The sequence below is a fragment of the Lissotriton vulgaris genome, chromosome 1_1 (assembly GCF_964263255.1).
Source record: "Lissotriton vulgaris chromosome 1_1, aLisVul1.2, whole genome shotgun sequence".
NCBI classification, from domain to species: Eukaryota; Metazoa; Chordata; class Amphibia; order Caudata; family Salamandridae; genus Lissotriton; species Lissotriton vulgaris.
In genome coordinates this window covers 1,039,947,768-1,040,019,856 of record NC_141685.1, presented here as the reverse complement: position 1 = coordinate 1,040,019,856, position 72,089 = coordinate 1,039,947,768, and positions in this window count along the sequence as shown.

Sequence of the window (72,089 nt, the reverse complement as noted above, 5' to 3'; positions counted from 1 at the left end):
ATACTTCATGTCGGCGTGGTGGGCGTCTCATCTGCGGGGTGCGTCCGGGGCTGCAACCTGGTCTGGGCGTGTCGCACCTTCAAGGCCCACTCTGGCGGCCATCTTAAAGTGTGCAAACCAAGTAGAACATTACGGAGTGGGAGAATCTTTGCTTGAAATCACGGATTGTCGGCCACTCAAGATTGTGTATGCAAGAAATTATTATAAAGTAGGGCTTGTCTGCTACCTACAACATGGAAACTTGTAGCGCATGCTGGGAAGAAGAGTTGGCCACTCGGGGAAGGGTATGTATAAACTGAGCATCGTTAGGCGCATCAGTTTTCTACAATCAAGATGGGTTGTAGCGTGTAGTTGAATAGGGGAGTATAGGCTCACCGATGTGTATCATGGGGTTTATCCACTAGGTAATGTGTGCATTATTAAAACACACCAGGACAGTAAACGCCCTGCATTAGTGGGGTGCATCTGTTTTCTTAAGCAACAGGGATAGTATATCCCAGTAGGCAGTCTAGAGAGTCTAATGTTCAGACGGCTCAGTGGAACTGGAGGTTCTACATATACGATACATATTGGCAACAGGTAGGGCGTCGATATTGGCAAAACAAAGTCAACCACTGCTCTATTGGGAATATTGGTAACCACAGTGCCCATAGGTGCAGATAACTATGAAAAGGAGCTGGCATATACATATGTTCTGCCATGGTTCATGTGTTGCTAAGGGATGCCCACGGTATGTCGTCATTTAACCCATTAGTTGATGTTGCCAGACGATGTATCCAACGTTGCTCAGTTCTGAAGAGTGTCTGTTGTGTGCTTCTAGGGAGGCATTCTAATACCAACCATTGTACTGAGTCTGGGTTATGTCCTTTCTCATGGTAGTGTGTACATTTTGGTCATCACCCTATGGCACCTGATATTACTTTTGTGCTCCGTGATGCGAATCTTAACTGTTCTCATCGTCATCCCCACATACATTTTGCCACTCGCCCTCTTCTAACTGTTACTTGTCCCCAAAGATGGCCCATTGCCGCACCCCTCTAAGACCAAAACCCTCTTGTGGCGGGGTAGAAGTGATAGGTCAGAGGCCAGGTCCGGTTAAGTATGGCTATATTTTGCCGAACACGCGCTTATGACGACTGGTCAGTCTCTCTGCGGCGAACTTGGCTGGATCCGTGGTGCCGGGTGGTTCTTGGATCCTTCTTCGTGCCTTGTATCTGCTTCCGAGGGTCCGGTCACATCTCTCAGTAATTCGGCCGTTGCAAAGGGCATGTAGGAGCAAAGAAACAAAGTGTCAAGATGGCGTCCACTGGGACGTATACAGCCAAGGTACCAGGGAGTGTAGGGATCACCACACTCTTGTTCAAGTTTTTTCCAAACAAACAACAAAACAAAAAGATGATTCGGGGGAGAGAAGGTGAAAGTGTTCAGTGCACGGGTGTAATCTTAAATCAGGTCGGGTGTCTGTACGGGGGTCTATGGGTTCCCGTTTACAAAGTCTGGCGGCCCCGCCTCCCAACCCACCCCGAGACTTTGTCTCATACCTGTACAAGCCACGCTCCTCCAGGAACATGGCTCGGCCATGCGTGGGGACGTTGGCCTCCTCGCTCAGCTTGGGCTCCTGCTGGTAGGGTTCCTCCGTCTGTCTCGCCTCCCTCGTCTTCTCTTGGTCTTGCCGCAACCGCAACCGCTAAAACGTTCTCTTCTCCCGTCTCCACACCGGTGTCGATGCACACCGGCTTCCTGGTTTCTTCCGCTCTTAACGCCGGATGCGCGCTGACGTCTGTTGGGGGCTGGGCCTCATCGTACTGAAAGGCCCAGTAAAAGGCGCCAGCCTCGTTTTCTTCTCTTTGTGATGTAAACAATGTGGCACCTTCCCAGTTCCACTCTTCCTGCTGAGAAGGAAAAAGAGGGGAAGTTGGAGGTATAGCGGTCCACCAATCCATATCGGGCTCACGTTGTGGGGCCGGCGAGTCCACCCTGTCACACCTCCCTACCCCACTCCCTAATTAGCCAACCGTTCCTAAGGCCCACCTCTGTTTCTCACTAGCCCTCACTGGTGGCAGGTGCCTCTGCGCCCCCCTTCAACCTCCGGACAAATGGTGGCATGTGCAGCCTCCGGTCCCCTGTGAGTGCCCCTTCCCAGTTTGCCTTTCTCAATGGGCTCCCCCTGGTATCCTGAAACTCTGCATTTATCCAGTGACAGGCCTAGGGGCAGTAAATCCTGGGGGACAAAGGCAGGATTGTCAAGGCTGACGTCATTCCTCGCGCCCAAGGGCGGGGACATCCCTGAGGCAAAGCGCCTGAAGCACGTGTCCTGTTGCTGGACTAGCATCCGTAGTTGTGCGTGTATTGGCTGGCTGCAGGCCTGCAGTGTCAGCGGAGAGGACAATGATTGCAGGGGCAGAGCGCCTGCAAAACACCCTTTGAGTGTCTGGCTCTCCCACCAACTAAATCTCATGCTTGGTCCAGCTCGATGATTCCCTCTGTCAGACACACACTGGAATTCAATCACATTGTTACTCAGTCGCTCCCCCTTACTATCCTACTCACATAATATTTTCTGCTTAGAGCCACTCACCCCCTCCACTACTGTCGCTCTCTCTTAGTCACTGGACACGCCTCCCCCTTTCCCTCCACCCTCATAACTCCAATCACCAGGAATCGTCCCAAAACATGTCCCGTGTCGCATTTGGATAGCAGAAGTACAGTGGTGAGAGGTAGTTCAGGAGGGAATCGAGAGAGGCGAATGTGAGGTAGATGGGTCTGGTGAGTGAAAAGCAGGGATATGAAGAGACATCAAGACCGGAGTGGCGATGGACGGTGATGAGGGAGCAGTGACCCTTAAAGGAGGGGTGGGGGTTAAGGGCAGTGCCTTTGGGACAAGTAATGACATTTTCAGAACCTGTACGGACAGCCTTCCTGCGCCGAGGGAGCCAGTGTGCAGGACAGTGAGTACTGGCACCAGGACTTCATCTCCCTGGGACAGCACAGCTGATGGAGCAGGGATTTGCATGTAAAGCGCCCTGCTCACATACAAAACCCTTGCCTAACTGTATAATCATATTAACACAATTGTTCGTCATTTATTAAGCGTTTTCTCAAACACGCGGGTGTCCCCGGGATGCTTGCTTGTATGTCTTTCTCATACTAACGAAGCTTGCACTAAAGACGGCTGCTTCGCTGAAATTCAGTCTGCGCATGCGTCGGTCATACCCATGTGATGTGACGCACTCGCATTCTGGAGGGAATCTGTGCTCATGCGCACTGTTGCAAACATGGCCGCTTGTCTCTCACCACGCTTTCTGCCTGCCACTGCTGCTTTAGCCTATCTGTCTTTTCGCACTAAACAGTAATGCTATAGTCATTATAAAGTAAGGGTTGGTTAGAATTTTATCATGGTATACAGTGTGATCATTTTATATGTGATTTTAATTTGTTCTCGCTTACTTTTCATGTACCGCGTCTCTGGGGCTGGGAAATCGGGAGCGGAGCCATACTTGAGGCTCTGCTGGGCACCGTCACATGACCGGAGAAAAACTCCATTGCGCAGAAGCTGAAACAAGCCAGCTGGCTCCTGAAGCCCAATGCGCCTGAGAACCCAGCACAAGATGATGAAACTCACCTTGAAACCAAGAGACTTTGTTGCAATGCATTGTGCACTCATATTTTCTATTGTATTCCTATGGATGGGAACGTGAACCTAAGGGGCGGACAAGAAAATTTAAAATTCATGATGGGAACGTTGAATTCTAGGAGGTGGTAATGACCGCACCACCTCTCCTGACCAATCATAATGTGAGAAACTGTCACTTGCAACATTGGTGGGTGGTCTAAGGGTCCCCAAATAGTATAATTGCCCTAGTTTGGCTTAGGAAAATTGTCCGACTTGTCCGAGTAGCAGACCTGTCACTGACCCTACGAACTCTATAGGTGCTCAATCTAGAGTGCTGCGGAGCACTCTGTCCATTCTTTCCACAAACTCCTAAGGGGTGGAAATAATCCTAAGTGCTGGCGAAGCACTTTGCTGGGAAATTCGAAAAACCCAATCGGGGGTTACTGGCGGATTACTTGCAGAGAAGGGTAACGCTGGCGTTGCTTCCGAAGCTGTGGGTGTTGGTCGTACCTTGGTGAGCCCAGTCCTGATCCCAAAACCTGAGGGGTATCCTGTCCTTACTGTCCGTGAGCTGTACCTGCTCGCATTCTGGCATTCCTTCCTGAGGGTCCTTGTCCCCGTCCTTCCAACTGACCCGTGGCCAGGGTTAGTCTTCTTTCTGAACTAGGTAAATATCAGCCTGTGGGTTTGCGTCTCTCTCTCTCTCTCTCTCCCCCTCGTTTCTCTCTCCATTTTCTTAATAAAGCACTCTTGCCTGTGATATTGCTCTGTCACCTTTAAAGCAAAATATATGCGATTGTTTATTAGAATTGTTCCACTTCTCTCCCCACCTTTAGAGAAATGCCAACTGTTATATTTTATTAGTATGTTCCGATTTTTCCCTCTCCCTTAGTATGATTGCGGTGAACTTAGCAAGAATAGTTTAAAGCACTTAGGTTAAGTACATGTTCTAGGTCCCATCCACGTCCTATGTCCTAGTATAAAGTTGCAGTGACTAGCTCTGTTCTAAAAATTCCTACCTTTTAGTCTTCCCATATACTCAATGGTCCTAGTGTTAATTTATAGTTATCTAATGATTTTGATTTTGATGTTTGACGCATTACTCTGCCTATCACTTATTGCCTTGTCATACTCTCTTTGAACTTTTATATAAAGCTTTGAACATCCTCAGGTGTCTGTGGTCATTTTACAGAAATTGTGGATAAGTATGTACTGACTATAAAGAGTATTTGTTCCTAGGCCCTGTCTACTATTTCCCTGATAGCTCCAGATCTGTCATAAGAATTGTGCCTGTGGTAAGTCAGGTGCATGGTAAGCAGAGGTGAAACCAAACCTTAATTACTCATAGCAGCGTGCAGGAGGAGAAACAAAAAGGTAATCATCACCCGGTTCACCCAAATTGTTAGTGTGGTATTGAAATTTGCACGCCAGGGCCCAGTGCGTGTAAAGAATTGGTAACCTCGGTGACCCGGGTGGACTGCGCGCTCTATCAGTAATTTTCTGGTAACCAGAGGATGGTTAGGACTAGTTAGATTAGGTAGACAGGATAGTTGACAAACAAACCGTGAAAATAAAATGTGCTGCTGATTTTCTACTGTATTGGTTCAAATATTTTGAAATGTTTTAAGGATTTATATGTAAATGTATATGATTTTTGCATTGCTGCTATAAATGTTATATTAACCGAAAAACTGTTTGTGGATGTTCAGTGTAGTCCGAATCCCCGGGGAAGTATTTAGCTAACGGTGAGCAGAATCCGGTTAGCTGTTGAAGTCACTAGGTTAGAGTCATTAGTGCAGGGTTAAGAATAACTGGAAGCACTAATTAGGACCTTTATTTTTGGAGTAAATGATAGCTACGAGTCCTTTATAAAACTTTCATTGCGATATCACCTAGTAAGGGTCGCATACGGAAGGAGTAGTAGGGTCTCCGAGGCTTGTCTGGTAAGTAAGATAGTTCGCTGGTGAAATCCTGGCTCAGTACATATCCCCGACTAAGGTGGATGAGTCAGAAGAATAACGGGTTCTATGTTACTAATGTGAAGGGACAGGCAAAGAAGTCTATCCAGAGTGAATGAAAAGTAGACAGAAGTGGTTTACTTGTAGTGAAAGAAAATTCTTTTATCTCTTTAGAACACTCAGACATAGTGGCAAACGTTGCGTGTTGTTGACTAAGACTTGCATTTGCACTTTAGAGAGAGTAAAAAGTTTCCGTTACCTTGTGAAGGAGGGAGTCAGTCGGAAAGCTGCTCTGACGTCACTCCGTGCCGCGCTGGTATTGGTCAAAACAGCGGGTGTGTAGTGAAGCTGAATTTGTAAAGGAGGGGTGAGTGCCGAAGCGTGAGACTCTATCTTGCGAAAAGGCCGCGCACCCATTGGTTAAAGGGTTTTTGTATTCTCTGACCTGATTGGGTATTGTGAAATAAAAGTCGCGCTAGCATTGGAAGCACAAAGGTAAACAAAATTAATCAAGCCGAGTTAGAAGCGAGTCTGGAGAGTTGCATGTGGTATCCAGATTTCATACCGAATCCAAAGTACCTAGGATTTCATAAGGATCAGCTTATACGAGGTAGACCGCACATGATGTATGGAGTAAAGAGGAAAATGTCACTTTCTGATAAAATAAATAATTTTTTCAAGACTGACAAGCCCATTAGAACGAGGGAAGGCGTGCTCATTCCCCCGCCAAATACCCCTGCCTCTTTCATGCTGTTTGATAAAGGGTACCACACTTGTGTCTGGTTAGAAAATTGGGCAAAGTATACTGCAGATGACGGAGTCCTAGCATTCCCTGTGGAAGGTACATTTAATGGTCGGATTCTGTTTAACTTAAGGACCCGCATGAATGAATTACACCCTAGACCTAGGTTGACCCAGTACGAAGCCCTGGAGGAATGGGAGATTGAGGCTGTAGAGCGAGATAGACCCCGGATGGATAAGGGAGTGAGTAAATGGTATCCGAGGGTTCAAGCGCAGACCAAAGAGCAGAAAATGAAACAGTGGAGGCAATCTATGTTGACTGAAGGACTATTTCCTATGATGGGGGTATTAGAGGAGAAGAAAGGAAAATGTAAAGAAAAGACCCATCACCTAATGCCTGTGGGGGACTCAGAAGATGAGCACCTGGAAGATTTGTTAATGAAAAATCCACCTCCCTATGTTGCAGAGTCAGAACCTGTGCATTCTCCAAATCCCTTTTCAAAATATCCCAGATGTAGGAGGGATAGTGATACAGATGGAACGGGTACAGACAGTAAAACCAGTGACGGGGATGGGTTTTGCAGACCTAAATCCACGGTCCCAAATTATCAGCCGTTCGGAGAAGGTCCACCCCGATTGGTCACTCCGACTGCTCCAAGTATTTATCCTCCCTTGGTACCTCAGGTATTGCATGACAATTCTGCAGAAAAGGCGTTGCGGGAAAAAGAGAAAGAAGCCCTGGCCAGACAGCGAGAGGATTTAGTTCGAACCATTGCCCAGATACATCCCCATCCTGATTCCCTGACTATTCCAGTAACTATTGGTCCAGCTATTCCACTGTATAGAAATGACCTGGCTAGTCCTCGTCCTCCTGTTATCACCCCAATGCTGCCTACTCCTAGCGTCCCTTCCCCGAGGAAGGAAGTATTCATAGATGAAGATCAAGAGAGTGAGTGTGAATCTGTGGTTCTGATGGATTTAACCATTAGAGAGCCGAGGACTAGTACGTCAGGGGCAAGAAGTCAGACTAGACCAAAAGAGGTGTTGATTGTAGGTGCATCTGGGGTTAGGAGTGCCACCGTAGTATCCCCAGAAGAATTAGACAGATGGACAAAGGAGCTGGAGAAGGAGACCACTCCCCAACCCAAAGCATTAGAGATATATAAATTAAGGATAGAAATAGAAGAAATGATGGCTGGAAATGTAGGAGTTGAGCGCCTAAGCTCGTACAGTGAAGAAGAGTTACTGTTTATCAGCAAAAATCTTACCCGGAGTGCTAGGTTGCTCCATGAAAGGATAATGGATACAGCCACAGAAATGGGAATTGATGTTAGTCGTTCCAAAATCCTTCAGAAACCTTATAGAGTAGACTTTTCAGACAAGGATTTGGAAAGCTTGAATATGGTGGGAAAACAGATCCAAATAAAGGAATTGTTGAAGCTCCTGCAAAAGTGGGGAGAGGTGGGAAAATGGAGAACCCGGTGGGCAAAGAAAAAGGAAGACAGCAGGGCTAAGTCTCAGGCTTCAGAATTCGTGTTAAAGGAAGTAACACCAACAGAAAAATTGTGCCCCATGAGAGAGGTCCCGGGAGGGAAATATGTCCATGTCCCTTGGTCCCGACAGGATATTGTGTCATTTACAAATGACTTCCCGAAATTACGGGAGAAGCCTGTTGACTGGTACAGGCAGGTAGAGCGCTTCATAAAAGTTCAGAAGTGTCTGCTGAAAGACCTGGATGGGTTTTTCGACATTGTGGTCCCTGTAGATTTGTGGACCGACTGCAAAATTGAAATTGATTGGCCTAGTGAGGAATATGCGAGAGACGAGAAAACAGGAGCTCCCGCACCTGAAGTAATGAGGAAATATGAGCAAGTCATACAGTACCTTAAGAAAAAGGTGCCCGCAAAGGAGACAGATTGGACCAGAATAGATAGAACCACCCAAGAACGCGATGAAACTGTCCATTCCTTTTATGAAAGGTTACTGCAAGTATTCAAGACTTACAGTGGAATCGATAATGTGGACATGAAAGACATGACCCATTTCAGTTACAGATTTGTGCTAGGATTAAGACCTGAAATATCACAATGGATTCGAGATAATAAAATCAGTTGGCAGGGAAAACCCATAGATGATGTCCTGAAGTATGCAAAATACTGCGAAGATGAAATCGAAAATAAAAAGAAAGCCCTCAAGGAGAAAGTAATGTGGGCACAGGTGAAATTAGCTGAACAGCAAGAAAAACAGTTAAATAAATTGACTTCTAGTAATAATGCTCAGAATGCCACTGCTGGGGGGGGAGGAAAGCCCCGAGCTAAAATGAGTCGGGAAGAGGCCATGAAGAAATTTCCGTGCCATGGGTGCGGCCAGATAGGGCATTGGCGAGACGAGTGTCCACACCTGCAGGCCGGTAATGCCCCTGTAAATGGTTTAAATCCACAGGTGCCGAAAGAGGGGACAAGAAAGAACCAGCAACAGGTAAAATTACCTCCAGTACCTCGCGCACCTAGACAGAATTTTAAGAATCAGGGTCAGCAGAATGAAAGGGCGGAAGTATGGGAAGTCGAGAGTGAAAGAAATGCAGTCATTCCACAGTATTTGTTAAACGATACCTTTCTCTGTGAAGATCAAGATTGACGGGGCCTGAGAGGGGAGGATGAGGAGTGCGTACTTGGCGCCTCCTTACCGGTAGACCAGACTGGACCATACATTGAAGGAAAGGTTGAAGGGAAAGACGTCACCTTTCTGTTGGACACTGGTGCTACCAGATCTACTGTGAGAACAGTGGATGTTCCTAACCTACCCCTCTCGGGAGAAGCGATCCAAGTAGTGGGTGTCTCCAATCAAATAATTAGTACTCCAGTAACAGAACCAATGGAAGTTTCTATAGGAAATTTCAAAGAAATGCACAGATTTGTGGTCTGTGATTCCAGTCCTGTGAACCTGCTAGGACGTGATTTGTTGTGCAAGATGCATTGTACCATCTATTGCACACCGAAAGGCGTCGAAATTCAGACCCCCGATGAAGATGGTTTGTACAAGCTGATGTTGGTCAGACAAGATTCTGATATCAAACCTTTAACAGTTGAGGATTTACCTGAAGAGCTCCAGTTAAGAGTAGTTCCAGAAGTGTGGGATTTCACAGGAAAGGATGTAGGTTTAATGGCAAATGTGGACCCAGTTAAAATAGCAATAAAAACAAATGCTGTATATCCCAAAACCAGACAGTACAAAATGAGTGCAGAAGTAAGAGCAGGAGTAGCGACTGAGATTACCAGGCTGCTCGAAGCAGAAATAATAGAGGAAGTGATGAGCAGTCCCTGTAATTCGCCGATCATTGGGATCAAAAAGCCTAGTGGAAAGTACCGGGTGGTGCAAGATTTGCGCAAGGTAAATCAAATTGTTGTGCCTTGCTGTCCTGTTGTGCCCAACCCTGCAGTGATACTATATCAGATTCCCTGGGATGCAGAATGGTTCACTGTCATCGACCTATGCCATGCATTCTTTTCCATCCCATTGCATCCAGAAAGCAAGTTCCTTTTCAGTTTTGAATTTGACAGTCATATCTATGTCTGGAATCGTGTCCCCCAGGGGTACACCGAAAGTCAATCAATTTTCAACCAGATACTGAAAAAGTGCCTCGAAACCCTAGTGCTGCCAAGAGAGTCTGTTTTGGTGCAGTACATAGATGACCTGTTAGTGGCATCTAAAACCCAGACTGACTGTGTCACTGACACAATTGCCTTGCTGAATCACCTAGGAAAGGGAGGACATAAAGTGTCACCTGACAAGTTACAATTTTGTAAAAACTCAGTGAAGTATCTGGGGCACCAGATAGAAAAAGGAATTAGGAAAGTTACTACAGAAAGAATCAAATTAATTAAAGCAATGGAACTGCCCAGAACTCAGAAAGAGGTGAGAATGTTCTTGGGAGTTGTGGGTTACTGCAGACAATGGATTGTAGGATTTGCAGCTCTAGCCAGACCCCTGATAAAAATGACAAAGAAAGGAGTAGAAGACCCCGTCAGTTGGGACAGTGAAAGCATGAACGCTTGGGTAACTTTGAGAAACTGTCTATGTACCGCTCCTGCATTGGGTATGCCTGATTACACCAAGTCCTTTGAGCTATTCTGTGACACGAGAGAGAATTGTGCTCTTTCAGTCCTGACCCAGGAGCACGGGCTAGTTAGAAGACCAGTGGCCTATTTTTCGGCCACCCTAGATCCGGTGGCTGCTGGATTACCTGGATGCTTGAAAGCAGTTGCTGCTACTTGCGTCAGTCTGGAACAGAGTGAGAACATTGTCATGGGACATCATGTCACTGTATATGTTCCTCATTCTGTTGTAATCCTACTGACCAGGACTAAGACCCAGTACCTCACACCTAGTCGGCTGACTAAGTATGAGAGAATTCTAATTGGTGCTGAAAATGTAACCATTTCCCGGTGCAATGTCCTAAACCCTGCGACACTGTTACCTATCCCTCTGGATGTAGAAATTGAAGAGGGAGGGGAACATAATTGCATCGATTTAACTGAGTTCAGTACAAAGCCCCGTCCGGACATCCGTGAAATAGCGTTACTTGATGGGGATAAGACAATGTTCGTGGATGGCTCGTGTTTGAGACATGAGAGTGGGAGTCTGAGTGCTGCCTATGCTGTGGTTACGTTGACAGAAACCATAGAAGCATCTTACCTGAGCGAGGTGAAATCTGCACAAGTGGCAGAGCTCATAGCGTTAACCAGAGCATGTAAGAGGGGAAAGAACAAGAGAATAACTGTTTATACAGACAGCCAGTACTGTTTCGGGGTTGTTCATGACTTCGGCCAATTGTGGCTGCAAAGAGAATTCATGACGTCCTCAGGCACCCCTATCAGAAATGGAAAGGTGGTGCATAACTTACTGGAAGCTATCCAATTGCCCAAAGAATTGGCTGTGGTCAAGTGTGCGGCTCACAAATCTGGAAATGATGACGTGACTGCCAGTAATAGGTACGCTGACCAAATTGCACAGTTTTGTGCCCGATACCATATGTCACTCCAAATTGCGTTGTGGGATGGAACCAGCTGCCAACTTATGTTGTTTGAGAATGTGTCAACGTGGGAGGAATTAAAGGATTTGCAACAGGCAACAGACAGGCAGGAGAAAGGAAGGTGGGCAGCAGAGGGATGTAAATTGAGAGATGATGGTGTGGTGGTAAACTCGACTGGGGTGCCTGTACTGCCTGATAGCTTGGTCGACCCCATGATCAGAATGATACATGAACCAACACATATGGGAAGAGACGCAATGTGTCGGGTGTTTGACAAGGTGTTCTGTAATTCAAAGTTCAGGAACCAGGCGGAAAAGCTTTGCCAGAGGTGCCTAGTGTGTCAGCAATTCAATGCAGGAAAGAGGACTGTAGTGGAACAGAGTAATATCGGAAAGGCAGTAGGTCCCTTTGTCAGAATGCAGGCAGACTTCATAACAATGCCTAGGTGTCAAGGGTATAGATATATCTTAGTCATAGTTTGCCTATTCTCCAGGTGGGTGGAAGCATATCCCGCAAAGAAAAATGATGCTCTCACTACTGCCAAGTTATTGCTCAGGGAGTTGATACCTAGGTACGGCATTCCCGAGACAATCGAAACGGACCAAGGTGGGCATTTTGCCAACGATGTCCTAGAAGAACTCTGTAAAGCATTCAAAATGAAGCAAAGACTGCACTGTGCCTACCATCCAGAGGCTTCTGGGGTAGTGGAACAAATAAATGGCACCTTGAAATCCAGATTGGCCAAAATGTGTGATTCCACAAAGATGAACTGGATAGAGGCTTTACCCCTTGTGCTGATGAGTTTGAGAAGTATCCCGAACAGAAAAACTGGCCTAAGTCCCCATGAAGTGTTGATGGGAAGAGTGATGCGACAGGCATGGGTACCCGGACACTAACTGCTAAGCATTTCTGATGATATGGTATTAGAATACTGCAAGCAGCTGGGTGACCAAGTGCGTTCTCTCTCTCAGCAGATTGGAGAGACAGAAGACGAGTGGCCAAAGACTCCAGCACATAAACTGCAACCAGGAGATTGGGTGGCGTTAAAGAAACACACCCGGAGCAGTTGCCTGAAACCAAGGTGGGGAAAGCCACGACAAGTGATCCTCGTCACTACAACTGCTGTAAAGTGTGCTGGTGTACCGAAGTGGATCCACGCCAGCCACACGAAGCGGGTAACTGGAGAAAACGCGACTGGAGCTGAAGGCAGCGCAGCTGAAGACGCTTCCGAGGAAGAGAGTCCGGAGCTAGCTGACATCGAACTGCCGAGCACAAGTCGAGACGTTGAATGGTTCCCCGCCGACGACCAGGTTCATGACCCAATACGAACCAGGAAATATTCCTACTTAGACAGTGAGTGGGATAGTCCAGGTGAGCTAGAAATAGAGGAAGAAGGTCAGGTCAACGAAAATCACAACACACCTGATCAGGAAGTAGGCCAAGTAGGGTCAGATCAAGACATCGAAACTCCTCCTGAAACTCCAGAAATTGGAGAGGGACAGTTAGAAATTAGAGCTGACGTTCATGCAGAAGAAAACGAAGAGATCGAAGAGCATGAACAGGAACAGATAGAATTAGATCAAAGTGCTCAGACAACGGAAATAACAGTAACCAGAAATAAAAAGCAAGTACGATTTGAATCTGAGCAGGGACAGATTAGGGACCAGGCAGAAGAAATAGATGAAAGACCTGGAACTAGTCAGACAGGCAGGGAAACAGAGGTGCCACATCAAAAAGTAAAAAGAGTGCACGAAGAAGGCCAAGTTTCCTCAACGACTGGGAGGCACGGAGGCAGAAGTGCACCCCGATATGTCAAGAGACTGAGGCTCAGACTAAAGACAGTCGAAGAAAAACTGAAAGACCGAAAAAGGGCTGAAAGTGAAAGAAAGGCAGCCCAAGGCAAATCGCTAAGAAAGAGCGACAGAATAAAGAAACAGAACCGACTGTATCGGAGCCCTGAGTGGACGTACTTTGTGTTGGAGGAAATTGACGAGCCACCCTACAGTGGCAACAGTGACGAAGAGTCCATCGCGGATCGGAGTTCTGACGAAAACCCTCCTTGAGAGAGCCCCGAAGTGAGCCTTTGGTGCAAAGAAACGAAGAGGGGTAGCAAAAGCCACCTGTAAGCTAAAAATGTCTGATCCGAATGTCTCTGGAAGATCCAGATGTGGGTGTCTTAAAACCTGTTGTAAAATATGCTTGTGTAGTATAGCAATGCTAATAGTAATGTGGATAGGATTGACAGTTTTTCTACCTTTTATGATAAGTAAAAATCCTAATTTGTCCCCTACTGAACCAGAAGTAGTAGACGTAGGGGTTGTACAGACTGCAGAGACACCACGAAGCCTAGAAAGACGCGACCAACAAGTCAGACTTACACACACACGACCTAATTTAGAAGCATCAGATGAGGATGGACTACACTTTCACAAAATGAGAAACAAGACGCATTTAAATGTTTTTGCTAACTTGTTAGTGCATTACGTAGAAGCTATGGAAATAGAGGACTGTTATGTCTGCATGAAGCTGCCAACCTCAGTGGCTGAAGGCGTGACATACCACCATCTACCTTTAACCTATGGAATCTCCTGTAGTATATTAGCTAGCTTGTTTTATAGAAGCACTTTACAGTACTATTATTCAAATGCTGACGTAGTATTTTCTGAACTACCCATTAGAGGACACTTGAACCTTGTACATACTAAAAGTGACGTGACCCGTTATATGGGAGAATATTTTCTGACTATAGGCAACATAGATTTAGATGAAGCAAGACAAGCTAATCTGACCTGTTCTCTGCAAGAGCAGGAAAAGATGTTTATAAAGATGGCAGACAGAAGGAGAGAAAAGTTTCAGAAGAAGGCAAATGACGAAAAGGATAGAGTCCCTAGGTGGGCTGAGCACATGGATAACACCTCGCAAGGCGAAGCTAGTCCTGCCTTGTTGTTGGATTTTGAACGAAAGGGGAAACTATGTATCCATAGGGAAAAGACAGAGTACTATAACAATGTATTCATCGGTTCCAGCGAGTGTGAACATAATTACAAGGTAATTGGAGGTTGGGGTTTCAAAAAGGGGTCAGAACCTGTGTTTCCCGGAATATATTATATATGTGGGAACAAGGCTTATTTCAAATTGCCGGATCACTGGTATGGAAGCTGCTACTTTGGCATTGTCTTCCCGAAAATATACCATGTGAACAATGCAGCTAGAAGCGATGAAGAAACTAATGGCTTAGTGCGTAGTAAACGTGAAAGTGTAGGTGAAATTATAGGTGATATTTTTAGTGCACTGATACCTGGAATGGGGGTAGTTCTGAACACTCATAGAATCTGCAAATTGTCTACAGTAGTGGACCGGCTATCAACGGACACTGCTGCTGGATTCCTGATGGTCAATACTGAAATGGTTGCGATCAGATCAATGGTTTTGCAAAACCGTCTTGCCCTTGACACCCTATTAGCAAAAGAGGGCGGAGTCTGTAGAATGCTGAAAGCGCAACATTGTTGCACTTACATTCCTGATAAAAGTATCGAACTAAAACAATATGTGAAGAACATAACTAATTTGGAAAAAGAACTCAAACCATTGGAGGTTGACAGTGCCTGGACGAGACTGACTGGAGGTCTCTCCTCTATAGGTAGTTGGTTTACTAACCTAGGTAGAAATCTTTTGTGGAAAATACTGATGCCAATAGTTGTAATAGGTGTAGTTGTATTGATCATTTTTATTTGCTGCAAATGCCAGAAGTGCAAAAAGAAATATACTGTGAATAAGAGGGGGGTGAAAAGAAATATTGATGAACTAGAATTAGAAGAGTTAAAGAATGAAATTTACAAAAAGGTGAAAAATCACCACTCTCATAGAGAAGCTGAAAGAAAACTCAACAATAAGTTTGTTGAAATCCAAATGAGTGATGTGGATGAATGAGAAAAGTTGGCATCTGTTTCCTTTTATGTGGTGATGATAGTAAATATCATCAAAGAGGGGATTGATGGAGCAGGGATTCGCATGTAAAGCGCCCTGCTCGCATACAAAACCCTTGCCTAACTGTATAATCATATTAACACAATTGTTCGTCATTTATTAAGCGTTTTCTCAAACACGCGGGTGTCCCCGGGATGCTTGCTTGTATGTCTTTCTCATACTAACGAAGCTTGCACTAAAGACGGCTGCTTCGCTGAAATTCAGTCTGCGCATGCGTCGGTCATACCCATGTGATGTGACGCACTCGCATTCTGGAGGGAATCTGTGCTCATGCGCACTGTTGCAAACATGGCCGCTTGTCTCTCACCACGCTTTCTGCCTGCCACTGCTGCTTTAGCCTATCTGTCTTTTCGCACTAAACAGTAATGCTATAGTCATTATAAAGTAAGAGTTGGTTAGAATTTTATCATGGTATACAGTGTGATCATTTTATATGTGATTTTAATTTGTTCTCGCTTACTTTTCATGTACCGCGTCTCTGGGGCTGGGAAATCGGGAGCGGAGCCATACTTGAGGCTCTGCTGGGCACCGTCACATGACCGGAGAAAAACTCCATTGCGCAGAAGCTGAAACAAGCCAGCTGGCTCCTGAAGCCCAATGCGCCTGAGAACCCAGCACAAGATGATGAAACTCACCTTGAAACCAAGAGACTTTGTTGCAATGCATTGTGCACTCATATTTTCTATTGTATTCCTATGGATGGGAACGTGAACCTAAGGGGCGGACAAGAAAATTTAAAATTCATGATGGGAACGTTGAATTCTAGGAGGTGGTAATGACCGCACCACCTCTCCTGACCAATCATAATGTGAGAAACTGTCACTTGCAACATTGGTGGGTGGTCTAAGGGTCCCCAAATAGTATAATTGCCCTAGTTTGGCTTAGGAAAATTGTCCGACTTGTCCGAGTAGCAGACCTGTCACTGACCCTACGAACTCTATAGGTGCTCAATCTAGAGTGCTGCTGCGGAGCACTCTGTCCATTCTTTCCACAAACTCCTAAGGGGTGGAAATAATCCTAAGTGCTGGCGAAGCACTTTGCTGGGAAATTCGAAAAACCCAATCGGGGTTACTGGCGGATTACTTGCAGAGAAGGGTAACGCTGGCGTTGCTTCCGAAGCTGTGGGTGTTGGTCGTACCTTGGTGAGCCCAGTCCTGATCCCAAAACCTGAGGGGTATCCTGTCCTTACTGTCCGTGAGCTGTACCTGCTCGCATTCTGGCATTCCTTCCTGAGGGTCCTTGTCCCCGTCCTTCCAACTGACCCGTGGCCAGGGTTAGTCTTCTTTCTGAACTAGGTAAATATCAGCCTGTGGGTTTGCGTCTCTCTCTCTCTCTCTCTCCCCCTCGTTTCTCTCTCCATTTTCTTAATAAAGCACTCTTGCCTGTGATATTGCTCTGTCACCTTTACAGCAAAATATATGCGATTGTTTATTAGAATTGTTCCACTTCTCTCCCCACCTTTAGAGAAATGCCAACTGTTATATTTTATTAGTATATTCCGATTTTTCCCTCTCCCTTAGTATGATTGCGGTGAACTTAGCAAGAATAGTTTAAAGCACTTAGGTTAAGTACATGTTCTAGGTCCCATCCACGTCCTATGTCCTAGTATAAAGTTGCAGTGACTAGCTCTGTTCTAAAAATTCCTACCTTTTAGTCTTCCCATATACTCAATGGTCCTAGTGTTAATTCATAGTTATCTAATGATTTTGATTTTGATGTTTGACGCATTACTCTGCCTATCACTTATTGCCTTGTCATACTCTCTTTGAACTTTTATATAAAGCTTTGAACATCCTCAGGTGTCTGTGGTCATTTTACAGAAATTGTGGATAAGTATGTACTGACTATAAAGAGTATTTGTTCCTAGGCCCTGTCTACTATTTCCCTGATAGCTCCAGATCTGTCATAAGAATTGTGCCTGTGGTAAGTCAGGTGCATGGTAAGCAGAGGTGAAACCAAACCTTAATTACTCATAGCAGCGTGCAGGAGGAGAAACAAAAAGGTAATCATCACCCGGTTCACCCAAATTGTTAGTGTGGTATTGAAATTTGCACGCCAGGGCCCAGTGCGTGTAAAGAATTGGTAACCTCGGTGACCCGGGTGGACTGCGCGCTCTATCAGTAATTTTCTGGTAACCAGAGGATGGTTAGGACTAGTTAGATTAGGTAGACAGGATAGTTGACAAACAAACCGTGAAAATAAAATGTGCTGCTGATTTTCTACTGTATTGGTTCAAATATTTTGAAATGTTTTAAGGATTTATATGTAAATGTATATGATTTTTGCATTGCTGCTATAAATGTTATATTAACCGAAAAACTGTTTGTGGATGTTCAGTGTAGTCCGAATCCCCGGGGAAGTATTTAGCTAACGGTGAGCAGAATCCGGTTAGCTGTTGAAGTCACTAGGTTAGAGTCATTAGTGCAGGGTTAAGAATAACTGGAAGCACTAATTAGGACCTTTATTTTTGGAGTAAATGATAGCTACGAGTCCTTTATAAAACTTTCATTGCGATATCACCTAGTAAGAGTCGCATACGGAAGGAGTAGTAGGGTCTCCGAGGCTTGTCTGGTAAGTAAGATAGTTCGCTGGTGAAATCCTGGCTCAGTACATATCCCCGACTAAGGTGGATGAGTCAGAAGAATAACGGGTTCTATGTTACTAATGTGAAGGGACAGGCAAAGAAGTCTATCCAGAGTGAATGAAAAGTAGACAGAAGTGGTTTACTTGTAGTGAAAGAAAATTCTTTTATCTCTTTAGAACACTCAGACATAGTGGCAAACGTTGCGTGTTGTTGACTAAGACTTGCATTTGCACTTTAGAGAGAGTAAAAAGTTTCCGTTACCTTGTGAAGGAGGGAGTCAGTCGGAAAGCTGCTCTGACGTCACTCCGTGCCGCGCTGGTATTGGTCAAAACAGCGGGTGTGTAGTGAAGCTGAATTTGTAAAGGAGGGGTGAGTGCCGAAGCGTGAGACTCTATCTTGCGAAAAGGCCGCGCACCCATTGGTTAAAGGGTTTTTGTATTCTCTGACCTGATTGGGTATTGTGAAATAAAAGTCGCGCTAGCATTGGAAGCACAAAGGTAAACAAAATTAATCAAGCCGAGTTAGAAGCGAGTCTGGAGAGTTGCATGTGGTATCCAGATTTCATACCGAATCCAAAGTACCTAGGATTTCATAAGGATCAGCTTATACGAGGTAGACCGCACATGATGTATGGAGTAAAGAGGAAAATGTCACTTTCTGATAAAATAAATAATTTTTTCAAGACTGACAAGCCCATTAGAACGAGGGAAGGCGTGCTCATTCCCCCGCCAAATACCCCTGCCTCTTTCATGCTGTTTGATAAAGGGTACCACACTTGTGTCTGGTTAGAAAATTGGGCAAAGTATACTGCAGATGACGGAGTCCTAGCATTCCCTGTGGAAGGTACATTTAATGGTCGGATTCTGTTTAACTTAAGGACCCGCATGAATGAATTACACCCTAGACCTAGGTTGACCCAGTACGAAGCCCTGGAGGAATGGGAGATTGAGGCTGTAGAGCGAGATAGACCCCGGATGGATAAGGGAGTAAGTAAATGGTATCCGAGGGTTCAAGCGCAGACCAAAGAGCAGAAAATGAAACAGTGGAGGCAATCTATGTTGACTGAAGGACTATTTCCTATGATGGGGGTATTAGAGGAGAAGAAAGGAAAATGTAAAGAAAAGACCCATCACCTAATGCCTGTGGGGGACTCAGAAGATGAGCACCTGGAAGATTTGTTAATGAAAAATCCACCTCCCTATGTTGCAGAGTCAGAACCTGTGCATTCTCCAAATCCCTTTTCAAAATATCCCAGATGTAGGAGGGATAGTGATACAGATGGAACGGGTACAGACAGTAAAACCAGTGACGGGGATGGGTTTTGCAGACCTAAATCCACGGTCCCAAATTATCAGCCGTTCGGAGAAGGTCCACCCCGATTGGTCACTCCGACTGCTCCAAGTATTTATCCTCCCTTGGTACCTCAGGTATTGCATGACAATTCTGCAGAAAAGGCGTTGCGGGAAAAAGAGAAAGAAGCCCTGGCCAGACAGCGAGAGGATTTAGTTCGAACCATTGCCCAGATACATCCCCATCCTGATTCCCTGACTATTCCAGTAACTATTGGTCCAGCTATTCCACTGTATAGAAATGACCTGGCTAGTCCTCGTCCTCCTGTTATCACCCCAATGCTGCCTACTCCTAGCGTCCCTTCCCCGAGGAAGGAAGTATTCATAGATGAAGATCAAGAGAGTGAGTGTGAATCTGTGGTTCTGATGGATTTAACCATTAGAGAGCCGAGGACTAGTACGTCAGGGGCAAGAAGTCAGACTAGACCAAAAGAGGTGTTGATTGTAGGTGCATCTGGGGTTAGGAGTGCCACCGTAGTATCCCCAGAAGAATTAGACAGATGGACAAAGGAGCTGGAGAAGGAGACCACTCCCCAACCCAAAGCATTAGAGATATATAAATTAAGGATAGAAATAGAAGAAATGATGGCTGGAAATGTAGGAGTTGAGCGCCTAAGCTCGTACAGTGAAGAAGAGTTACTGTTTATCAGCAAAAATCTTACCCGGAGTGCTAGGTTGCTCCATGAAAGGATAATGGATACAGCCACAGAAATGGGAATTGATGTTAGTCGTTCCAAAATCCTTCAGAAACCTTATAGAGTAGACTTTTCAGACAAGGATTTGGAAAGCTTGAATATGGTGGGAAAACAGATCCAAATAAAGGAATTGTTGAAGCTCCTGCAAAAGTGGGGAGAGGTGGGAAAATGGAGAACCCGGTGGGCAAAGAAAAAGGAAGACAGCAGGGCTAAGTCTCAGGCTTCAGAATTCGTGTTAAAGGAAGTAACACCAACAGAAAAATTGTGCCCCATGAGAGAGGTCCCGGGAGGGAAATATGTCCATGTCCCTTGGTCCCGACAGGATATTGTGTCATTTACAAATGACTTCCCGAAATTACGGGAGAAGCCTGTTGACTGGTACAGGCAGGTAGAGCGCTTCATAAAAGTTCAGAAGTGTCTGCTGAAAGACCTGGATGGGTTTTTCGACATTGTGGTCCCTGTAGATTTGTGGACCGACTGCAAAATTGAAATTGATTGGCCTAGTGAGGAATATGCGAGAGACGAGAAAACAGGAGCTCCCGCACCTGAAGTAATGAGGAAATATGAGCAAGTCATACAGTACCTTAAGAAAAAGGTGCCCGCAAAGGAGACAGATTGGACCAGAATAGATAGAACCACCCAAGAACGCGATGAAACTGTCCATTCCTTTTATGAAAGGTTACTGCAAGTATTCAAGACTTACAGTGGAATCGATAATGTGGACATGAAAGACATGACCCATTTCAGTTACAGATTTGTGCTAGGATTAAGACCTGAAATATCACAATGGATTCGAGATAATAAAATCAGTTGGCAGGGAAAACCCATAGATGATGTCCTGAAGTATGCAAAATACTGCGAAGATGAAATCGAAAATAAAAAGAAAGCCCTCAAGGAGAAAGTAATGTGGGCACAGGTGAAATTAGCTGAACAGCAAGAAAAACAGTTAAATAAATTGACTTCTAGTAATAATGCTCAGAATGCCACTGCTGGGGGGGGAGGAAAGCCCCGAGCTAAAATGAGTCGGGAAGAGGCCATGAAGAAATTTCCGTGCCATGGGTGCGGCCAGATAGGGCATTGGCGAGACGAGTGTCCACACCTGCAGGCCGGTAATGCCCCTGCAAATGGTTTAAATCCACAGGTGCCGAAAGAGGGGACAAGAAAGAACCAGCAACAGGTAAAATTACCTCCAGTACCTCGCGCACCTAGACAGAATTTTAAGAATCAGGGTCAGCAGAATGAAAGGGCGGAAGTATGGGAAGTCGAGAGTGAAAGAAATGCAGTCATTCCACAGTATTTGTTAAACGATACCTTTCTCTGTGAAGATCAAGATTGACGGGGCCTGAGAGGGGAGGATGAGGAGTGCGTACTTGGCGCCTCCTTACCGGTAGACCAGACTGGACCATACATTGAAGGAAAGGTTGAAGGGAAAGACGTCACCTTTCTGTTGGACACTGGTGCTACCAGATCTACTGTGAGAACAGTGGATGTTCCTAACCTACCCCTCTCGGGAGAAGCGATCCAAGTAGTGGGTGTCTCCAATCAAATAATTAGTACTCCAGTAACAGAACCAATGGAAGTTTCTATAGGAAATTTCAAAGAAATGCACAGATTTGTGGTCTGTGATTCCAGTCCTGTGAACCTGCTAGGACGTGATTTGTTGTGCAAGATGCATTGTACCATCTATTGCACACCGAAAGGCGTCGAAATTCAGACCCCCGATGAAGATGGTTTGTACAAGCTGATGTTGGTCAGACAAGATTCTGATATCAAACCTTTAACAGTTGAGGATTTACCTGAAGAACTCCAGTTAAGAGTAGTTCCAGAAGTGTGGGATTTCACAGGAAAGGATGTAGGTTTAATGGCAAATGTGGACCCAGTTAAAATAGCAATAAAAACAAATGCTGTATATCCCAAAACCAGACAGTACAAAATGAGTGCAGAAGTAAGAGCAGGAGTAGCGACTGAGATTACCAGGCTGCTCGAAGCAGAAATAATAGAGGAAGTGATGAGCAGTCCCTGTAATTCGCCGATCATTGGGATCAAAAAGCCTAGTGGAAAGTACCGGGTGGTGCAAGATTTGCGCAAGGTAAATCAAATTGTTGTGCCTTGCTGTCCTGTTGTGCCCAACCCTGCAGTGATACTATATCAGATTCCCTGGGATGCAGAATGGTTCACTGTCATCGACCTATGCCATGCATTCTTTTCCATCCCATTGCATCCAGAAAGCAAGTTCCTTTTCAGTTTTGAATTTGACAGTCATATCTATGTCTGGAATCGTGTCCCCCAGGGGTACACCGAAAGTCAATCAATTTTCAACCAGATACTGAAAAAGTGCCTCGAAACCCTAGTGCTGCCAAGAGAGTCTGTTTTGGTGCAGTACATAGATGACCTGTTAGTGGCATCTAAAACCCAGACTGACTGTGTCACTGACACAATTGCCTTGCTGAATCACCTAGGAAAGGGAGGACATAAAGTGTCACCTGACAAGTTACAATTTTGTAAAAACTCAGTGAAGTATCTGGGGCACCAGATAGAAAAAGGAATTAGGAAAGTTACTACAGAAAGAATCAAATTAATTAAAGCAATGGAACTGCCCAGAACTCAGAAAGAGGTGAGAATGTTCTTGGGAGTTGTGGGTTACTGCAGACAATGGATTGTAGGATTTGCAGCTCTAGCCAGACCCCTGATAAAAATGACAAAGAAAGGAGTAGAAGACCCCGTCAGTTGGGACAGTGAAAGCATGAACGCTTGGGTAACTTTGAGAAACTGTCTATGTACCGCTCCTGCATTGGGTATGCCTGATTACACCAAGTCCTTTGAGCTATTCTGTGACACGAGAGAGAATTGTGCTCTTTCAGTCCTGACCCAGGAGCACGGGCTAGTTAGAAGACCAGTGGCCTATTTTTCGGCCACCCTAGATCCGGTGGCTGCTGGATTACCTGGATGCTTGAAAGCAGTTGCTGCTACTTGCGTCAGTCTGGAACAGAGTGAGAACATTGTCATGGGACATCATGTCACTGTATATGTTCCTCATTCTGTTGTAATCCTACTGACCAGGACTAAGACCCAGTACCTCACACCTAGTCGGCTGACTAAGTATGAGAGAATTCTAATTGGTGCTGAAAATGTAACCATTTCCCGGTGCAATGTCCTAAACCCTGCGACACTGTTACCTATCCCTCTGGATGTAGAAATTGAAGAGGGAGGGGAACATAATTGCATCGATTTAACTGAGTTCAGTACAAAGCCCCGTCCGGACATCCGTGAAATAGCGTTACTTGATGGGGATAAGACAATGTTCGTGGATGGCTCGTGTTTGAGACATGAGAGTGGGAGTCTGAGTGCTGCCTATGCTGTGGTTACGTTGACAGAAACCATAGAAGCATCTTACCTGAGCGAGGTGAAATCTGCACAAGTGGCAGAGCTCATAGCGTTAACCAGAGCATGTAAGAGGGGAAAGAACAAGAGAATAACTGTTTATACAGACAGCCAGTACTGTTTCGGGGTTGTTCATGACTTCGGCCAATTGTGGCTGCAAAGAGAATTCATGACGTCCTCAGGCACCCCTATCAGAAATGGAAAGGTGGTGCATAACTTACTGGAAGCTATCCAATTGCCCAAAGAATTGGCTGTGGTCAAGTGTGCGGCTCACAAATCTGGAAATGATGACGTGACTGCCGGTAATAGGTACGCTGACCAAATTGCACAGTTTTGTGCCCGATACCATATGTCACTCCAAATTGCGTTGTGGGATGGAACCAGCTGCCAACTTATGTTGTTTGAGAATGTGTCAACGTGGGAGGAATTAAAGGATTTGCAACAGGCAACAGACAGGCAGGAGAAAGGAAGGTGGGCAGCAGAGGGATGTAAATTGAGAGATGATGGTGTGGTGGTAAACTCGACTGGGGTGCCTGTACTGCCTGATAGCTTGGTCGACGCTATGATCAGAATGATACATGAACCAACACATATGGGAAGAGACGCAATGTGTCGGGTGTTTGACAAGGTGTTCTGTAATTCAAAGTTCAGGAACCAGGCGGAAAAGCTTTGCCAGAGGTGCCTAGTGTGTCAGCAATTCAATGCAGGAAAGAGGACTGTAGTGGAACAGAGTAATATCGGAAAGGCAGTAGGTCCCTTTGTCAGAATGCAGGCAGACTTCATAACAATGCCTAGGTGTCAAGGGTATAGATATATCTTAGTCATAGTTTGCCTATTCTCCAGGTGGGTGGAAGCATATCCCGCAAAGAAAAATGATGCTCTCACTACTGCCAAGTTATTGCTCAGGGAGTTGATACCTAGGTACGGCATTCCCGAGACAATCGAAACGGACCAAGGTGGGCATTTTGCCAACGATGTCCTAGAAGAACTCTGTAAAGCATTCAAAATGAAGCAAAGACTGCACTGTGCCTACCATCCAGAGGCTTCTGGGGTAGTGGAACAAATAAATGGCACCTTGAAATCCAGATTGGCCAAAATGTGTGATTCCACAAAGATGAACTGGATAGAGGCTTTACCCCTTGTGCTGATGAGTTTGAGAAGTATCCCGAACAGAAAAACTGGCCTAAGTCCCCATGAAGTGTTGATGGGAAGAGTGATGCGACAGGCATGGGTACCCGGACACAAACTGCTAAGCATTTCTGATGATATGGTATTAGAATACTGCAAGCAGCTGGGTGACCAAGTGTGTTCTCTCTCTCAGCAGATTGGAGAGACAGAAGACGAGTGGCCAAAGACTCCAGCACATAAACTGCAACCAGGAGATTGGGTGGCGTTAAAGAAACACACCCGGAGCAGTTGCCTGAAACCAAGGTGGGGAAAGCCACGACAAGTGATCCTCGTCACTACAACTGCTGTAAAGTGTGCTGGTGTACCGAAGTGGATCCACGCCAGCCACACGAAGCGGGTAACTGGAGAAAACGCGACTGGAGCTGAAGGCAGCGCAGCTGAAGACGCTTCCGAGGAAGAGAGTCCGGAGCTAGCTGACATCGAACTGCCGAGCACAAGTCGAGACGTTGAATGGTTCCCCGCCGACGACCAGGTTCATGACCCAATACGAACCAGGAAATATTCCTACTTATACAGTGAGTGGGATAGTCCAGGTGAGCTAGAAATAGAGGAAGAAGGTCAGGTCAACGAAAATCACAACACACCTGATCAGGAAGTAGGCCAAGTAGGGTCAGATCAAGACATCGAAACTCCTCCTGAAACTCCAGAAATTGGAGAGGGACAGTTAGAAATTAGAGCTGACGTTCATGCAGAAGAAAACGAAGAGATCGAAGAGCATGAACAGGAACAGATAGAATTAGATCAAAGTGCTCAGACAACGGAAATAACAGTAACCAGAAATAAAAAGCAAGTACGATTTGAATCTGAGCAGGGACAGATTAGGGACCAGGCAGAAGAAATAGATGAAAGACCTGGAACTAGTCAGACAGGCAGGGAAACAGAGGTGCCACATCAAAAAGTAAAAAGAGTGCACGAAGAAGGCCAAGTTTCCTCAACGACTGGGAGGCACGGAGGCAGAAGTGCACCCCGATACGTCAAGAGACTGAGGCTCAGACTAAAGACAGTCGAAGAAAAACTGAAAGACCGAAAAAGGGCTGAAAGTGAAAGAAAGGCAGCCCAAGGCAAATCGCTAAGAAAGAGCGACAGAATAAAGAAACAGAACCGACTGTATCGGAGCCCTGAGTGGACGTACTTTGTGTTGGAGGAAATTGACGAGCCACCCCACAGTGGCAACAGTGACGAAGAGTCCATCGCGGATCGGAGTTCTGACGAAAACCCTCCTTGAGAGAGCCCCGAAGTGAGCCTTTGGTGCAAAGAAACGAAGAGGGGTAGCAAAAGCCACCTGTAAGCTAAAAATGTCTGATCCGAATGTCTCTGGAAGATCCAGATGTGGGTGTCTTAAAACCTGTTGTAAAATATGCTTGTGTAGTATAGCAATGCTAATAGTAATGTGGATAGGATTGACAGTTTTTCTACCTTTTATGATAAGTAAAAATCCTAATTTGTCCCCTACTGAACCAGAAGTAGTAGACGTAGGGGTTGTACAGACTGCAGAGACACCACGAAGCCTAGAAAGACGCGACCAACAAGTCAGACTTACACACACACAACCTAATTTAGAAGCATCGGATGAGGATGGACTACACTTTCACAAAATGAGAAACAAGACGCATTTAAATGTTTTTGCTAACTTGTTAGTGCATTACGTAGAAGCTATGGAAATAGAGGACTGTTATGTCTGCATGAAGCTGCCAACCTCAGTGGCTGAAGGCGTGACATACCACCATCTACCTTTAACCTATGGAATCTCCTGTAGTATATTAGCTAGCTTGTTTTATAGAAGCACTTTACAGTACTATTATTCAAATGCTGACGTAGTATTTTCTGAACTACCCATTAGAGGACACTTGAACCTTGTACATACTAAAAGTGACGTGACCCGTTATATGGGAGAATATTTTCTGACTATAGGCAACATAGATTTAGATGAAGCAAGACAAGCTAATCTGACCTGTTCTCTGCAAGAGCAGGAAAAGATGTTTATAAAGATGGCAGACAGAAGGAGAGAAAAGTTTCAGAAGAAGGCAAATGACGAAAAGGATAGAGTCCCTAGGTGGGCTGAGCACATGGATAACACCTCGCAAGGCGAAGCTAGTCCTGCCTTGTTGTTGGATTTTGAACGAAAGGGGAAACTATGTATCCATAGGGAAAAGACAGAGTACTATAACAATGTATTCATCGGTTCCAGCGAGTGTGAACATAATTACAAGGTAATTGGAGGTTGGGGTTTCAAAAATGGGTCAGAACCTGTGTTTCCCGGAATATATTATATATGTGGGAACAAGGCTTATTTCAAATTGCCGGATCACTGGTATGGAAGCTGCTACTTTGGCATTGTCTTCCCGAAAATATACCATGTGAACAATGCAGCTAGAAGCGATGAAGAAACTAATGGCTTAGTGCGTAGTAAACGTGAAAGTGTAGGTGAAATTATAGGTGATATTTTTAGTGCACTGATACCTGGAATGGGGGTAGTTCTGAACACTCATAGAATCTGCAAATTGTCTACAGTAGTGGACCGGCTATCAACGGACACTGCTGCTGGATTCCTGATGGTCAATACTGAAATGGTTGCGATCAGATCAATGGTTTTGCAAAACCGTCTTGCCCTTGACACCCTATTAGCAAAAGAGGGCGGAGTCTGTAGAATGCTGAAAGCGCAACATTGTTGCACTTACATTCCTGATAAAAGTATCGAACTAAAACAATATGTGAAGAACATAACTAATTTGGAAAAAGAACTCAAACCATTGGAGGTTGACAGTGCCTGGACGAGACTGACTGGAGGTCTCTCCTCTATAGGTAGTTGGTTTACTAACCTAGGTAGAAATCTTTTGTGGAAAATACTGATGCCAATAGTTGTAATAGGTGTAGTTGTATTGATCATTTTTATTTGCTGCAAATGCCAGAAGTGCAAAAAGAAATATACTGTGAATAAGAGGGGGGTGAAAAGAAATATTGATGAACTAGAATTAGAAGAGTTAAAGAATGAAATTTACAAAAAGGTGAAAAATCACCACTCTCATAGAGAAGCTGAAAGAAAACTCAACAATAAGTTTGTTGAAATCCAAATGAGTGATGTGGATGAATGAGAAAAGTTGGCATCTGTTTCCTTTTATGTGGTGATGATAGTAAATATCATCAAAGAGGGGATTGATGGAGCAGGGATTCGCATGTAAAGCGCCCTGCTCGCATACAAAACCCTTGCCTAACTGTATAATCATATTAACACAATTGTTCGTCATTTATTAAGCGTTTTCTCAAACACGCGGGTGTCCCCGGGATGCTTGCTTGTATGTCTTTCTCATACTAACGAAGCTTGCACTAAAGACGGCTGCTTCGCTGAAATTCAGTCTGCGCATGCGTCGGTCATACCCATGTGATGTGACGCACTCGCATTCTGGAGGGAATCTGTGCTCATGCGCACTGTTGCAAACATGGCCGCTTGTCTCTCACCACGCTTTCTGCCTGCCACTGCTGCTTTAGCCTATCTGTCTTTTCGCACTAAACAGTAATGCTATAGTCATTATAAAGTAAGGGTTGGTTAGAATTTTATCATGGTATACAGTGTGATCATTTTATATGTGATTTTAATTTGTTCTCGCTTACTTTTCATGTACCGCGTCTCTGGGGCTGGGAAATCGGGAGCGGAGCCATACTTGAGGCTCTGCTGGGCACTGTCACATGACCGGAGAAAAACTCCATTGCGCAGAAGCTGAAACAAGCCAGCTGGCTCCTGAAGCCCAATGCGCCTGAGAACCCAGCACAAGATGATGAAACTCACCTTGAAACCAAGAGACTTTGTTGCAATGCATTGTGCACTCATATTTTCTATTGTATTCCTATGGATGGGAACGTGAACCTAAGGGGCGGACAAGAAAATTTAAAATTCATGATGGGAACGTTGAATTCTAGGAGGTGGTAATGACCGCACCACCTCTCCTGACCAATCATAATGTGAGAAACTGTCACTTGCAACATTGGTGGGTGGTCTAAGGGTCCCCAAATAGTATAATTGCCCTAGTTTGGCTTAGGAAAATTGTCCGACTTGTCCGAGTAGCAGACCTGTCACTGACCCTACGAACTCTATAGGTGCTCAATCTAGAGTGCTGCTGCGGAGCACTCTGTCCATTCTTTCCACAAACTCCTAAGGGGTGGAAATATTCCTAAGTGCTGGCGAAGCACTTTGCTGGGAAATTCGAAAAACCCAATCGGGGTTACTGGCGGATTACTTGCAGAGAAGGGTAACGCTGGCGTTGCTTCCGAAGCTGTGGGTGTTGGTCGTACCTTGGTGAGCCCAGTCCTGATCCCAAAACCGGAGGGGTATCCTGTCCTTACTGTCCGTGAGCTGTACCTGCTCGCATTCTGGCATTCCTTCCTGAGGGTCCTTGTCCCCGTCCTTCCAACTGACCCGTGGCCAGGGTTAGTCTTCTTTCTGAACTAGGTAAATATCAGCCTGTGGGTTTGCGTCTCTCTCTCCCCCTCGTTTCTCTCTCCATTTTCTTAATAAAGCACTCTTGCCTGTGATATTGCTCTGTCACCTTTACAGCAAAATATATGCGATTGTTTATTAGAATTGTTCCACTTCTCTCCCCACCTTTAGAGAAATGCCAACTGTTATATTTTATTAGTATGTTCCGATTTTTCCCTCTCCCTTAGTATGATTGCGGTGAACTTAGCAAGAATAGTTTAAAGCACTTAGGTTAAGTACATGTTCTAGGTCCCATCCACGTCCTATGTCCTAGTATAAAGTTGCAGTGACTAGCTCTGTTCTAAAAATTCCTACCTTTTAGTCTTCCCATATACTCAATGGTCCTAGTGTTAATTCATAGTTATCTAATGATTTTGATTTTGATGTTTGACGCATTACTCTGCCTATCACTTATTGCCTTGTCATACTCTCTTTGAACTTTTATATAAAGCTTTGAACATCCTCAGGTGTCTGTGGTCATTTTACAGAAATTGTGGATAAGTATGTACTGACTATAAAGAGTATTTGTTCCTAGGCCCTGTCTACTATTTCCCTGATAGCTCCAGATCTGTCATAAGAATTGTGCCTGTGGTAAGTCAGGTGCATGGTAAGCAGAGGTGAAACCAAACCTTAATTACTCATAGCAGCGTGCAGGAGGAGAAACAAAAAGGTAATCATCACCCGGTTCACCCAAATTGTTAGTGTGGTATTGAAATTTGCACGCCAGGGCCCAGTGCGTGTAAAGGATTGGTAACCTCGGTGACCCGGGTGGACTGCGCGCTCTATCACAGCTACTTCTCCGCAGACCGCTGTACTATTCACCAAACGGCGTTCACCCTGTAAAAATAGTAGGGGGACGCAATCCACCTGTGTGTACCCCGACTTCTGCCCTGGGTATATGCCTGGTCTTCAATGCTATGTTCCACGACATCATGCTTCTCGACATCGAACGGGAGTGATGTCTCTTTCTTTGATGTCTCTTCTCCTTGGATCTGGGTCTAGAGGAGTCCTTGGAGCGGGAAGAAGAAGCTCTAGTGGACGACTGACCTTTTCCATGGCTTCTAGAAGATCTGACAGTATGTTCTACCTTCCTTTGCTGAATTCAATGTAATCTGATTTTATGTCTGTCTTTCAAAGTTCTTCTGGAGAAGGGCAGCCAATCAGTTCAGGAATCAGGGATATGATCTTCTGGAAGGCACATGGTACATAGCCTGTAGGGGTTTAATTGTGCCTTGTTTTTCCCACAGGAAGGACATTTCATGAACAGTGAAGACACTTCTGACAGAAAAGATGACAACCTTTCTATCAGAAAATGGCAACTAAATCGATTGAAAACTCTAGATATAAGGTTTGGAAAGATTTCAATTTTTTTGCCAAAAAGGCAGACCTCAGTGCCCCCCTAGGATCCTGTTTCTAGGAACCAGAAAAATTAACTGACCTAACTGTCACATGTTTGGCATGATTGGATGCAGGAGGTACTGCCAGGTTCTTAAAGGCACAGTGCCAGTTTTCTATTCTGTGCTTTGCATTGCAGCCTATTGGCTAACAATGTATCATATTCCCTTTCTTTTTCATTTAAAAAAAGGTTTGTGTAAGATTTTCTATGGTTACTTTTTTATAATGTTGCATGTCTATGCAATCGGCTTCTTTTTAAATAGGAACTTAAGTGAAATCTGTCCATTTTTAGCCTTCTTTAGGATGCAAACATATGATAAAAACCCATGGTACAAATTCTTGTTACATATATGTATAGTTTTAAAAGGTGCTCCGGAATCCCCGCACATGGGTGGGACTATTCAGTGCTTATGACTATTGATGAGACACATTGAAAACATTTTCATCGTTACCTTTTTTTGGGGGTTTCATCTCTTGGGCTCTGGGCCCTTCAACACATGTTAGGTATCATTTGCTAATATCTACTAAATGTAATATGTATTTATTTTGCTTCTAATTTTAAGCCACCTTCCACAGAAACACTATTTGAAAATAACACCCTCACAATCACCTGCCATTATGGGTGATTCAGAATTTGAACTGCTTAAAATGTCACATATCCCTGCACTCAGACTCTTAGGGACGTTTAAAAAATGTCTTTTTTTTCATATCCAATTTGTATTCAATAGATGTCTGGTAGATCAACAATCAAAGAACATTGTGAGCCACAGCATGGTTGTCGGCTCTAGGTCTTTTAGGTTTTTGGTGTACAAACTGCAAACACTATATCTCTTTCTAACTGATAGATTCTGGTGGATGTGACATATTAATTTCACACATTGGCACTGTACGCAACAGCGGGCTAATTGGCTTTCATCAGGACCTCACAGGAACCCATCCGTGTGCTAACCACTTTTTGTCCACATTCCAATGAGAAACGCTCATTTACCCTATTCGAGCACGCTATACTTACCAACCGATTTGGTCTTAATACTTGCATTCATCTGTTTATATGAGTGACAGAGCTAATTAGCCAGGCATATCACAATTATATATTGCTGTAAATTTCCCTTATATGTCTCCATATGTGCGTTGCACATCAAGCAGGAAAAGTGAGTAACTAATATGAAGAGTGAGCATTATTTAAGGCTATTATGCTATATACATATTTTCAGCTTGCACTAGATTGCTGTGTGGTGTAAGAGTCTCATACTTAACGAAGGTATTCTATGCACTCCACTTAGCATGCATTTTGGCATTGTAACATGTTACTTACCCTTACATCGAAACATTCTATTAACTGCCCCATGGGAATAAAGAGGCAGGCAGACCTTGTAGTCAAAGTCTGGTAATGAAAAAAATATAGTCCCTGTAGTAAGGTTCACAAAGTAAAGGTTCACCGTGTTAATGGGCCCTTCACAGTCCCTCTTGTGCCCTCACTTAATTCGTCAATGGTCTCATCCCAACTGTGAAACTACGTGGTTCCTCTCTCCCTCACATCTTTGCGTTGGGATTTTTTTCGGCCTTATGCAATGGGCATTGCTTACTTCTGTAGCATGTGAGCAACGCACACCACAGCTACTGACGTGCCTCGTACTGATTTGTCGTGCTAGGAATAGCTTCTTTTCTTGCCGATTCACTTCCCTATGTTTTAAAAAACGCCTGATAGATCCCGAGCGCGGTTTCAGTCTTCTCGTTGTGTGTTATCTTTGGGGGTCATTACTTATAAGATTCTGACCTAACAAAATACTGTTTCTGTATTTCTGTTTATATGACGATAATTATTCTCAGCAACCTTTGGGGTCATAATCAATATAGCTTATTCATATCGAGGGACAGACTTTTAAGTGGCCACTCATGAACAGAGATCGCATAGATGATGACTGCTTATTTTGACAAACTTTCTAACTAATTTAATTACAATATATGGGCCACCCTGGACTGACATATCTACTTCCCAGAGAATCAGTATAAGGGTGACTCAATGTTCGATGCTTCTAGTGCTATTCACAGGATTTCATCATTTAATCCCGTCTAATGAGTTAACAGATGACATCTTTGCTCTTTTTCGAACAGGAGTCTTTTTGATGTTCACTTGATGTAGTTGTTCTATTACTACCCACTTAAGGTCCTCAACTGTATGTCCCGCTGTGAAAAAATGTTGTGACATCTTTGTTGTGCTCAGCCCACATCTGAGATTTCTGCGATCTTCGCAAATCCGAGTTTTTACCTTCCTCATAGTCATCTCTACATATCTGAAATCGCATGGGCAAGTGATTAGGGAAATTACATGCATGGAGTTACTGTTAGTGTCTTTTCTTAATGTCCAATTTTATCTTAAACCCAGATCAATTCTATTAATCTATATTGTCAAACTACAGATACTGTAATGTTCACACAGGTAGTTACTGACCACCCTGCAGAGGTTCCCTCTCAAAGAGGCGCCACCAATTTGTGTGATGGTTTTCAATTCACAAGGAGATGGTACTTCTATGTGAGAAGAGAAGCTTCTCTTGTTTTAGACTGCATGCGTGTGGAATATTCCTATTTCTGTTGTTGATCTGTGTTATGTGGTTTGAGGCTATATTATGTGTGGTGACAGAGATCATCCTATCCTCTTCCTTGTTCCTCATAATGCTTCCCAAAAGAACTTCCCTCCTTTGGTTTCCTGCTCTTTTTCTTGATTTCTGAATAATCTCCTCTGAGTAGTTTCCTGCTTTGAGGGTTCTTAGTTATTGTGTCTGCTTGTTTGTGAAAATCCTCAGTCCTGCTACAGTTCCTACGAAGTATTGGGAACTGCCTTTAAGGTAGATTTTTTTCAGTTGTCTGGGATGGAAGCTGTCAAACATGAGTAAGTTATTTTTACCTATTAGTTTATGGTAAGTTACTGTTTATAGCATTCCCTGATCCACTGTGATCCTTACATTGAAGAATATAATGTCCTTGTTATGTTACTAGCCATCTGGGTGAATTTCCAGTTAGGGTCCAGTGAATTCAGTAAAGGAAAAATGGGGTCAGCGAATCCTGGTCACCTTCCCAAACAATCAGAATGTCATCTATGTATCTCTTCGATAGTTTTGTTTGGTTACCAAAGGAATTGTTTACACTGAGTACTTGTTTCTGTTCTATGTAGTGCACTTGAAGGCCTTCCACACTCAGGGCAAATGTAGTGCCCATCGATGTTCTGTACACCGGCAAAGACAATGCACCTTAAATTTCAAAGTAATTATTCGCCAGGGCCAATCTTGCGCATTCCAAAATTAAATGTGATGAAGTGGATTAGCTCCAATCCCTAGTGAAAAGGAGCTCCTCCAAAACTGATAAGAGTATCTTTTTGGGGCAAGCTTGTATACAGGCTCTAAATATCCAAAATTATATGATGAGGTTGTTCATAGGGTCAAAACTCATATCTTTGGGCAGGTTCAAAAGATCCTTAGAATCCCTTAAATATGTAGGTATTCCCTGTACTATGGAGCATAGGAAGTGGTCTCCGAACTGGGATAATGGTTCTAACACAGAATGTATGCCTGCAACTATTGTGTAACCAGGGGGATGGAAATTTTGTTTTTGTGAACTTTGGGCCGGATATTGTGTTAACAAAAAAGTCTGCCACACTTTTTGAGATCCAATATCCTGCTTCCAGTGGAGGCCGCCAGTAACAAAGGGTAGTGGCGCGGGGGTAGAGCGAGCACGGGGATGGGGCGATTCGATAATAATTTTAAAAACTTACCTGAAGCTGCCAACCGTTTACCGTGTCCTGTCGCTCCTGCTGGCTGTTTCCTGGGTCCCAGCTGCTCCTGGGACAGACTCCCAACTAATACCTGTGCTGCTGAGCAGTGCGGGGATTGGTCTGAGTGGGTGGAAAAGACACCCTGCTTAGACCATGGAGTCTGTGGGGGTTTCTCCAGCTAAGTGCGCACCTGTTTTGTGTTTACATTTGTGGTTTTTACTTGCTTGTGACTTTTATAATTTAACCTGTTGAATTGTGGGATTTGCTGTCCAAAATCTGTAGTTTTTGTACCCTCTCATTTCCTGTGACTCTCTGTTTTCCCTCCTAATTTCTCCCTTGCTCTGTGCTTTGACCTGTATGTTAAGCTATCAACCTCCCGCTCCCATTTTGTGTTAGCAAGTGAGTGAAACCAAACCCCCGCTTCCCTCCTCCAGCAACAGGGATATTCTACACCAGAGAGTGAACAGAGGGTGCTCTGAGACAGCAGTAGTCTGCTGTGAGTTTTTTAAGCTGTGTTTTATAGGGATTGTGCACTCATTTTTTTGTCTCGGAGAGTGAGTAAAGTTTGAAACAAATAGTATTGTTGGAGGTCAATTTGAATTTGAATTTTATTACATTTACATAGTTACTTAAAACCATTGCAATACGAATTTCAGATAAGATAATACAATCATAATAAGTTAATAATTACACATATACAAAATTCATGTATCATTAAAAGCTTAAAACAGTTTAACAGTTTAATTACTATCAAATAAAATATGCTTTGTTCTTCATACACATAGCACTCAATATAAATTGTGCGTTCTGCCCGGCTTCATTACTCTGTCTGGGCAGGGCTATTAACCAAGAGGGAACGTTATTGAGAGATCAGTCCAAGTGCTTTTATGGAGGCTTCCAAGAGTGCACACAGTAGTCCTGGCTACCCCTTAGCCTGGGTGGAATTTAGGCGTTCTATTGCATTTTTCTTTCTCTGCTGCATCTAGGAATTGCACTAGTCTACAGTTTAATTGAGGTGTTGCTGGGTCAAAGCATGCCAAAACGGCTTGTCTCCTTGAGCGAATTCTCCTTTGGTTTGGGGGGACTCTTAGCAGCAGTCTCTCTTCCTGTATCAGCTCCTTGCAGGAGCATAATAAATGGGTAATGTTGCCCTGGCCATTTTTGCCCAGACTACAAGATGTTCGAGATGGCTCCTTCTTCCATGGAGGAAGGTTCTGAGTGCACGGGATCATGCCAAGGCAAAGTTTTAAGAATTTATATTTCTGTGATTTCGGGTAGCCCAAATTGAAATATTTTTGAGGAGCTAGGACTTTGTAATTATTCAGTCATCCAGGCGTGCAAACCTGCTGAAAAGGCTGCTTTGTCCTCCACCAGTGCCAATTTTTTCAAGGATTTCCACACTACTTTGTTGAAAGCTGAATGGTGGGTCTGCGTGTTCCAAAGGGCCAAGAGTCCAGTGCATGCTGGAGCCTCCTGAAGATAACTTCTTGCAGGAGAATCCTCCCTCTGCTGAAGATCTTGACATAGAAGCTGATTTAGAGTTTTGGGGCCGATAGTCTGATTTTGTTCCAGCAGTTGATATATGCGCCATATCTGGCCCATGATTGCTTCAGTAGGCCGAATTCCAGCCTAATTTGCGCTGGGGAAGTATAGTTTGGAAGGTTAAATGTGTTTCTGTATGCTTTTACTAAAGTTGTGTCCAACAGTTTTGCATCTCTCCCTCTTAAGGCTTCACTAACATAAGTAATTGTGGGTAGGATTTTGGCCTTTGCTACTTTCAGTAGGGGACTCAATGTTGGGCCCTGTAGTTTAGATCTTAAGCTTTTCATGGTTATTGCTAGCACCAACCCCTTTCTTTTAATCTGCTCTAGGTGACAAGCAAATGTTCCTTTGTTGTCAATATAAACACCTAGGTACTTATAGACTACCGCTGAGTCTATTCGTTTACCACTCAGCTGCCATGGTTCTCACTGCCTTCCTTTTGTTGTTAATTGACATCGTTCTAGTTTTCTTTAAGTTGATTGACAGCTTGTTTGCTTCAGCGTAATCCTGCATACTGTTGAGAAGATGTTGCAGGCCAACTACTGTGTGGCTGAGCAAGATTATGATGTCAGCATAAAGGAGATTGAACAAAGTTGTGCCCCCCATCCTGGGTGCGTGAGAATTGCTGGTGTTGAGTAATTGCGGTAGGTCTGCCATGAATAAATTGAATAACATGGGTGCCAGCACGCAGCTCTGTTTGAGGCCCTTTGTTTGTTTTTACTTTCCTTGTCAAATGCGTCCCTGTGCCAGGTTTAACCTGTACCCAGGTATCAGTATAAAGGAGCATTATCATTTTTAAAAGAGCATTTGGGACACCCCAGCTTGCCAGCTTCGCTACAGTCTCGATCTGCCCACATTGACGAAGGAGGCACTAAAGTAAGACCCAACAAAGGTGCAGCAGCATTTTCTACCAAATTGTAGCACCTATAAGCAGGGATAATGTCAAGATCTTCATTGTTGTACCTGTTTTCTTATGGAAGCCTGTCTGATTTAGTGGAATTATATCATTTGTGTCCTCCCAGGCTGTAAGCTCTTCCAACAACGTGCCCGCAAAGTATTTGGCCTCATTATCGATAAGTGTCACCAGCCGATAATTGCTGGGCAAAACCTTGTCATCACTTTTGTGGATAGGAACAATCATAGAGCCTTTCCATGAATCAGGGATGAAGCCCCGTTGTCTCACTTCCAGGAATATTGGATGAAGTATTCTGGCCCACTCTGTCGCCCTCTGTTTAAACAGAGTGGGTGGTATTCCATTCGGGCATGGTGCCCCTACCTTTCTACCCTTTGTGATCTGCTGCTTAGTTTGCAGATGTGCAGCTTCGTCTGATGTTTCCACCAGAAGTTGGTTTGATTCTAAGGATTTATATGAGACTCTATTGTTTATTAGCTTAGCAGCATTGCGATCAGTTGGAGCTTCCCGCTCTGGTCCAGATGAAGGGAACCCGCTGTAAAGTAGTTGAAGTGGGTGTACAGATAGTTGGCCCAGGTTTCCTCTAATATGTGTGATGAGATTCCCCCACGTTGCGGGTTAATGATTGTATTCACCATTTTCCAGATAGGGGCGCTGTCATTTTGTTTTATGTTTTGAAGAAGTTTGGCCCACTTGTCATCTTCATGATTTTTGTTAATGCTCATTTTCAACTTCTTTAGAGTAGTTCTTTGCTAACGCAAAGAGGAGAGTAACAAGAGGTTCCCAGGGTCATGAAGCAAGGATCTTATTGAGCCATTTACAGTTCTTTTGAGGCTTTTAATTTGTGTGCCTTGTGCTGCAGGTAACCTTTTTGCATGGTCGAATGGCCGAGTGTGCTTCATTTTTACTTGCGATGAGTGTAGTTCTCTGAGCGTCTTGGTGAAGCGTTCCCAGATTTGAATGAGAGAATAAGATTCAATGCCGATTCTGACATGGATTCGATGTAATTTGCTGTGAATTTGATTCTCTTATAGTCTGACCTATAGATGGTGCCCAAAACTCGGGCAGGCTGGATACCAGAGGGAGCAGTTGCGGTTTAAGTTATTTCTTGTGGGCGATGATCCCACATTCTAAAATTGATGATAATTGAAAACAGCGAGAGACTAGTAAAGGTAAAGTCAAAAATCGAGGAAGTTGTTGCAGTATCGTAACTGGCTCCAGGAGGAGTGTGGCCTGCGAATCTTCCGTTAAGGGCCCTAAGATTGGTGTGTTTCAGATCCTCGAGAAGGCTTCTGTTTATCTTGTTATTTTTCCTGTGGGTGAAGACGCCTTGTGTTGGTATATTGCAGTATGAAGTTTGAAATCTTGCTTCATATGTATCTGATGATCCCAATAAGTATGGATTCAAGTCCCCCGACAGAATGATATTTGATGATTCAGTGCTGCCTATACAGGTAGTTATTTGGCCAAATAGCTTCACCAAATCTGTCGCCAAATGTTTCCGGTGGATGTATGCGTTGACAATTGTTACTTCTTTTTGTGCTCCTGCCAGAGAAAAAATAAGTTTGGTTGCTAAGGCAACCTCTGTTCCCGGGTCGACTGTGGCTGCTGTAGGTATGGTAGTTGTTGATATACAAGTTGCCAGCCCGCCTGAACAGTGACCTTTTTTCCGCCTTTTGTAGCTGGCATGGTGAAGCAGTGGAACCCGTGTATATGTAATGGTTCAGTCAGCCATGTTTCCTGCAACAGGATTACATCAAACGTTTCTCAAGGAAACTGGGCAAACCCGCTCCTGCAGTAATATTGAAAATCTATCAAGCTAAATGCATGAGCGTGGCTACCTACGGAGCAGGTGTATGGGGCTACGCCCCTGTCCAAGAGCTCCAAGTAGTCGAAAACGACTTCCTGAAGTACATATTAGCTCTCCCTAGAAGTGCCTCCAATTACGGTAGCCATATGGAACTCGGTTGGGATTACCTATCTGACACCATAAGGTACCAACCGATTCTCCTGTGGCACCGTATATGGACCAAGGAGCAATGTCTCCTAACCCGGTCGCTAATAACAGACTGCCTCACCTTGACCCATTGAAAAAAGATTCCTTGGCTGTCGTACGTTTCTAAATTTCTAAATGATTTGAACTGCCCAGAGTTTTTTACAAACCCCACTTCACTCTTGACCATATCTAGAAAGTCTTTAAAGAACCTATGTGTCTCGCATTTGAGTGATCTACGCCTGTGCTCCGAAATCAGCAAGCAGTCGACTATCCATCTAATGTCGATCCAATCCTCTTATGGCCTGCAACCCTATCTGTCTTTTTATTTGTCTAACTACGATAGATATGTTTTAACCCGTTTTAGATTTAATTCTTTTTACCGCCTTGTCTCATTTCCTACGCCCTCAGACTGGTCACGTGAATTGGTCAAATGTCCCTGCGACGACCGTACTCCTCAGTCCATGTTACATGCAACTTTATTCTGTACCTTTTATGAAATTCCCCGCAAATGTTGGTTGGTCCCTCTGCTCAGATCACTAGGACTGAGAAGATGCAGACCTGCCCTCCTGGCACTACAATGCTTAGACTCTCCTTATGCTGCAAAAACAGTTGCCTATTATTTAAAAGCTTGTATCAAAATTCGGTCTAACCTTGCGGCGTCTGCACAGTAAATATTATTTTTATACTGTTGTCACTTTTGGTACCAACATAAAGAACTGATTTTATGCCAAAACTGACGTAATATTGTGCATAGCAGCCAACTATTATATGAAAAGCAAAATGTTGTAAATAACTGTATATGTTGTACGATTTACTTTTATGATTGTAAACTCAATCGAATAAAGTTACTTTTGATTTGATTTGATTTGAAGTAATACAGAAAGTCTGGGTTAGAAGCTTTTGAGGCTAGACCATTGATGTTCCATGAGCAAAGGCAAAACACACTTCCTTTTTGTTGATTGTTACCTGTGTCCATTTGGCTATGATGTCATTGAATTGCTGGAAAGAGGGTTAGGGTTCTTGTGATTGGCTCAGCAAACTGAAGACCTTCTCCAGGTGAAGCTTCTTCACCAAACAGCGCACGGTTAGAATCCAGGAAGAGAGGCCTTGATTGAGGAGAAGATCCCAGTGCCCCTCTAAGGACGGAAATTGGGGGCTTTTGGCGGCAATTGAGGCCAGACATTGGACTGGGGTTTAGAAGAGGTGCTGGGTAAGCTGTATTTTAGTAAGAGGTGACCTTGATTCCCCAAGCTTCAAAAATGTGGTGCTCGTTTAATACTCTTTGGGCGATAGCAGCTGTTTTTCACAACACCCTTGTTGCCTTAGGCATTGCTGGATTTTCCGGTGTAAGAAACTCTATTGCAAGAAGATCAGTTGTGTTCAGATCTACTAGATTGGGAATCGCCCTTAATAGTTCCAAGACATTTACCCTGTTTAGTATATCTTGGTGCCCTTTAGCTGTGTACTTGGGTTTGAGCAATGTGAGACTCGAGCAGATTGGCAATGTTTTTGAGGCCTGCACTTGATTTACAGATTCTCCAGTGTACAATGAGCATTCTTGCTGATTGTTAAGTTGTGCGTCCTCCCTTAGTTCCGGTAGCTGATCCTCTTTGAGAAGGCTGTAATTGGTTATATTGTTTCTTGCCAGTGTTAGTTTCCTCGGTGGCCTCAAATTCTGCGGATAAAATCAGCCTTGAGGTAGCTGATCTGGGGCCTTCCATATTTGTTTTCCTTCACTCGGTGAGACAAGTTTTTCGATGGTATGGTTTCAGCTATTTTATTTATTTATTTATTTATTTGCAGGTTTGTACCGCGCTGGCTTCGACTCCCAGAGGAGTATCTCCGCGCCTTTGGCTTCTACAACATAGGTTTAGGGGAAGGACTATTTTAGCAGCTATTCTAGTGTTGGAACAAGAAGGTCTTCAGCATTTTTCTAAAAGGGAAGTGTACTGCATATAGCCTGAGAGATTTTGGGAGACTATTCCAAAGGGAGGGTCCTGCTACTGATAGTGCTTTAGTTCCGTGTCTGGCCTTTTTTGCTCTGGGTACGCAGAGAAGGCCTTGTTCGCTCGACCTGAGTGATCGGGAGGGTATGTAGGGGACAAATTTGGTGGTCAGGTATGCAGGACCCATTCCGTTAAGGCTTTTATGTATGGTGCAGCATACCTTGAACTTGGCCCTCTGTTTGACAGAACCAGTGTAGTTTTGTCAGTAGAGGTTTGGAAGGCGTTCGAGGAGGGGCGTTCAGAACCAAGCGAGCAGCCGTGTTCTGGACCACCTGAAGTCTTGTCGTGACTCCCTCGTTAGCAGATAGGAGCAGGCAGTTGCAATAGTCTAATCGACTCAGGACTAGAGCTTGCACCAGCGTCCTCCTAGTTGCATCTGGTAAAAGGGGGAAGATTTTACGCAGCATGCCAATTACATGGAAGCAGGCTCCCACCACCTGGTTGCCATGTTGTTTGAGGGTCCGTTCTTGATCTAGTCGGACTCCCAGATTCTTGACTATTTGTTTGGGCTTGGGTACTGGTCTGAGATCTTGTGGCCACCAGTCTGGAGTCCAGAGTAGTTTTGCCTCACCAAACAACATGACTTCTGTCTTTCCAACGTTGCACTGCAAGTAGTTGGAAGACATCCAGTGTGCCACTGCTTTCATGCCCTGAGAGAAGGAGTTCCTAACCTTGGGAGTAAAGATCTTAAAAGGAAAGAGGAGTTGCGTATCATCTGCGTAGGATATCGGGATGAATCCAAACTTTCTCATGATGTTAGCCAGGGGTGCCACATATATGTTAAAGAGCGTAGGGCTCAAGCATGAGCCCTGTGGCACCCCCTTGGAGATTTCAACTTCCTCTGACCGATACGCACCCATTGTTACTTGCTGGTTGCGGTTTGTTAGGAAACTCCTCAACCATGCCAGGGCTTCGTGCTTCAGGCCGATGTTAGCTAGCCTGGCAGTCAGGATGGAATGAGATACGGTGTCAAATGCAGCAGACAGATCCAACAGTACCAGGATAACGGAGTGACCCCCATCCTGGTACATGTGTAGATCGTCTGCGACTGACATCAGGGCGGTCTCAGTGCTGTGTTTAGGTCTGAAGCCCGATTGTGAGTGATCCAACACTCCTGCGGATTCAATGTATTTAGACAAATTACTGTTTACATATTTTTCAATAACTTTGCCTAGAAAAGAAAGCAGAGATATAGGCCTGAGGTTGGCTAGCTCATTCCAGGGAATTGCAGTGTTTTTCCTGAGCGGCTTGACCAGTGCCTTTTTCCATCCTTGCGGAACCCGTCCTGTGCTTAGCGAGAGGTTTATCAGCCTCTGGATAGCAGGTCCCAGGTCCGTTGCCAGTGTGGGCATAACACGTGCAGGGATAATGTCCGTTGGGCAGCCACTCTTTATCTGGGAGATGAGTGCTAATACTTCCTCAATCGAGATAGGGGGAAATACAGATAGGGAGTGCATGGCTGGGGGTTGTATTTCCGTGTCTAGAATAGGATCATTATCATTCATACTAGTTTGATTCGAAAGTATGATTTTGTCATAAATTGCATCAATTTTTTGAGTGAAGAACTGAGAAGTATTGTCGCATAATTGCTGTGAAGCCACTTCCGGGCTTTCGCAAGCTATGGGTTTTGTAAAAGTCTGTAAGATCTGATATAGTGCTTTGGAATTGTTACCAGCCACCAATAATTGTGATGCAATATGGTTTTTCCGCGCCAGGCGAATGGCTTTATGGTATACTATCAAGGAAATTTTATACAGTTGTTTGTCTCTGTTTTGGCGGGTAGCCCTCCATTTCTTTTCTAGTTTTCTTGTGGCTTGTTTGAGCGATCTGAGGCGTTCTGAAAACCAGATTTCCTGTTTATGTGCAGGTCTAGGTTTAAAAGTTTTTAATGGAATGATCCCATCTATGGTTTTAAGTAGCGTCTCTCCGTATTTGTTTAAGGCATTATCAATGTTCTCACTGACGCTTGGTGTCGGCTCTAAAAAAAAATTATTGAAATCTTGCTGGGTCAGTTTGTGCCAAGGTCTTCTTTTGCTTGATAGGGCCCTATGTCCCATATCATGCGAAGTAGGAGTAGGGGTATAAAATTCAATAATGAAATGGTCTGTCCATTCAACTTGATAGGGGGTGTACACTCAATATGTAGGGAGTTGGTTAGAACTAGGTCTAGCGTGTGTCCTGCCTGATGAGTGGGCCCAGTGTTAACCTGCCTTAGACCCAGTGAGTTGAGGTCTGCCATAAAAGTCTGTACCTCGGTACTGTTGTTTAACTCACTGTGGACGTTAAAATCACCTAATAGTAGGAAATCAGAATTGTCATGTATATGGGGTGCCAGTGCTTCCATCAATGCTACAAATATATTGGAGCATGGACCGGGGGGGCGATATATTAATGCTCCCTTTCTACAATTTTTAGATGAGCTGTGAATTTTGAAAATCATAAGTTCTAATTCGGGGGTGCACATCTCATCCAGCACAGTGACATTGATTTCCTGCTTATGGACAATCGCTATTCCACCTCCAATTTTCTTTGGACGATCCAGCCTAACGATTTTATAGCCCATGGGGATTCCCAAAGTTATGGCGGGAACTGAATGAGGTTTGAGCCATGTTTCCGTCAGGAAGCACAGATCTGGCTCCTCTGAGGAAATCAGGTCCCATACTTCTACGTCGTGTTTTGGTAGAGATCTGATGTTACATAACTGATTTTTAGTTTTCAGTGGAGTATTGGTAGCCTTTTTAATCACAGGGGTTAAGTTGTGAGGCAATATGCCGTTTTCGAGTGCACGGCGTTTAGGGAGGGAATCAGAGGTGTATCTAGGCCCTGCGAGTGCCTCAAATTGGGTTTTACAATGGCGGCATGTAAATGGACCCTCTAAACTGTCCTCCACCCTGTTAGGACATTCCATAGGTAGGTGGTGTAGGATATTCAGTAATACCTGTGAAGGATAGGTTAATCGTGCATCTGAGTGTATCGCCATAGCCTCCGGCCCCTGGCCTCGTCCTGCCGCGGACGGGCGCAGACGGGCAGGTCTTTGGCTTGTCTTCGGCGCTGGCTAAGGCGCCCCACTGCGCGCTACCGCTGCGCGCTAGGGCCGACGAGGGCTAAATAGCCCTGTGAAGTGGAGAGCTGGAGCGCTAACCGCTCGCCTTCCTGGGCGTGTCTTGCTCTTGCCTGCCCCGCCCTCCACTCAACGGTATAGGCTACCGAGTCGGACCGGGGCGGGCAGGCTTGGGTATTGAGTAAAGACAGCCGGTGATGCCGTGGGAGCCCCTCTGAGCCCTGTCAGGCGCTGGTGCTTCAATAATTACACAGAGCGATAATCACACACTTAGCTCTATGCGCATTCAAAATGAGTACATCAATTTTAAACACGATCAATCCGGGTTAGTGCTGGGATTTTAAAATACTACAATCAATTTTAAAATGCGATGGGTGCGGGGTCGGGGTCAGTGCTGGGACAATGAAAATTATTAAATCAATTCCAATCAGTTCGCTAGAGCACTCTGCAGCAGCGCTTCCGCTCAACTAAGTAGGTAGGCGCCAAGCGGGGTCGGGAGATGCTGCCACCGTCGTCCCTTACCGCAAGAGTCTGGTGCCTCCTCGCTGCCTAAATAGCCCTGTGAAGTGGAGAGCTGGAGCGCTAACCGCTCGCCTTCCTGGGCGTATCTTGCTCTTGCCTGCCCCGCCCTCCGCTCAAAGGTATAGGCTACCGAGTCGGACCGGTGTGGGCAGGCTTGGGTATTGAGTAAAGACAGCCGGTGATGCCGTGGGAGCCCCTCTGAGCCCTGTCAGGCACTGGTGCTTCAATAATTACACAGAGCGATAATCACACACTTAGCTCTATGCGCATTCAAAATTAGTACATCAATTTTAAACACGATCAATCCGGGTTAGTGCTGGGATTTTAAAATACTACAATCAATTTTAAAATGCGATGGGTGCGGGGTCGGGGTCAGTGCTGGGACAATTAAAATTATTAAATCAATTCCAATCAGTTCGCTAGAGCACTCTGCAGCAGCGCTTCCGCTCAACTAAGTAGGTAGGCGCCAAGCGGGGTCGGGAGATGCTGCCACCGTCGTCCCTTACAGCAAGAGTCCGGTGCCTCCTCGCTGCCTAAATAGCCCTGTGAAGTGGAGAGCTGGAGCGCTAACCGCTCGCCTTCCTGGGCGTGTCTTGCTCTTGCCTGCCCCGCCCTCCGCTCAACGGTATAGGCTACCGAGTCGGACCGGGGCGGGCAGGCTTTGGTATTGAGTAAAGACAGCCGGTGATGCCGTGGGAGCCCCTCTGAGCCCTGTCAGGTGCTGGTGCTTCAATAATTACACAGAGCGATAATCACACACTTAGCTCTATGCGCATTCAAAATTAGTACATCAATTTTAAACACGATCAATCCGGGTTAGTGCTGGGATTTTAAAATACTACAATCAATTTTAAAATGCGATGGGTGCGGGGTCGGGGTCAGTGCTGGGACAATTAAAATTATTAAATAAATTCCAATCAGTTCGCTAGAGCACTCTGCAGCAGCGCTTCCGCTCAACTAAGTAGGTAGGCGCCAAGCGGGGTCGGGAGATGCTGCCACCGTCGTCCCTTACCGCAAGAGTCCGGTGCCTCCTCGCTGCCTAAATAGCCCTGTGAAGTGGAGAACTGGAGCGCTAACCGCTCGCCTTCCTGGGCGTGTCTTGCTCTTGCCTGCCCCGCCCTCCGCTCAACGGTATAGGCTACCGAGTCGGACCGGGGCGGGCAGGCTTGGGTATTGAGTAAAGACAGCCAGTGATGCCGTGGGAGCCCCTCTGAGCCCTGTCAGGCGCTGGTGCTTCAATAATTACACAGAGCGATAATCACACACTTAGCTCTATGCGCATTCAAAATTAGTACATCAATTTTAAACACGATCAATCCAGGCTTGAGTGTAATCGTCAGGTCAGATCTCAGTCCAGACAGTGTTGTGTATTCTTCTGTCGACGTGTTGTGGAAAGCTCAGATTTGTTTAGGGTTTGATAGTACCACCTCCCTTGTGACTGCCTGTTCAAAGGCGAGAATTTCTACTGGCACAATTGATGTGGGGGACATAACTTTGACTTCTTACGAAGGCCAATGTCACCTTTGTCTGTGTTTGTTACCATTTTTCCAAAAAAGGCTTTCCATTATAAGCGCCTGAAAAATTCAGCCAGTGCGGAATGGAATTTGAACTCGTCCGACGTGAGTGTTGGTACAAAACCCAGTCCCTTATTTACGACTCTCGGTTATACAGGATGTGAGAAGTTGGCCTGGTATATGCTGTCCACTAATTAAAGTGGACACCTTGCACCAGTCCAAACGACCCTTATTTATGATTAGGTCAATGTCAACCTTTAAAGAAAGCTATCCTAGTGGTAGCTGTGGAGAACAGCCTTCAGGTTAAGTCTCGAAGGAATGTAAAGCAGCTTGTTAACCAGATTAGAACCTCCTGAATAAACAAATGAAAGGAGAACCACACAGGAGGTATATAAACTATATGTATTTATTACTAAACACTCTCTACTAACCTCTTAATGAGATTAGAGCACAAAACACACAATATTAAATCACTAGAACGACAGCAAATAGCACAATACACAGTGGGCTCCAGGGAGAGACCAAACCATATACTAAGAAAGTAGTATAACAACCACAACTTAACTAGACACAGTGCCTAGAGCACGTAGAATTGCTGGGACCCCAAGGAACCACCCAAAGTAGTGACACAGGGAACGCACAGAGGACGGGTGAAGCGTAAGAACACAGACGCGAGCTTTGTACAACTCTATGGGAAAGTCGCAGTTGGAAAATTAAAGATAAAGGACACTTCGGAGAGGACTTCAAGCAAACCCTTTGGAACATAGAAGTTCTAAGGCCAGCACCCTTGGGAGTACCGGAGTACCCGTGTTACCTATCCCAGGGGAGTGGGTTGCATAGGTGTCAAGTGATCTCGGAAACCTTCATTGTTTCAATGGCGTGACTCAAAGAAGTGCTGCTGCTGGGATGACCAGGGGCTCGGTAGACGAATGCCCACCGATGTCGGGTGCTTCAGGTGAGATGACGGGGGCTTGACTCTGCAGCCACGGGGACCAGGAGACATCAACAGGAGACATCAACAAAGACCAAAGTCTGGAGGTGAGCTATCCCACGAACAATGTTGAGTGCTGAGGGGTCAGTGTCCGGATCGAGCACCAACAAGCCTTGGGAAATGCAACCCACGCAGGCAGAGGAAAGCAGGCCCGGTGTGGACCAGCAAGGTCCAGGACACTCTCCAAGTTATGGGGAGTCAGGGCACATCTGGAGCAGCCAGGGAAGCCCAATAGAAATCAAAGTTACCTTCACAGGGACCCACAGGCCAACGGACCAGGGATCGCGTAGGGACCTTGAGCTGAATCACAAAATACCAGCCCACGGGACACTCGTGGAGTGTAGGCTGGAAATCTTCAGTGCAATTACTGCACGGGGTCAGGACTACACGTAGCCCAAAGCACAGCCTCAGGGATTGCCAAAAAGCATATGCTGCTGCAAAAGTACACGGTGCACAGTGGTTTGGGTTGCACGCCTCCACGAGGGATACTGGTCGCTGAGAGGGCAGATCGACCTCAGGGACGCTCAGGAGCCCACCTCCTGTGTTGCGGAAATCTTCGGAGTCCTCAGGTGCTCAGGAGATGCAAACTGGTCAGATACAATAAAGGTGCCTGCTTCGTAGGGGAGTAACTCCTTTACTCCAAGGGAGATTCTTCAGTCATCCAGCATAGTGTAGATCGAAAGTACTTAGTTTCTGCTTGCAGAGTTTAGTCCTTGTAAAATCTAAAGTCCTGTACTCAGGGTTCCTACTTTGTCCCCAAGGAAGTGTTGGGACAAACTCTGGGGACCCACCTATGGGAGGGTTAGATCAGAGAGGTGGTTACACCCATGTCCTTTGTACAGTTTTGCGCCAGGGCAGGAGCAAATGGCTCCTGCAACTGGTTTGAACTGGACTATGCACAGGGACACCAAATGTGCCCCAAGCGCAGACTGTCAGGCACTATCAGAGTGCACCCACCCTGCCCCAATACACTGAATTCTGTCTGGGAGGTGGTTACACCTCTCTGTGACAGGATACCTATTGTCCAGCCTCCACTGCTCGAGCTCAGCTGCAGGAGGGCAGACGCATGTCTGTGTCTGGCAGCATCTTTTTTGTGATGCCCAGGTCAAGAAAGCTGGTACCGGGTAGCCCGATGACCCACAGTAGTAGATCTACAAGGGAGGAATCATATCTCGCACACCGTTATTGGTGTGGAGGTATGATTCCAAGGTGTTTGACACCAAACACAACATGTTTCTAAGCAGCCGTTTTAAAGTTAGCATTTAATGCAAGGTTATAATGCATTTAAATATATATGGTTGGGTGCATCATAAACAACTGCGGATGATAGGTTCCAAAGACTGCAGAGGGGCTCTGCTCATGCATGGGCCCCCTCTCACATAAAACCCAGCACCCTGCCTTTCCGGATTGATAAGGCCTGCCTTCGGGGTGACTTATAGGTTTATATGTGCAGTGATTTGGAATGGATATAGTGAACCTATATCTAAGTAAGGGGTACATGCATCACCTTACACAGGCTGCAGTAGCAGACCTGTGGTGTGAGTTTGAATGGTGTCTCAGGGGTGACATAATACATGCTGCAGCCCCTGGGAAGCCTCTGGGGTGCCTATGCCCTGGGTGCATAGTATACCATATTCCAAGGACTGATAAGGGTACTCCAGAATCCAATCTGGAGTGTACCTAAAGTACCTGCAATCAATTTAGAGGAGAAGGCAGCTAGGCTGGGGTCCTGAATAGCAGGATCCCAGCCAGTCTAAGTCGAAAACAGTGAAACATCTGCAAAAAGTGGGGGTAACTATAAGAAGCAGATCATACTCACCTCCACAGGACTTAGCTCCTTGTTGCATAGATTCCTTACTAGGTCGAACATGTGCTCCGGAGTGGTGTGGGTTCCTTGTTTGTGCACTGGTTTGCTTCCTCTGGATGTTCTCTTCTCATTAGACCAGGATGTCTCTTTTTCTTCCTCATTCTTACCATTGGCCTCTCCCTAAAAAAGACTTTCTGGTGAACTGGTTCGTCCATGCAACATACTGTTGTGGTGGAGGTGAAAGGGTGGTAAAAGGGTGGTTGTTTAAAACTATTACATGCATTCCATCCATGTCTGCAAGATTTTCTTTTGTGCTTACCTCTTTGTTTAACATCTTGATCTTCTCCGATTCTTCATGCTTCTGTGTCTGATGAACACCCCTATCACTATACTTCTCGAATTGTGCTTTGTGTTCCAGTGTAGAGTACGGATATAGTTTTTCATTAGTGAACCGTTTTCCTTTTGAAATTTCTGTGCTTTGACCTGGGTAAGGAAGTACCTAAAATCTGTAATCACTTGATTGATTACTTCTGGTAGCAGCAGTCCCACACTCCCAGCAATAGGCATTGCAGACTGGGAGGAGCACAACTTCTTGGGACTTCGATTCCCACCTTTCCCTGCACCGGAGCACCTTTACAAATCACACGCCGGCCCACGGTGTGTGTAGCAGCAGTCCCGCACTCCCAGCACCAGGCATTGCAGACCGGGAGGAGCACGACTTCTGGGGACTTCGAAACCCACCTTTCCCTGCGCCAGAGCGCCTTTAAAAATCACACACCAGCCCACGGTGTGTGTAGCAACAGCAGTCCTGCACTCCCAGCACCAGGCATTGCAGACCGGGAGGAGCAAGACTTCTTGGGACTTTGAATACTTCCTTTCCCTGCGCCGGAGAGCCTTTAAAAATCACACGCTTGCGCACGGAATGTGTAGCAGCTGTCCTGCACTCCCAGCACCAGGCATTGCAGACCGGAAGGAGCACGACTTTTTGGGACTTTGAATCCAGCCTTTCCCTGCGCAGGAGCGCCTTTAAAAATCACACACCGGCCCGCGGTGCGGGACACGCCCATGCAAAGCCTGACCAACGGCGGGCAATTCCACGCCCGAGGGATCCCGGAGGAGGCTGGGCTGGGCCCTCCCACTAACATCTGTTCTAACCGAGAGAGAACTCCCAACTTTCAGGTACTGTGTCATTGTTATTTTAATCAACTATTAATATTCCCCCAAGGCGCCTAATTAAGACATTTAGATACCTATAATGAGCAAGAGCAATGCCGCCCTGACCGCACTGGAGTAGCGGGAACACTGGACGCTTTTATTACACAGCCGAATCAATTCTTAGCCACAGGATTGAGTTAACAGAGCGGCGACTCTCAGTCGATCCGCTCACTTTGCAGAGAGGCTCTTCACTAGGCACATACAATCTGGGCAGCATCCCGTAAATTCCTTCGCCTACCTCTGCGCAAAGCCCTTCCTTACTTCATCCTGGATCAGATCTGGATGACGCCATCCCCTCTGATATTCCAAATGGGTCTAGTATAGGAACGAGGGCTAGGGTTTCCAAGTCTAATGAGGGAAATGACCCGAAAAATGGGTCATTCGGATCACTCAGGACCACCTCTATGCATTCTCAAATAATGAAGAGTCAGTCATACAGAGGAGAATATAAACCACTAGTTTATTAGTAATTGCATTGCAACAGAGCCCAGTCTGACCAGTCTCCTGGTAGGACAGCCGAGGGACTGACTCCCCCCAACATGGGAGTAACAATTATACCAAACCCGCCCAGGCAGGAAAATTTAAAGTTGAGGCCGAGATGAACAAAGGAGGCACACAAGGATGAGTCATGTTACAGAGCTGGGTACAAGCTATCTTTACCCCAAGTCCACTTGGCTGGGGCCTACCATTCTAAGATGTGGGAACAAACATATCCAACGGCAAAGGTATGCAAAACAGATAATACATTCACTAGGGCAGCAAGATTTCAGCCTTCGGAACAGGAGGTGGAGGGGGCGCAGGAGCAGCGGCTCTGCTGAGGCAAGCACCATGAGACAGAAAGCTCAATCTTCAGTATGGCATGAATAAAAATTGCGCCATCAATCCTAACATAAGAAAGTACACGGCTTATAAGTACAAAGGGGGAGGCATTTCTGGCCTAAGCAACACAGAAATTAAATTTCAAATCTAACAGACCCTCCTTTTAGCATTGCATGGTAAATTTTTATTAGTGCCATCAGGTAGGGTCTTTTCAATCCTAAAACATAAAAACTAAACACGTATAATATATCATCTGTCAATAAGGAGAAACCACCTACTAAGGCTAGCACTATAAAATGTCATCATACTGAATCAATACTCAAAAATTCCCTCATCAATGTTGAGCAAATCCAGAATACCCTGCATCATCATGACGTTTGCGTCAGGTCCCTGTGCCCTGGGACATACTTTTAGCATTGAGACACAACAGGTACAGCAAGCCGGAATGCAATGGATACACAAGCAGTACGTCAATATAATGCCTGCTATAGCTACCCGGAAAATGAGAATCTTCCAACCCCACGTAGTGGACAGGCCCAAGAACCAACCCGTTAGGGACAAGGTACCATTCTCATGATGTATCTCTGAAGCGATCTTATGCAATTTCTGTATGGTAGCATACACAGTGGGGGTGTGATCAGGGATGTAAAAGCAACAGCTACTACCAATGACGCGACAGGCCCCACCCCGATCAGCTAAGATAACGTCTAGAACCATCCGGTTCTGAAGGGCAACGAGTCTTGTGGTGTGGACCTCTACTGTTATATTCGTCTATATTCCCGCTGTTATATTGATAATCACTTTGCTGGGGCATCTGTGCGCTATAGAAGTGTTATTAACATAACATAACATAACATACTACCTGAGTGAGCCGTCTAATATTGAAGCTGTTTTTCCATAGGGTGAATAAACACAGACACTCCCCCTCTGAATATCTTTTGTGATCTGTAGTGTATCCAGTATAATATGTCGCACAGAACAAGTAATTTAAATCATTTATTATCAAAAAATATGTAGCATTATTTTTGTTGAGGGTTTTTTTATATATATCCTTATAAAATTACATATTCTGACAGAAAACAATTCACAACATTGTACATAAATCAGAAAGGAGCCCCAAAATATACACAGAAAAATATCATACAATGAATGTACATTTCTCCACAGTGACAGAATCGAAAAAAACATATAGTGAAACAATACTACAATAGATTAAACTAAACATACAAACAACATTAAATACAATATGTAAACACACAAAGAAAATGCGCAGATGCGGGTTTCGGAGGTATCATGTACTGAACCACTCCTTCACCGGGGCGTGTAGATGTAATCATAAAATGATGAATCTCTGAATCAACAGTCAGTCTTCCGGTATAGTTACCTTGCCGTTAAGAAAGGGTTAAGAAAGGGTCACAAGCAGTCCTGGACTGTTACTCCCCCAACGGTGAGAGGGCCAAAGTGCACGATATAAAAATTAATGAATTAGAATGTCGATATGTATAGACCTAGCCTCTGGGCTCCGTTTCCAAAGATGGTTAAAGGCTAACGAAACCCAATCCCTATATATATGTTGATCCAGAGATTCATCTTTTTATGATTACATCCACACGGTTATCGTGATGGTCAGGTGCCATTTACCGCTGTCTACATTGTACCAAGTTTGCCAATTGAACCCATAGTCACCCGTACTTGAAGACTTACGGACTAACCATTCAATTATAGAACAGCTCATGTTGCAAAAATTGGTTCTTTGCAGCCTTTAGATATCCGCTTACCGGCTGGAATCTCGAGCATTATAGCCACTGTGCCTTTATCTGTTTCAGAGACCTTGTGGCACATACTAGGAATCTTGAAACAACTTGTTTTTTATTATATTGAGCCCTGGTTTAGTATGATATATGGACACAACATATGAATTACAGATGGCCTTCTGACCCCTGCTTAAATCATAAATTCAGCGCCATGATGGAGTGTTTAGGTACATGGTACCTTCGAAAAGCGCGTTGGAGCATTTTCTTTGTGGTGTTTACATATTGTATTTAATGTTGATTCGTGAAGTGGTCCATCTTCCCTTGTTTAGGGTGTGTGGAATCCTTGTTTTTGGCCATCATCATTAGCGGGTATCGTCTTCAGACGTAGCCAGTCACTTCCTCCTGCAAGGCTATCCCACCCAAATGCCAAGCACCAGGCCAGGACAAAGAAACCTAACTGTTTGTGGGGGCCAAACAGCCAGGAGTCAGGGGGTCTGGACCGTCTGTTTCGGGCCCCCGTCATTGGCCTCTGTTGTCAGGTGATGGAGTCATGTGGCGTGGCGCCTGCATATTTCCATTAGTAACCTGCCGGCTCTCTGTTGTCCTTCTGGTACCCTTTGTTTCAGCTGACTGTTCTGTACAAGTTGACTGCACAGGGGAAGTGAATTAGGCTCTCTCTACACCCAGTCCATTCTCTATGCCACAGTCCAGCCCAAAGTTCTCCTTCACATTCAGGCCAAGACAGCCCGCCTCAGCAGCCCTAGTAATGATCAGTCTCTTGGATCTTGTTGGCTTGCGTTGCGCTGGGGGCCAGTTCATGTCTCCTCTTCCAGTGTACCAACCAGAGCCACCCCTTTCCCTCCAGGTCCCGATGTCAACACAGTGGTGCAACTTTGTGGCCAGGCGTGGCCCTCTCTCATCCAGGCCCTGTTCAGGCCTTCACACTTGTTTCCCTCCGGTCATACCCATCCCTTCTTTGCACCCAGGCATCTGCCCCAGATAGTCAAGGAGAGCAAATAGAAGATTGCGGGAGGTCACAAGAGCCCTGGCATTCACTCCTGTCGGCCTCAGGGATGTTCCCTCACTAATCACGGTGGACCGCCTCCCTACCAGTTCCGGAGTCACAGTCGCTGCTCTGGGTTGCAGTTAGCACCTCAGACTGATGGCTCCACCTTGGTCGTGCGCAGCACCTCCTCTATGCCAATCTTTCTGGCCGGCACAGTGGTGCTCGGGCCTGCCAATTCTGCCGTCACTCTTCTTGTAGGGCTGTAACCGGCTGGTCCTGGTCACACTAGCTACCAAGGCAGCTGCTGCTCTGACCACTCTCAACCACTGCCTCATGGTCCCTTGCAGCCTCACGTCCGCCTAAGCCCTGTGGCCGGACCACTCATTCCCAGGAGGGACAGCCTGCCGCGGCTCCCCAGTGAAGGTCAGGCAGGTCGGGACACCCTCTTAGAAAGCATCCGTCTGGTCATCTCTGCGGCAGTGTTCGTGTCTCTGCAGGTTTTGCAGCTCTGAGGGCACTGGTTGTAGTCAGTGCCGCAGGGGCCCTCCGGGCATTGTTGGGTCGCTCTCAGGAAGGCAGGGTTAATTACGAATTGAGTACTCTGGCGAAAGCTCGCTGGAAGCACGTCTTACACTGCCATGATCCAGACCAGGCCCCTGTACAGTTTAAGTTTTTTAATGTCCCTGTAACCAGTGGTATGTAGGGAGTATGATCCATCCAGTTAAGAAGAGGATACTTGAGCACATGAGAGCTATAACTCACTACCACAGTCAGTACCCTGTGGCCAGACATTTTGGGCAGTGTCACAATAAATCCAGTGAACTGCTCAGCTTTTTTGCCATAGATAGAATTGAACCGACCATCCGGGGGCGGGGGGCAGGGAGACTGACCTAAGAAGACTTGAGTCAAAGTACATGGTAGAACTCAATAGCAAGCTACTTATGGGTTTCAACACAGACAAGGAGATAAATGTTTACTTAGGTTGAACAATTTGTTTTATTCATGCTTTGATACCTTAATGTCTCTTGCTGAACTTGTACAGTATTTTTTTTTTTTTTATTTAAATTTTTGCAAACCTTTATTGTGCATAAACAGCAGAACAAATACGGGCCTACAACCTTCGGGCCGGCCACGAACCATCATCAGCACAGGTGCATGCATTACAGACCCCCAGCAGCCACCATAAGACTAGCGAGCAATAAACTTTGCATCAGAATGAGTCATATCGCCGGGGGAGAGGAGAAGTGAAGGTTAATTTTTAAGTTTTTTAAAACGTCTTCACCAAAAGATACAGTGAAGGAAAAAATAAAAAGGAGATTCGAGTCCGCACAATTTCTTCACGCTACGGGCAGGCGACGTTATATTCTGAAAACATCGACGAAGGTTAACAACTGGTATATCGTGGCGGTGCAAAACATTGGCAACAATTTACTAGCAATCGTGCACCCCAAACATCGTCGCTCCAACCCTACCAACCCCAACCCAGTCCCGGAAACGAATCAGAGTGTAAAGCACAGAACAAGAAAGAAAGGCCCATAGAACCAAGAGTACAGCTAATTACCCCACCCACCCTGCAACATTGTGGAGGCTACGGCCTGCCCCCCCCCCCACAGAGTGCCTGTCGCCCCAGAAACCCGAAATATAGAAGGGAAAGAATAAGAAAGAAATGACAAGGAAAAGAACATTAACACCTTTGATATAGGGAGTGAGAGAGAAAGAAAAAAAAAAAATTCAATCTACATTCCCAGAGAGAAAAGGAGGCGGGGAGGAGCCACTCGTTACTAAAACATCCGAATATCCCGGCCCTCCCGAGACTCACAGTTGAAACATCGGCAGAAGCTCGGAGGAGGGCCAAAAACATTGAAATCCAAACTCACAGCCCACAACAGACCCGCGCCCCAATAATCATGACCCACAGAAGTACAAGGCATTTGCATCCGTAAATAAAGAATAATATCAGCAGTACAGTACACAATGCTTCCAAGGAGTAAGGCAGTTCAGGTAGGAGCCAGCAACAATTAAATCCCCGGGAAGATGACCTCAACAGCACTTATTATCGGATCGCCCAACCACAGTATTCCCATCCCATAGGTATGTACCAGCAAGTGTACCCAGCAATGCCAACCTCATGTGGGAAAAACCTTAAACAGTACATAATAACAATACCAAGTCAGCAGCACAGTCCGGGTTTCCGCTAGCCAAACAAACAGTCAGCGCAAGGAATGTCATCAACCCTGGCCCGAACGCCGAAAACCGTCCAGAAATGACCACCGCTGGGAACAGGCCGAAAGAAGAACAAAGGACCAAGATGGCCGTCCTCGATGAAGAAGAAGCACTGAAGAGCAAAATGGAGGCCCCCAACCATCAAGAAGTCCAATGTCAGGAAGAATCAGCTTAGCGACGAAGGCTGGAGAAGGCATTTTTCCCCTATGATGAGAAGTGGCTCCGGGGGAAGATGTATCAGGGAGGACCAGCAGCCAAGAAATCAACAAGCGATGCAGAGGCAGCAGCTGCAGAAGTGGAGCCCCAGGCTTAAGAATAAGGGGAGACAATGTAGCCGAGCCTCCGACGACGGGCAGAGTTGAGTCATTGTATCCACGGATCGCCCGCCGTGCTGGAGAAGCCCGCCGAGACAAAGTATCCATTTGGGGAACAATTGTGGGCAATAGGGAGTCCTGTCGTTTCAGGCGCCCCAGTGCAAGTGCCACCGCGTCAATCTTGCGCTCCAGCTGGCAAGTATTCCGCTGCCAAGTCGTCCGGAGGTCCGCAATTGCTGCAAGGATATCGCTGTAGTCCAGGGTCCGCAGCGTTCTCTCACAAAGCCAGCCTCGGGTCGATGTCAGCGGTTCATCGGGATGGGCACGAGTAGGCAGGACAGGGCACACATGGGACAGGGAATCACCCCCATCCCCGTCCTCAAGGGCCGGCGCCATCTTCGTTCCCTCCAGTGGACCCCAGCAGGAGAGAGTGGCGGCGTCCGTGGAACGTAGGCTCAGACAGGGGCTTCGATGATGGTGCAGTTCACTGTGTAGGGCGGCTTCTCCACGGGTGCCCCCCTGCCGCCGGACCCACAGGTCGATCCACGGCAGTGAAGGCACCACAAAATGGTGTCGAGTCAGACCACCCACAGCACAACAACGGAGGCGGCGGGAGTAGGGATCCTGTCCCGCCAGCACACATCGTCCCCAAGGCAGGAGTGTCACCCGGTCGGGAGGGGGGCCACACCGTCTCCCTACGTGAGCAAAAGCGCCACCTCAAACACCGGCGCCTCCATGACTCTTCCCCCGGACCTCGATGCAGCAAGTTCCACAGCGACGATAGGGGCAGGCTCCAGGGGTAATGACGGCAGACAGCTCGCACGGCGAGTTCACCCTCAATCCGGCCAGCAGAAACCTCGGGAAAACGCGGTCACCAGCAGCGCGATCAATCCGTTGCGTCACCGCAAGATTAGTCAGGATTTGAAACAGGATACCGGTGCGGGAGTGAGAAAGTCACGGAGCTGGGAGCCTACACGTCCGTCCTGTCGGCCATCTTGGCTCCTCCCAGTATTTTAATATATTTTGCTTTTAACTAATATTAACAGATTGTGTCCTTGTTGGTATGTCCTTCTCAATACAATTTGTGAATATATGCATTGTCGCTTCTGCAACTTTTTCACTTTGTTCACCACTACCTTGGCTCTAACTTTTTATACAGGACTATCCTTTGAGGTACCGGGAGGTGGAGACTACAAGTGGGAGACTGGTCTACTAGCTTATCGGAGAAGCTGGGGCATTTTGGAACAAACAAACTTTCTGAGTGATGGGGTTGTTTACAGTGTGGATCTATGATTTACATTCATAACAGTGAGGTCTATTTATGTTTGATACATAGTCCACACCGCCCCTCTTGGGCATTATGTTATTACGTACTGGTACTTTACCAATGTGGATATTACTTTATTTTTACACTAGCAGCCCGCCCCGACGTTGTCAGGGGGCAATCAGGCTTGCTGGTATTCCACCCGCCGACATGTAATTGCACTGGTCCCGTACTTTTAAGCAGAGTTTTGGGCGCTGGTACCTATTTTTAACTCTGCTTAACCCCAGGCTCACTTCCATTCCCACGTTGTCCGGGAACAATCAGGCTTGCTCCCAGTTGCCGAAACCCAGGCCCCCAACCACCTCCTCAGCCCAAGTTCACCGCCACCTTCAGTGCCCCCAATCATCCGCACACGCCCTGCTCCCTAACACTGTGGCCACGCATCCGACGCTGCAAACGAACAAAGCCAGTATACACGCCCCGCTGCAGCACTAAAGTTTACCTGTCATCGCGCTCCAGTCCGCCTTACTTCACCGCTCCTCTCCGCGGTTCACGTACCTCAGGCCGCTCCAGTGTGGCTAAGTTCTCCCCTCCTCCCCGTGCTGTTGTCTGCCGCCGCTGCAGTCCAGTCCTCCTTACTTCACCGCTCCTCCCCGCGGTTCACGTACCTCAGGCCGCTCCAGTGTGGCTATGTTCTCTGCTCCGCCCCGCAATGTTGTCTGCCGCTCCTCCCCGCTGTCCTGTCCGCCACTCCTCCTCGCGCTCCCGTCCTCCGATGATGATGTCAGCACGTACGTGGTTAGCGCACACGGCCGGCGCTACTTCAAAGGGACTACTTTTTTTTTATTGTAAATTTTTTAAATAACGAATATATATTTTTTTGATATAGCCTATGTCCATCTACTGGACCTCCCCTTTCCAACGCTGTATTGGGTGTTGCGATTGGTGGTGTACTTTCTGAGTTTACCTGGCTGAAAGGACACAGTTCTCTCTTTATAATAGTAGTATAGATTGTAGACTGAGTGATACCTGTGCACTTGGGCTATATTTATCTCTCACTATCTGCTTCTTTATTATACATTTTTTACATTCACTCTCTTATAGTATTTAGGCTATGGAAGCCTACTGGGGCATAACTATACCTTATCAATTTTTTCTATTTGGCCCATCTGGGCTTTTTACTTTCTTGTCCTCATTCTATGGGGATTACCGGGAAAGATCTAAGCCATGTTGCTGTGACACTTAATTTAGCTGTGCGTAAGCCACAACATTGGGGGATACTAACATCACAATTCTTTTCTATCAGCCGTTGTATTTCACAATAAACCTTTGCCTTTTCATCATTTTTTTTACCTCCACCTGGCTGTACTGACTGCGTTTTGCCATGCCGTTTGCACAAGCAGGCGGTTTAGGTGCTTGTACGCGATAGGCATGACATGAATCAGGATATGATACATTTCTGTTATGTACGATATGCTTAGTGGCTGGTTAAGAATGTACATAGAATCCAGTCTATATGTACTTAATTTGTACCTGTATGACTAGCCCATTATGAGGATGTATGACATTCCATTCCAACATGGCAATCGCCAAACCACTATTGATTTCTCCTTGAGATAGTGCCTTGTTTATGTTGTGTATGTTACTGTGGTGAGGCATAGCACTCTTTTTAAAAACTCTCTGTGGGAAAGCAACCCAACTGTGATCAAGGCAACTTGGGCGCCAAAACGCACAGGGAGTTGTGTATTCCTGTATGTCCATGAAGTAATGGAATAAATCTTCACCTTTCACGGGCAAGCCATTTTGGAGTGGGCTCTTTTGTCCTAATGCCAAGGAACCAGTAAACTACATGTTCGTCTGAGCTTACATCCGAACATGTACCGCTGCGTATGGGCCGGGGGTCACAGTGAGAATTTGTGGACTTTTGGGGTGTGTGTATGTGTGTGTGTGTAGCTGGGAAGACTTTAAATCACACACGTGGACTGTTTAAAGTATTCCAGTAAGAGACTTAATGAGGAGCTTGCATAGTGTATGACATGAGCACAATGCTATAAGAATTATTGCCAGCACTCCGCTCCATGGAAATACAGATGGAATCGCTTTAAAAATGGATTGTTATCTAAAGCACAAGAGGGTGTTCCAAGCAATTACTTTAAGGTGATGAATTAAAGTAGTACGCGTACCAGAATGCCTATGCATATAAAAGGCATCAGAGCTCAAGATGTACTTTGCTAATCAAGACCTAGCTGCCTTGTATAAGACCGCAATGGTTGAAACTCGTTGGTAGCGTTTTGGTAAAGTTGCTGATGCTAATTAAATATGCGTGATTCTGAAGCCCTCTGGAGTACAGCGTGATTAGTTCTTTGTTTTTAAATACTTCGGGGATATTGTTCTCCCAACGTTCGCACCAGGAGTGAGTTTTTGACCGGTTAGTTTCTGGGAGATAGATATATATATTTTAACTAATTACCCTCTGGTGGTCGCCAGTAAGTACTTATAGCTAGAACCATGTTTCAATAGAGGAAGTGTGTTTTGACTTGCCTATATCTTTGGTGCCGTTTGACAAATCTACACAAAATTTTCCCCAAAAAGTGTCATAGTGGTTCTTGTTGTGCAGGCAAAGTTCTTGGGTGATCCACCAAGCGGGTCGAGGAAAAGAGGGGGGTTTGAAAAAAATACGATTGCCCATGTTAATTCCCTTAGGAGCTTTGAACATGACTACAGCCTGAACTGCAAGTAAGTTCGCTATAGTGGGATTGTTCAGAGCTCGCAGAGTCCCCGACCCTTTTCTCAACCATTCTGCAAATGTGCCTCCTGAAGCACTGATGGTTGGGTGGTGAAGTCCCCTCGGCTGCTGAGGGTCATTGGGAGCGAAGAATCCCTATTGTTGCCACAGTTAAGTCCCCCACAGTGGAATTGCTGAGACCTCATTGGAGGCCCTGTCCCCTTTCTCAACCGCGCTGCAAATGTGCCTCCTGACACACTGGTTGTTGAGGGGTGAAGTCCCCTTGGCTCTAAAGTGTCCTCGGGGGTCAAGAACCCCTCCTGTTACCTCCAGTAAGTTCGAAACAGTAGGATTCCTGAGAGCTGGTCAGAGGCCCGCCCTCTTTCTCCAGCACTCTGCAAACGCGACTACTAGTTAAAAATCCAAGAAATTCACTTACGAAATCAAAGGTACAGGGACGTTCTAGTTAGGAAATAGATTTTAAAATCCTTAGAAATTCCCTGAAAAAAACAAAGATTACAGGGATTTTGTTAGGCTCAGATTTCATTGGTACAAAACCAGTGAAATTCAGCAGTTATAGTCACCCAAGTTAACTATAACTTGTCCCTCTACAATGCACTGCTTATGACCTCACATATTACATCACTCATGACATGGTCAGTACTCATTGCTCAGTAGTAGTGGACCTAGTATACTAATTTAACTTTTGCAGTAGTTTAGTATATATATTTAACACCCATAAACTCCTGAAACACTTACACTCACTGGATGTTGTCATCTGTGATGTCATGAGTGATGTCACTGCCCATGTCAGGTAGTTATAGTTAGGATTATTTTCAATGCAAAATCTCAACATTCTATTGTGAATAACTTTGGCACCGGTTGACGAATCTGCCTGAAAATTTCCTCAAATTTGCTCGGGGCGCCGCGCTGCTTCCCTGAAAGTTTGGGGGGGATTTGTCAAGCGGGGGCCGAGATAAAAGGGGGGTCCCAAAACGTGTTTTCCCCATGTTAATTTCCATAGGGCGGTCGACCTCACTTTTAGTTCGAACGGCTGAATGGATTTCCATCAAACTTGGCAAAATTGTAGGCCCGATGTGCCTTTGCTATGTCTCAAGATATGTGCTCCAGTGGTTTTTGAGTAATTTAGGTTCAAAAAAATATATATATCTATAGCCGCGCACCGGGGACCGCACCGGGGAGCGCTCCGGGCGCGCCACGCGACTTGCGCACGGGACGCTGATTGCCTCTCGGGTGTCTGTAAACATTCGAAACAGTCCGGAGCGGCCGCCATCTTGTGTCTCGGTAGGATCGAGACACAAGAGGTGGCAAAATCAAAGGGGGAAATGACCATAAGGGGGCAGAGTAGACCCCCCCTGACCCCCTAGGTTTGATGTGGGGGCCATAAAAGGGCGATTTTCACGGGGGGAGCGCCCGGTACGCGCACCGGGGAGCGTACCATGGGCAAAACCCAGTTCATTCACTGCGTCACTTCTACGACCCTTTCTTGCGTCAATACACCCCTTTTGCATACATTACACCTGATGTAGGTATAATGTGGCACAGGGGTTTACAAAGTGACGCATCTACCTAGAGGCGTCACTTTGTAAATATGACTCAATAGGGTGCATGTTTTACACTGCTGATGCGTCACAAAAAGTGACGTACCGGTGGCGTAAAAGTGACGTATGGCCTCATAAATGAGGCCTTCAGTCTTCTACTCATGCGTCATATTTAATATATGACGCATTATGTCGCAAGTACTTACAGATATGTCAGTATTTCAGACGTATCTGTAAGCGCAAAAGTGATGCATTGCTGGAGTGTGTCACAAAAATTATGCAACTCCAGCAATGCATCCTTTCACATGGGGCCAGGCCCATGTGAAAGGGCCTGCATCAGTCTTTCGCCTGCTGTGAAACAGGCGCAGGATTTGGACGAAACAGCGTCATAAAAGTGACGCAGTGATATCTCATAGATTTCACTGCGTCACCTCTACGACCCTTTCTTGCGTCAATACGTCCCTTTTGCACACATTACACCTGACGTAGGTATAATGTGGCGCAGGGGTTTACAAAGTGACGCATTTATCTAGATGCGTCACTTTGTAAATATGACTCAATAAGGTGCATTTTTAACAGCACTGGTGCATCACAAAAAGTGACGTACCGGTGGCGTAAAAGTGACGCATGGCCAAATAAATGAGGCCTTCAGTCTTCTACTCATGCGTCATATTAAATATATGACGTATTATGTTGCAAGTACTTACAGATACGTCAGTATTTCAGACGTATCTGTAAGCGCAAAAGTGATGCTTTGCTGGAGTGTGTCACAAAAATGATGCAACTTCAGCAATGCATCCTTTCACATGGGGCCAGGCCCATGTGAAAGGGCCTGCCTCAGTCTTACGCCTGCTGTGAAACAGGAGCAAGATTTGGACGCAACAGCGTCATAAAAGTGACTCAGTGATATCTCATAGATTTCACTGCGTCACCTCTACGACCCTTTCTTGCGTCAATACGTCCCTTTTGCATACATTACACCTGACGTAGGTATAATGTGGCGCAGGGGTTTACAAAACGACGCATTTATCTAGATGCGTCACTTTGTAAATATGACTCAATAAGGTGCAATTTTAACAGCACTGGTGCGTCACAAAAAGTGACGTACCGGTGGCGTAAAAGTGACGCATGGCCAAATAAATGAGGCCTTCAGTCTTCTGCTCATGCGTCATATTAAATATATGACGTATTATGTTGCAAGTACTTACAGATACGTCAGTATTTCAGACGTATCTGTAAGCGCAAAAGTGATGCATTGCTGGAGTGTGTCACAAAAATGATGCAACTTCAGCAATGCATCCTTTCATATGGGGCCAGGCCCATGTGAAAGGGCCTGCCTCAATCTTACGCCTGCTGTGAAACAGGCGCAAGATTTGGACGCAACAGCGTCATAAAAGTGACGCAGTGATATCTCATAGATTTCACTGCGTCACCTCTACGACCCTTTCTTGCGTCAATACGTCCCTTTTGCATACATTACACCTGACGTAGGTATAATGTGGCGCAGGGGTTTACAAAGTGACGCATCTACCTAGATGCGTCACTTTGTAAATATGAATGAATAAGGTGCATTTTAACAGCACTGGTGCGTCACAAAAAGTGACGCACCGGTGGCGTAAAAATGACGCATGGCCAAATAAAAGAGGCCTTCAGTCTTCTAGTCATGCGTCATATTAAATATATGATGTATTATGTCGCAAGTACTTACAGATACGTCAGTATTTCAGACGTATCTGTAAGCGCAAAAGTGATGCATTGCTGGAGTGTGTCACAAAAATGATGCAACTCCAGCAATGCATCTTTTCTTACCCTTCCACACCCCTGTTCCTTTTCTACATTTTCTTTGAATATCCACATTCCCCATGTTCACTCTCCTTCTCCTTACTTTGCTTTCCAAAACTCACCTTCTTTCAGTCCCCCTACTTCACTTCCTTTCTCCTCTCATACCTTTCTGTTCTTTCTTACTCATTTTCCTTTCCTTTATCAATGCACTCCACTTCACTTACTCTTTTTCATTTTTTTAGAATATAGCTCTTTGATGAGAGTTGGAGAAAGTTCTGAAAAGAACTTTTTTTTTCTTCTTTTTTCTTTTTTAGAACAAAAACAAAAACAGGGAATGGAAACTGCTCAACAGGAGCAAAAATAAAAATAAAAATTAGGGCTGGGAACGGCAGCGATGGTTCTCCAATGCTCGAACCATGAGCAGAACACTTTGCTCCCCATAGCAAAGTAGCTGATCACAGGCTCTGCATTTAAGGACGCCTTTGTCAAATGCAGGCTGAATGTTCAGAACCAGCTCTTGTGTTCTCCCCCTGACCGATGTTGTTGGTCCTCCGGTTGATGTAGACGCCCCATCTCTGGGAACCTCTTGTGCCAGAGCCCTGACACTTTCCAGGGCAAAATTCTGGGGGTGCCTCCTCTCCACATGGCGAATCATTGTGGAGTTCCCAAAAGAATATTTTTTAGTGGGGTCACCCCGTGACAGGACTGTGTGACAGATCCTGCACTCCACTTTTGGAGCATTTACCTTCTTCTGGTCATCCATCAGGTATGGAAAAAAATTTCCAGATGAAATGTTCTTTGACTTTTGGCTGAGGAGGTTCTTCATCGATGAATTCATTGGAGTCATCTTCACTGCTGGATGGTATGGCAGCCATGATAATCCAAGATATCCAACAAAGAACCGAGAGCAAAAAGGCAGGTCTTTCAGTCACAAAAGTGAAAGAAGAAGTGAAGGAAATGGGTGGGGATTTCATTCTTTGTAAAAAAAACTGTTAGCAACCAATGAAAAGTGTTATTTTCAGGTCACATGACCCGACGCGCTTACGCTACGCGCCCGGGGAGCGTCCCGGAGCGCGCCCAGGGGCGCGTCACGTAAGTGCGTCGGATGCTTCCGGGTGCGTTTACACCGTGCGTATCATGCGGACGCGGTACGTCACAATGTTTTCGGCCGCGGCATTGGCGCTAACAGGACGCTCCCCGGTACGCGCACCGGGGCGCTTCAAAAGACTGCGCTTTCCGGGGCACTCACCGGGGCGCGCACCGGGAGCGCTCCTGGGCAAATTATTTTTTTTTTTTTAAAAAAACAATATACATAAAAAAAATAGTATTACATAAATATACAAAATAGGATTATAGACATTTGCTATTAAAAAAACTTAGAAATTCACTGAATAAAACATAGGTTTCACACCAGTTATAGTTAGGAATTAGCATTTAAAAAACCTATTAAATTCACTGAAAAAAACATAGGTTTCACACCAGTTATAGTTAGCTGGAAATTTTGCTGACATAAAACCATTGAAATTCCCACGTTATAGTTAGTTGGACTCACTATAACTTGCGCGCCTGCAATGCACTGCTGATGACGTCACATATTACATCACTCATGACATGGTCAGTGACATCACTCATGACATCACTGATGACACCATCCTTGTGAGAAAGTGACAGACATCCTTTCAGTGTAATGTATCCCTTGAAACACATATTCAAAAATAGAAACTAACATTTTCAAAAAAATGGAGATACCCATACCAGTTACAACAACCAAATCAATAATTCCACCATCTATATACACATCCACTCATTCACCAACAGTTTTATATAGTCACTCATACATATACGCACTCATCATATGTAATGATACACCTATACATCCTGTTACACACCGACAGTCATCCAAAAGTTACTCACACACATACTCAAACATGCAAATAAACTAGTGAACATCCATTTATTTGCATATTCAGCTATACACACACTACCACCTTACTTCTAAGGAAACTTACACATACTTACTCTCTTAAACAATCACTTATAGAAAACATACTTATTTAAACAAGAACTCTTTCAATCTCTCATTCTCACATATACTCACTTATATTCATCAAAACTCACATATACTAGATTAAAACGTATGTCGTTACTGATAAAGACACTAGTGAGACAGTCATTCACTCACTAACACACACATATACACACTCATACACCCATACAGTCCTGCCCATATGCTGTCTTCAAAACACATACAAACAGTGAGTCAGTCATTAATGCATCTATGTGCTAAGTAACACCCCCACCAAACCATACAGACACTCATACTGATATTAAAAAAACATCTAATAACCCATGTACACACACATGTAGCTACTCACCAACCCATGCGGACACTTATACACAAAGTGAAACACTGATACATATATTTAAATTTTTAAACATTACTCACTAATATATGTATTCACTAAGATACACTTAATAAGCCTGTTAACCAATCAATTTAAAAAAAAAAATCCATTTACACACTTATTTAAACAATAATTCTTCCATCAACCTTTATATATACAAATACAAAACATATTTATTTTTCAGAAAGACACACATTCACTGGATGGTGTCATCAGTGATGTCATGAGTGATGTCACTGACCATGTCATGAGTGATGTAATATGTGACGTCATCAGCAGTGCATTGCAGGCGCGCAAGTTATAGTGAGTCCAACTAACTATAACGTGGGAATTTCAATGGTTTTATGTCAGCAAAATTTCCAGCTAACTATAACTGGTGTGAAACCTATGTTTTTTTCAGTGAATTTAATAGGTTTTTTAAATGCTAATTCCTAACTATAACTGGTGTGAAACCTATGTTTTTTTCAGTGAATATATATATATATATATATATATATATATATATATATATATATATATATATATATATATATATATATATATCCAGCCAAAACAAGTCGCTTCGGATCCCTGCCGCTTCCAGTGGCGGGCCTCGGACGGGATAGCGAATTCCCAATTATTCCAGCCAAATACTCTCCTTGTCAAGAAAAGAAATCCGGGCCACTTAAAGTTTGCAAAGCGTGTTTATTACAACGGCTTTTCTCGACGCGTTTCGTGAAAAAGCAGGTTTCACCTGCGAAACGCGTCAAGAAAAGCCGTTGTAATAAACACGCTTTGCAAACTTTAAGTGGCCCGGATTTCTTTTCTTTTCTTGACAAGGAGAGTATTTGGCTGGAATATATATATATATATATTACCTACTGGCGGTCGCCAGTAGGTATATATAGTTAGGATTTTTTTCCTATGGGATTTCTCAAAAATTCAATGTCGAATAACTTTGGCGTTTATGGACGGAATTGGCTGAAATTTTCAGGAAAATGGCACATTTTGTTTCTGAGCAGCCCCTGAAAATTTGGGGGGGGGGTTCGTCAAGGGGGGGCCGAGAAAAAAGGGGGGTCCCAAAACGCGTTTTCCCATTAATTTTTCCATAGGGCGGTTGGAATCACTTTTAGCTCGAACGGCTGAATGGATTTACACGAAACTTGGCAGAATTGTAGATATGGTTTGCCCGACGTGCCTTTGCTATGTCTCAATATATGTGCTCCAGTGGATTTTGAGAAATTAACGTTTTAAAAAACAGATATATCTGTAACAGCGCTCCGGTTAGCGCCCCGGTTCGCGTACCTGACGCGTAACGGAACTTCGCGAAGCTGATTGGCTGTCGGGTGTATGTCAACATTTGAAACAGTCCGGAGCGGCCGCCATCTTGTGTCTCGGTAGGATCGAGACACAAGATGTGGCAAAAACAAAGGGGGAAATGAGTTTAAGGGGACAGAGTACATCCTCCCTGACCCCCTAGGTTTGATGAGGGGGCTTTAAAAGGGCCTTGCGGGGTTAAAAAATAATATTTTTTATATTGGTTTTTTTTGCGGGGGGAGCGCTCGGTACGCGCACCGGGAAGCGGTCCGGGAAGCGGTCCGGGAAGCGTAATATTGGGAAAATAGGATGAAAGAATGTTCAAATATTGTATGTTTATTGATTGTTCTTTTTTTTTATTTTTTTTTATTTAAGTACCAACATGTAGGTACCAATGCAGAGTCTAAAAATAAAAATACATTGTTTCCTTTGTAGATATCTTGCATGTTGTTTCATAAGTTATTGTGGTATATGGAATTCATAGCATAGTCTGTCAGGAAAGCAGAAACACCATGGAGGCAGGAGATGATAAAGAGATGTTAAATACACATTGGAGATGATATAGTGGAAGAAAAGAAGTAACTATGAGCAAACTTAAAGTTGCACAGTATATTTAAAGTCTAATTTTACATTATAATCAATTTGCTACTAGTTTAAAAAATACATATAAAAATGAATGTCTCAAACAATTTTTGAATTATTATATATAAATTTATTTTTCTGATTTGTTTTCAAAATTAAAAAGAACTTCTAATAATTCTTTGTCAGAATTTGTCTCATTTTCAATTAGGAAATCCACAGATTCAACACATTGCAGAAGTTCTATGTCCATTGATTCATCAAAGAAATCTGATTCATTTTCTGTATCTTGGTTGCATTCTGCAACAATATCCACGTTATTTTTTTTCTTTCCTTCCATTTTTGTGCTGTAAAATGAATTTTAAAAAAATATATCAGTACAGATAGGGCACTGTTGGGTTTAAGTACAGACAGGTAGTTTGGTTTTTTAAACAGTGATTTTTTCTTTGGGCAGTGTATGGTATCAGGCTGGAAGTAGAAATATCAAAAAATGTATGTGATAAAGTGTAAGTCAATTCTTAATTATACAAGACAAGCCTAACTCCATCCATAACTAAAACAGAGAAGTCTATCTTATTCTATAAGTATTACAGAGGGATAGTATATAACTATCAGAAAATGTTTTCCTAATTAACTTAAAGTACAGAACAAACTTCAGTTTTTAAAATAACATCTTACCTTTCAAATAGAAGTTTAAGTTCTCAGTTGAAATGCTCTTGAAATGTACTTCAGGAAGTAGTAGTCAAAATGGCTGTGTTTCTCTCTCTTTCTTTATATATATTCAGGTACATAACCAATCAAATGTCATGAAATAATAGAAGATATTGAAAGTAGCATTTTGATTGGTTGTCAATTATAACACTTTATAAGTGTTTTTGCTAGGTAATTTACCTCAGGATATTTAGTGAGGCTTACAGCATAATTTTCTCAATGGAATTTCATCAAATTCTGGGAAATGGTAGGGACTGCTATGTAGTAGGGGCTATTCTATATTTGATGAAAGTGTCTGTAGTGGTTTTCTGTAAATTACTTTCCCACCTTTTTTTATCGAGCGCTTACCGGTGCGCTCCCCGGTACGCGAACCGGCAGCGTTACGGGAGTCCTCCATTTTGAGTATTGGTAGAATTGAGACACAAGATGGAGGATAAACAATGTTCGGAATGGGTAGAAGGGGGCACGGGAGACACTTTGTGACCCTCTAGGTTTTCGGAGGGGGGATTGGGATGCTGATACATGCAAAAATAAAAAAATAAATTTCGCGGGGGGGGGGAGCGCCCGGTACGCGCACCGGTAAGCGAACCAGGGAGCGTACTTTGGTGAAAAAAAATATTTTTTTTTTAAACAAAAACGTTTTGAATAATCAGAGGCAGGGTAGCTCTGAAAAGAGCTATTGGGTTCTGTCGCTAATTTAGGTACCTACAAGTATGTTCCAATGCACACTTTTAAATAAAGGACGAATATTCTATTCCCTTCATCGGGGAAGTGCACACCATCTCTTCTGAAGATGTCTTGAATGTTGTAACGCAATAATATTTACTATTAAAAAACCATTGAAATTCACTGAAAAAATCATAGGTTGTAGACCATATATAGTTAGGAATTAGCATTTACAAAACCTTGAAAATTCACTGAAAAAACCATAGGTTATAGACCATATATAGTTAGGGATTAGCATTTACTAAACCTTATTTTACTCGCACAAAACCATTGAAATTCGCATATATAGTTAGTTGCACGAACTATATATCGCGCACCCGCAATCCACTGCTGATGATGTCACATATTACATCATTCATGACATGGTCAGTGACATCACTGATGACATCACTGATGACAACTCAAATGACATCACTGATGACAACATCCAGTGACTGTATGTTTCTGTAAAGTTAAAATATGTTTTACATATTGAATAATGAGTGGATGTATAAGTGTCTGGATGAAGGATTTAGTAGGTGCATGACAGACTGTATGAGAGAGTGATTAAATGTGTCTCACTGAGTGCATGGGTTAGTGGCTAAACTGTCTTAATTTGTGCATCATTATGTCTGTTGTTCTGTAAACTGCTGCATGTGTTGATCAGTAGCTATATGAGTTACTATATGGGTTATTGATTGGTTGCCCAAGTATTTGTATGGGAGAGTGAGTGTGTGTGTGTGGGTGGCTGGGAGGTGTGTGACTCTGTGCATAGATGTGTGAACAGTTGATTCACTAGATGTATGGGTTCAAAACTGCATGTGGAAACAGCTGTATGGGTGGTTGACTGTGTGCATGAGTGTATTGGTGAGTAAATGGATATCTCAGTGCTAAATGTCAAAGTAAGTACATATGTAAAACACAGTACATGTGAGAGTTGACATATATAAATTACTGTGTATAAGAGCTAGTGAATGTGTGAGTGGCTGCATGGATCATTGAAAACTTGTATCAGTGATTGTATAAGAGAGTAAATATGTGTTAGAAAATGTTTCAATAAGTAAGGTGTGTATAACTGTATAGTTGAGGAAATGGAGGTGTGATTGATTCTTTGCATGACTGACTAGGTTATTAGTAACTCTATGGATGAGTGACAATCTGTGAGTATCTGTTTACACTGAGTGTATCTAAGGTTATATTAGAGTCTGAAGAGGTTCATCGTATTATCACATGAATGATGTCATCAGTGATGTTGTCAGTGATGTCATTTGAGTTGTCATCAGTGATGTCATCAGTGATGTCACTGACCATGTCATGAATGATGTAATATGTGACATCATCAGCAGTGGATTGCGGGTGCGCGATATATAGTTAGTGCAACTAACTATATATGCGAATTTCAATGGTTTTGTGCGAGTAAAATAAGGTTAAGTAAATGCTAATCCCTAACTATATATGGTCTATAACCTATGGTTTTTTCAGTGAATTTTCAAGGTTTTGTAAATGCTAATTCCTAACTATATATGGTCTATAACCTATGGTTTTTTCAGTGAATATATATATATATATATGTATTTGTTTGTCAGTGTGAACATTAACGTTTTGACCTAAAAAAAATGAAAATCACCAGTTATAGTTAGCAGCACTAACTATAACTTGCGCTCCTGCCATGGACTGCTTATGACCTCACATATTACATTACTCATGATATGTGTCTATGACATCATTTATGACATCAATTATCACATCTCAAATAACATCATGGATGACCACTCATGACATCATTCAATGAGTGTGTTAGATTATTTTATAGTTTACATAGTGGCGGGTAACTGCCAAATTATTTTTCTACCTATTTTTTGTACAGCCTGTGTCCTGCTAATTGGTATAAATGTTTACAAAAAGCATGTGCTCCTAATGCCCCATAGGTGTGTAGAGGTATTAAACATGTTATAAATCTTTGTATTGAAGAGTAAGTCTGTGTGTAGGTGACAGTTGATTTATGTTCATTATGTTCCTCACAAGTCTTTTGGTATTGCTGAAAAAAATTCTGCAAGGCAAAGATTCTACATACTACATCCTTTGTATTGTAAGCAGCCTTGATTTGTTAGACAGAATCAGCTCAGCACGACAATTTCTCCTTAACATAGAAGGTTGTGTTGTTGTATATAAATTTAGGACCCTAGTGTTATTTTCCCGATTCATGTCCATATATAGGTATAAATTACCCTATCCTTATATAGGCATAGAAATTATAACCATATTTAGACTGAGCCCATGCAGTCCAAATACGGCATGGCTACTTCCACTAGTTCCGAAAATCCACAACGATTTCTTGGAAAAACCCGCCTTCAGCAGTCAGGGACTTCCCCTTGCTTGAATACTAATTTATCCAAGAAATCATGGAGTTTTCAAAGAACTGAGTCTTTGATGACGTTATTATGTCCAACCTTACGTCAATCTCGGTACCTTCAAGGTATAAATATGCCCACACTTGCCCAGGCAAACACACAGTGGTTTGGAGCAGTTCGACTATCTACCTACACGACACGGCTCACCGCAGCAAGTGCCAAAGGAAGCCGACCCCTCCAGCAGACACACTGAGCGACGCTTTCCTTTCTCCTGGCGAGAATTCCAGCTCCAGTGTTTCCAGGCTGCCCTTGCGGGTTGCTGTGAAATCGAGTTCTAAGAGAGAGATACAAGACCTCCTTCATTCTAAAACCAAGCTACGGAGCTGATTAGACCCGTAGAGAATTCTTGGAGAGATTCTTGGCAAAGAATACTAAACTTAAGCTACGCCTCACTTACTTCTTCCCTCGTACTAGACCTAGGTTAGGTACACCGGGGTAGGCGTATTTTAGAAGCACCAGTTGAGTACTTTTAGTCATTATTTATTAATGTATGTATTTTATGTTATATTTTATGGCTTAGAAACCATATCATGCTTTTACAGTATTATTTTATAATACTCTTCGTACTGTACGTATTGTACTTTGCATCCAGTATTACAATTGTAGCAGTTCATTTCTCCTGCATGAGACAGAAGACTGTTCAATAAATACCTTTTATTGAAAACACCCGTCTCTCTTTCTCTGCACCTCTGGTTAAACGAAGCATGCACAATTGACTCAGTGAAATAACTATCTATTGTTTCCGCAACTCTAGAGATACGTTTCTTATTCTTGGGAAACAAAGTTGTCATGTTTATGCGGTT